General features: G+C 46.6%; 1 long non-coding RNA gene across 1 annotated transcript; it reads left to right on the plus strand.

Moving 5' to 3' along the window:
• The first annotated feature begins 34,383 nt into the window (after positions 1-34,383).
• On the plus strand, positions 34,384-42,649 carry LOC111531209. The gene is made up of 3 exons (XR_002728178.1): positions 34,384-34,511; positions 34,801-34,964; positions 41,850-42,649. It is a non-coding gene; the product is annotated as an uncharacterized LOC111531209 (long non-coding RNA).
• Positions 42,650-72,089: the final 29,440 nt, after the last annotated feature.

Below are 72,089 nucleotides of genomic sequence, written 5' to 3' on the forward strand. Positions count from 1 at the left end.
GTGGTTCACACCTGTAATCCCAGTACTTTGGGAGGCTGAGGTGGGCAGATCACTTGTGGTCAGGAGCTCAGGACCAGCCTGGCCAACATGGTGAAACTCCATCTCTACTAAGAAATACAAAAACTAGCCAGGCATGGCGGTACATACCTGTAATCCCAGCTGCTCGGGAGGCTGAAGCAAGAGAATTGCTTCAACACAGGAGGCAGAGGTTGCAGTGAGCTGAGATTGTGTCACTGCACTCCAGCCTGGGTGACAGAGTGAGACTCCATCTAAAAAAAAAAAAAAATGTAGCCGAAACACCAGCTTGGAGCTGATCCACTGCAAGGATGGCACACGGCAAAATCAATGATCATCAAATAGTACTGTGTCCCCAGCAGGTAGAACACATGGATTCCAAAACAATGGGCTGGATGCAGGCATGACCACACCATTACTCCCACTCCAGGAATCTGTGCTTCGTCGTGCTCTACCACTATGGACACACTAAACCAGACATCAGGCTCCCAAAGCAGGCCCGTGTCTGCACTCTGGGCCGCTTGCAGCAAGTGTCCAGTAGGCAAGGAAAAGAACTGCCGACCTGGGGAATTGCAGGGGGATTCTCAGGAGGATGAAGCTACTGCACGATGGGAGCAGGGAAGACTCCATTCGGCACTGTGGAGATCCATCAAGGTGTCGCCTTGGACTCTTTCATCCATACTTGATGGTGAATGGACAAGAGCAGCAGCCACGGCCAAAGGAGGACATGATGACCAAGGGCACAGGCTCTCAGGTGTGGAGGTCTGGACCACCCCTCCAGGTAAGCCACCTAGAAATCGAGGTTAGAGATGGAGAACTGCCAGCACAGAGGCACTGGTTGACATAGGGAGAGATTATAGGAGCCTCAGAACACTGTGAGGAGACACCGGCATGGAGGATCAGGTAGGAAGAGGCAATCACATTGATCAAGCTAATAGACTCTGAAACAAGTAATGCTGTTGTGGGAAAGGCCCAGCCCATCCCACCATCAACATCAATAACAACAAAAACATTAACGACCCACAGGACTTGCAGTCGTGAATGAAGAAGTGCGACGCTGCTTTGCCTCTGTCAACGCTTACGCGACTGGACAGATTCGCTCATTCCTTGATTATCATTCATCTCTTCGTACTGTGCTTTGCTGCCTTCTCCCCTCAGTGACAAAAGAGGATAAAATTCAGTTAATACGTGCATTTTCATTACGAGACAACTAAAGAAATTACCCTTATTTTACTTGATATGTTTTTACACTCTGAGGAATTGGGATAGTTTGGGGAAGGTGGCAATTGTGGGAGGTTCCACACCTGCCTGCTCTCTGCTCTAGCACCTGTCCCCAGGAAACTGCCCATGTGCATGGAGCCTGCAGGCAGCCCTCCAGCCAGCGGAAGACGGTTCTGCTTTACAGACCCACACATTTGCAAAGGAAACCACATCAACTCCCTTTGCTCACCAACATAGTTCTTCATTCATAGATTCAACCCAAAACCATCAGGCATTTGAAGAAAATAAGTAAATAAATTGTTAGAAGTCTAGATAAAGAAACAAGGCAACCGACACTGGTGAAGAGAGGAATAATTATTGGACAGAAAAGAACTTTAAAAAGATGTAATGGGCATGGTCAGAGAGATTGGCTATGCTATTATAGCCATCCCCAAAGAACTCACTGCTTGAGGAAAGGAGGAAGCAGAGAACAAGAAAGTATCTTGGCAATTTAGAATCTATTTGTGAATATTAAACATTCAGTATACAGGTTAATTAAAATTTGAACACAGCTTAAGACCAAGTTACTAAAGACCAATAGCACAAGCTACAAAAGACACAGAGAGAGAAAATATGAAAGGAAAATGAAAATGTAAAGAAGCTAAACCCAGAAGATTCAATGTCACCTAATCTATCTCCAGAAGCAGATAACAAAGCACCAGGAAAGATGAGTTAAAGAGCATTTTTAAAAGACCTAGACATGTCCTGTTAGTATTTCAGAACCCCAAGGCTCAAATAACAACTGTAAATATTTCTAGAAGGAAAAAAAAAAAACCCATAAAGAATAAGAAGTAACTTGACCTCACATTTATCAGTAGAATGTAACATTAGAAGACAAAGGAATAAAGCTTTCAAAATTTTTAAGGGAAAATTATTTTGAAACTAAAATTACATTCCAAACTATCAATCAAGTGGGGCAGTGGAAAATAAAGATATTTTAAGAGTTGTAAGACTCAAAGTTTTACTTCCCTTTCTGAAAGGAAAAAAAAAAATCACAGAGCAGTAAATACTCACCGGGTACTTTTCTTAGCACTTTTCATGTGTTAAAACTCCTTGAAACTTCACATCAACACTATGGCATTATTAATATCCTAATTTTACAGATGAGGAAATTGTGGCACAGAGAGGGTTACACTCTGGCAAAATGAAGAAGAAACTCAAGGAAAACGATGCCATGCAATTAAACTCACGGTGAACCACGGAGGAGATCAATGAAAAGAAATTTGAGATTGACAGCTGTCCCCTGTGCCTAGAAAGCAAGTGACCAACTAGAAGAGAAAGTAGGAGGGCTTGGAGAAAAGGGCCTTCAAGACAGAAGCAAAGTTAATTACATATATTATTTGATTAAGAATCTCAAAAGTCTGAAAGATGCATATGTCTCTTCCCTCAGTGGTTGGAAAAAACAAACAAACAAAAAGGGAAACAAGAAATACCAAGGTAGGGGGTGGGGGAGATAGCTCCATAAAATATGCATGGACCAAATATGAAGCAGATTTAAAGGTGGTCTAATTTTGAGCAATGGTTGTAATTTTAAGAAAAGTAAAAATACGGCCGGGTGCGGTGGGTCACGCCTGTAATCCCAGCACTTTGGGAGGTCGAGGCGGGCGGATCACGAGGTCAGGAGATCCAGACCATCCTAGCTAACATGGTGAAGCCCATTCTCTACTAAAAATACAAAAAAATCAGCCAGTAGTGGTGGCAGGCGCCTGTAGTCCCAGCTACTCGGGAGGCTGAGGCAGGAGAATGGCGTGAACCTGGGAGGTGGAGCTTGCAGTGAGCTGAGATCGCATCACTGTACTCCAGCCTGGGCGACAGAGTGAGACTCCGTCTCCAAAAAAAAAAAAAAAAAGAAAAGAAAAGTAAAAATACATTTAATCTTGATCCTCGGAAGATTATCCTTCAAATGGCACTGTTCAGTGACATAAAACTACTTTTATTTGTTTTGCAGTGAAAATTTTTAAATAATCATAATAAAAGAAATGCTATATTTTACCTTTTTATTTTTATCCTAGATTTTAGAAGCATAGAAAATTTAATTATAGTTACAGTAAAACATACACATATTTTAAATCTTAATGATGTAAAAATAACAGCATAGCCAACCAAAAAGGAAAGAGAGGTAGGATGTATAAGGGTGCTAATTTTCTCACCAACGGATAACATCTACAGTTGATGGAACTACAACCCCAAAGGTACAATCCATTAAAGAAATAATTAATAAGCTAGACTTCATTAAAATTTTTAAAACTCTTGTTCTGCAAAAGATACTGTCAAGACAATGAGAAGACAAGCCACACCCTTGGAAAAACATGCATCTGCAAAAGACATGTCTGATAAAGGACTGTGATCCAAAATATACAAAGAACTCTTAAAACTCAACAAGAAAGCAAGCAGTGCAATAGAAAAACAGATAAAAGATGTGGACACTTCACCAAATAAGATATACGGCTGGTAAGTAAGCATATAACATCACGCATCACTAGGGAATTGCAGATTAAAACAATGAGATACCCATCATAATAGGTAATAACAATAATGTCCACTGTTAGAATGGTACAGATCTAAAGCTGTAGGGTCAAGAAAAGAGAAACATATTACTTAAAGTTTACAGATAGATTTTACAATAAACATAATCAGCAAGAATCAACATATGAAAGAGAGACGATAGAGTACGGAAGGGCCCTAAACTCTTTATCTTTCCTAGTGAGGAGTTAATATACACTTTCCAAAGTTGATTGATCAAGAATAAGGTAAAAATAATTTGAGATGAAGTTATGATGATAATGCCTAAAACAATTGAAAGCAAAAGTACTTATCTCTGGGGCATCGGTGTCCAAGAATAGAGAGATGTCTAGAAAGAGACTTATTTTATTTTGTATCCTTCTGTGCTGCTTGGATTTTTTTTTACTAGTGTGCATGTAGTGTTTTTATAATTTAAAAAGCAATTTTTTAATCATCAGTAATTTTTCTGTTAGGGAAGAAAACAGCTGAAGGATGAAGTTTATGGAAATTTTTTCTAGAAGCTAATAATAGATGTCAATAACAAAGCATTGCTGAAAATAATGAATTTTTGAATTATGAAATGCCTTTAAGTTTTTCTCAAATTGCAAATCTTCCTGAGGGTGTTCCTCCAAGTCCTACTTATCAGACATACTACTAACTTTAAATTATAAAATTCTTACCTGTAATTGAAGCCAGCTGCAACCTTTTTGACAAGGACTAATTGCCGATAATGATTTAAGTGCTGCAAATTCACATGCCACAATTGTTTTAAATAGGGGAACCTCTCACAGCTTTCTCTGAGAAGAACTGTTAATCTTTGCTGCTGACTTATCAAATCCTTCAGTCACCTGTTTGCCATCATTTTCATGAGCTGATAACGTGTTTATTAGAGTCATAATGTGCAGGTGGAGGAATAAAGGTCTCATTTGATGGCACTGGAATTTCATCTAACATTTCTACATGGAAAGAGCTGGCACAAGCCTCAGGCTTGGCTTAGCCGAGAAAGACAATAAAGGCATGTATTATTTTTTTAATTTGAAGCAAATGAAAAGTGAGCATTTATTTAACGTCAGTAACTTTAGATGACATAGCTGGGTAAAATCCATGACCTGTAATGTCCCTTTAGCCTGAGGCAACAGGCTGAACAACAGCCAGGGGGTTGCTGCTGGGGATGGCTCCTCCTCGCCCCACCTCCCCGTCTCCTTTCACTGCATCTGATCTTTTCTTCTCTTCCTCAGCATTGCATCAGTTCCCCTTGGCTGCTCATTGCTGGGTTTGGAGGTACTAAATTGTTACAACCTCTGCTTGTTGGGAAAGGAGCAGTTTGGCAGCATATATTCAAAAGTTAACACAAGCCTTCTCTTTGCGATTCTACCACTAAGAATTTATCTAAAGAAAATAAGAATGGATTGGCCGGGCTCAGTGGCTCACGCCTGTAATCCCAGCACTTTGGGAGGCGAAGGTGGGCGGATCACAAGGTCAGGAGACCGAGACCATCCTGGCTAACACGGTGAAACCCCGTCTCTACTAAAAATACAAAAAAAAATTAGCCTGGCGTGGTGGCCGGCGCCTATAGTCCCAGCTACTCGGAGGCTCAGGCAGGAGAATGGTGTGAACCTGGGAGGCGGAGCTTGCAGTGAGCCAAGATCACGCCAATGCGCTCCAGCCTGGGCGATAGAGCGAGACTCTGTCTCAAAAAAAAAAAAAAGGGTCAGCCACAGGGGGCTGGTCTGATGCCTGAGAGCTCAGACACGGGAATGATGTGCATCCAGTAAGGACACCTGGGCTCCATGGCCTGGAAAACTGTTAACAGAAAGTGGTCCCAATCCAGACCCCAAGAGAGGGTGCTTGGATCTCATGCAAGAAAAAATTCGAGGCAAGTCCATAGAGTAAAGCAAACACAAGTTTATTTAAAAAGTAAAGGAATAAAAGAAAGGTGGGATATGTAAAGAACTCCATAGGCAGAGCAGCCCAAGGGCTGCTGGTTGCCCATTTTTATGGTTATTTCTTGATGATATGCTAAACAAGGGGTGGATTATTCATGCCTCCCCTTTTTAGACCATACAGGGTAACTTCCTGATGTTGCCATGGCATCTGTAAACTGTCATGGCGCTGGTGGAAGCATAGCAGTAGGATGACCAGAGGGTCACTCTCATTACCATCTTGGTCTTGGCCGGCTTCTTTACTGCAACTTGTTTTATCAGCAAGGTCTTTGTGAGCTGTATCTTGTGCCAACTTCCTATCTCATCCTGTGACTTAGAATACCTTAACCTTCTGGGCATGCAGCCCAGTAGGTCTCAGCCACATTTTACCCAGCTCCTATTCAAGATGGAGTTGCTCTGGTTCAAATGCCTCTGACACTTACAAGGGTATGACCTTTAGCCAATTGCTTAGGCACTATCAGGCTCAAATTCCTCCTCTGTCAAATGGGAAGAACAGCACCTAGCTCATCTGATCACTGGGGGATTAAAAGGTCTCAGGAACACAAAACGCTCCACACAGTGCCTGGCCTGTTGTCAATATCTGATAAATGCCACTTAATGATAATAGTGATCATGATAAGGCTAGCAGTAATATTAAACCATAACAATCATGTGGAAGGGGAAGACGGACTGAGGCAAAGAAACATCCCTGTGGGAATTCAAGTCAGGAAACAAAAAAGTAGCTGTTCTTGACCTCGTTGAAGTAATAGATGCAAAATAAAAGACAAATTATCAAAGTAAAAGGCTAACGGCGATCATTCCCAAGTGGTAGAATTATGCTGATTTTATTTTCTTTTGGATTCTCTGTATGTAAAACTTTCTACAAAGAAAGTATTTTACTTTACTAATTAAGAGATAAATGATATTTTCTTTAAAAATTCCTCCTTTAGAGGACTGCAGTTCACAGAATTTCAGAACCGGAAGACACTTTAAGTACCATCTACTCCAACCTCTTCACTCTACTGATGAAGAACCAGAGCATCCAGAACGGAGCACCGCCCCCACTGGACCCTGCAGAGAAGGACTCCCAGAGCCCAGGGGTCCCCGCAGCCTCACAATGTAATTGGAATTAAACTCCAGGCATAGTCATCTGGGCATCTTCAAGGACTAGATCTTGGCTCTCTCCTTTTATCCCAGATATATGGCATAGTGCCTGGAACATGGTAGGATGGCAGTAAATATTTGTTGAATGAGTACACATATGAATACGAGTCACCTGTGCTCCCATAAGCATTAGAAGACAAGCGAACAGCTCTGAAAGCAGCAGTTAGTCTCCTGGGAATATCTGAGAAAGCTTCCTAGCAAGAAAATAGCAAAATCAGGTTCCAGCAGGTGAGTTCAAGTGAGTTCTGTCAGAAGCGTTTGAACCAGAGTGACCATCTTGAATAGAGGCTGGGTAAAATGAGGCTGAGACCTGCTGGGCTGCATTCCCAGGAGGTTAGGCATTCGAAGTCACAGGATGAGACAGGAGGGTGGCACAAGACACAAGTCACAAAGACCCCACTGATAAAACAGGATGCAGTAAAGAAGCTGGCCGAAACCCACCAAAACCAAGACAGTCATCCTCAATGCTCATTATACACTATTATAAACCTCTACATGCTAAAAGACACTCCCACCACTGCCATGACCATTTACAAATGCCATGGCAATGTCTGGAAGTTACCCTATATGGTCCAAAAGGAAGAGAAACCCTCAGTTCCAGGAAATCCCCACCTCTTTCCAGGAAAACTCACCAATAATCCATTGTTTCCCATATGATCAAGAAATAACCATTAAAATCGCCCACCAGCAGCCCTCAGGGCTACTCTGTCTAGGGTACTCCATTCTTTTATTTCTTTGCTTCTCTGATAAACTGCTTTCACTTTACTCTGTGGACTCGCCCCAAATTATTTCTTGCATAGGACCCAAGAACCCTCTCCTGCGGTCTAGATCAGGACCCCTTTCCAGTAACAGTTCCAGACCAAGCAAACAGCCTTGAAACTGAAAACACACTTTTGAGTTGGGGAAGAGGCTACCATCCTTATCTGGTAAAACCTAAGGTCTGTGCAGGAAAAGGTGCACGCGAAGAAAGCAGGAAAGGAGAAGTAGCCAGAATGGACTCCCATTCTTTCACTTATTACTAGGCCAACTTCCAGGCCAGCTGGTTATTTGGGAGAATGATTTAAGATTCATTGCTAATAGCTGAAAACGGTTTAATGGTGTTTTTTGGGGGTATTTTTTGTTGTTTTTTTTTTTTTTCTGTCCAGGTAACCTTTTCATTGTCACCCCCAGGGCCTCTCTGACTTCATCCCTCCTCAGGAGAGAATTGCAGGTAATTAGGGCAGTTAGCAGGAGGGATCTCAGGGCGGGAGCGCCTCTCAGGCCTCTGTAAATCACCTCCCCTGACAGCTCACTTCCCCACCTGCCCACAGCTTGCCAGGGAGACCATAAAAGATAACCCTATACGCCCTGCCAGCAAGCACCCAACCCAGCCCAGTCCCACCCTCTCCAACAAACATGCTCTGGGGGACATTTTTATGATGGATTTTTTTTCATTTAAAGTTAATCACATTATCCATTTCATCTGCTCTTCTGTACCTCTTACAATTAAAGAGAGGTTGAAAGGGATCTAAAAAAAAAAAAAAAAAAAAAAATACAGTCACTGACTTCCCAAGACTTGATTTTTCACTTCTCGTTCCCATTCGTAAGCGCTTAAGATCTTACACTTTGTTCTGTTGGAACCCGTTATTTCCCTGGGAGACTCGATGTCTGCTTTGATAGGAGCAATTTATCACCCTGGTGAAATCATGCTACTGTTCGGAAGGCAGGGCCAGGATTTATGAATCCTTTTTCACTGAGAATGAATTTAATTCCCAGGGGTGGAAGTGGTATTAAAAGATTTGGCCTGCTGCACCTGTGGCATCTGAGAAGCTGGCTTCCAATATGAGTGGCACGTTCACCCCTGTCCTGTGCTATGAAAGCCTTTACCTTCCTAATGGAGGAACCTCGATGAGGGCATGAAATTCAATTCAGTTGGGTATGAAACAACGGTTTTACTTAATAATGAATTCAAAGCAATAAAATTGACTTACACAGCATTTTTACTCTATTTTTAGAGTGTATGAGTTCTTAAACTATTATTTATTGAAGATACTTTTTCAAAATATCCATTTTTGAAGCACCAAGCCAAATTATTGATCTATTGGGACCAATTCCTTCTTGCAATTTATAATGTTCAGTTTCCTTACATGTGTTATAGCCCAGGTAAGATGCCACAGGGAGCACACTGGAATCACCTGGGGAGCTTGACAAGCTATTGATGCCTGGGTCCCAACCCAAAAGGGTTTAAGACAATGTCTAGGTACAGTCTCAGCATCAGGAAAGTTGTTTAAGCTTCCCAGGTGATTCTAATGTATAATCAAGTTAGAGAACCACTGCTATAAGATAATACGTTTGGTATTTTTGAAACAAGCATAACAGTTTGAAATTAGACATCCTTCCTACAAGTGATCATCTATTTTAAATGAACCAAGCACGACTTCCTACACTATTTCATTGATCTAGTTGGTAACTGGAGAAACATGTCTTACTTCATCATGGACATACATATGGTTTCCATAATGAATTGTCTTTACTGTCCTTGAGCTTGTGTGCAAGTCAACAGTCCTTGCTAACGGCAGTATTTTCGCTCTACGGATTATTTCCCACCCATCAAACAACTTCCTTGCATCACTTCAACCTCATGCATTTCTACTGGATATTAATTCATTGTGCCCAACAATGGTCACTCTTTTCTGCCCGTACCTCTACTCATATTCTCTGCTCCTCACTCATCGCCCACCCACCCATCCATCTAACCTTCCTCCACTCCACCCTTTGTTTGGCACTGGTACTGCAATGACGAGCAAGACAGTCCCTGCCTCAAAGGAGTTCACAATCTGGTGTGGAAAGCAGACAAGTCAACATAGGAAAGCATGCCTATGCCACGCAAGAAGTAAGCTGAGGGTCACAGGGAGTACCAAGAGGGGCCTCTCATGCTGCAGAGGGCAGGGAAGACAGCTGTCCCCATCACAAGAAGTACTGCCATTTGCACAGAGTCTCTTTTTGTGTCACTGAACTCTTATTTATTATCAGTGTATAACCCAGGTATAGAGACATGCCCACAATAGGTAGGTATTACCTAATTCTCTTTGTGTCTTTACTCAGTCATTCCTTGGAACTAAATAAATATATATATTCAACAATTAGGTTAATGGTCCCCATCCTCTTTGGCACTAGATACCAGTTTTGTGGAAGATAATATTTCACAGACCAAGGTGAGGGGGATGGTTTTGGGATGATTCAAGCACATTACAATTATTTTTACACTTCATTTCTACTATGATTACATACTCGTAATGTAGAATCAGTGGGAGCCCTGAGCTTGTTTTCCTGCAAGTAGACAGTCCCATATGGGGGTGATGGAAGACAGTGACAGATCATCAGGCATTAGATTCTCATAAGGAGCAGGCAACCTAGATCCCTCGCATGTGCAGTTCACAATAGGGTTTGTGCTCGTATGAGAATCTAATGCCATGCTGATGTGAGAAGAGGTGGAGCTCAGGGAATGTTCGCTTATCCACCACTCACTCCTGCTGCATGGCCCGGTTCCTAACAGCCCACAGACTCATACCAGTCGCTAGCCCGGGGTTGGGGACCCCTAAATTAGGACATTAGTGAAAATAGGGAATATCAGGATTTGTGCATCTTCTGATTTAAATATGTTTCTTTGTTTGGGGGTGACATGTGTACCAAAGACTCTTGGTTTTGGTCTGGCTGGTTCCATGGTTCTTTTAAAAGTACAAAGCTCATATCCAGCCACACACAGCCACACCAGGAAGGCCACGTGCTTACTGGCTGTCATCAGGGTCAAGAATGCTGTGATCTTCCTGGGGCTTCCTTTGTAAACATCATTGACACTGGGGACTTCTTCACATCAGAAGGTCAGCACATCATAAAGCATGTGCCTATTTTAAGACCAAATGCAGGACACTGGAGAACAGAAGATCAACATGAATATCAAGAGCTCCTAGACAGTCACCTAGGAGAAATGCCACCATGGAGATTCGGGACAGGATGGGACAAAGTCACCATGTCCACATACTTGAAGGAACTGAATAAAAAGTCAACACAAAATGGGATATAAATTAAATGAAAGGACCGTGGGAGGGTCAGTCACATGAACAAGGGGCCTGGGGCTCGTGGTGTGTTTGTCTTTCTCTATTTCAAAGGAATTTGGGATCTGATTTTAATTTTATGATCCCACAAAATTGGAACCGTAAGGGATATTAGAGATAATTGACCCAATATTAATTTATAAATGGGGAAACTGAGGCCCAGAGAGGCAGACCCATGGCTAAGGTTGTGCTTTTAGAGTAAAGGTCAGAGACAGAACTAAAACCCTCGGGTGCTTAACTGCCAACCCACGGCCTTGCACCATCGTCACAAAAGGTTGACCTAAAATCCCTCCCGTGACCAAGACCTCTAATTCCCAATGCCACAATGACAGCAAACCCATTGGTGGTTAACTCAGACATTGGTTGCAAATCTTGGCCTCCAGATTTGTAGGAGAAAAATGGTTTATCTATTTTCACGATGACCAATTTCATCTCAGAGTCTCGTTTAGTCCTTTAGAGGGCTGCATGGAAACTCCCAGAGCACCTGGTGCCAAGACAAGGCGGGAACGCAGTGGGAAGGCATAGAGGGAACATCTGTGGTCCTGGCCCTTGGTCACTGTCATCTATCAGTGGATATATTTTTGGTATCCACAAAAATGTTCTCATTCCATCAGGTCTCAGGGGTCCAGCTCATGCCATTAACTGCTACATGCTCCTGTCCCCGTTATGGCCCCTCTTCAGGTGGCGCAGCCCCCAGGCCTCCCTGGGGACAAGTCACCAATCTGCCCTGTGGCTTGTCCACAGGTGGGTGAGAGAAGGCACAAGGAAGAACCTGTGATATGAAAGATTGCTCCAAGCCTGTCCACCTGAACCGCCAGTGAAACAATTCCACCTGCTGCCACCTGGGAGACTGAATTAAGGCTCCTTTCCCAGGCCCTATCCAGGGAACTTCAGCAGTGACACGGTGTTTCTGTCCCCTTGGAATCCTCAAGCAAGTCTAGGGTTTCAGTGGGAACCTTCCATCACCCCCTCCAACAGAGGGTTCAGCACTCGCTGGGGTCTGTGCCTGAAGACAGAGCCTTAGACACCTTCTCAGAACTTTTCTCCCCTTCTCCTATCTCTAGAATCTTTATTTAATCTCAGAGCAACAAGGAACAAAAACTGACTCTGTGCTAGCATTCTTCCAAATGTATTGCTCATACCCTGAGTTCTTCTGAAATTCAAAAGCCAGGTCGTGCTTTTGAATTTCCTGTGCTGTTTCCTTACGTCTTCCCTGTGGCAATGAATGCTTCGCTCTCCAAAGTTGGGAGAGGGCTATGGGACAGCAGGGAATCCAGGAGAAAGAGATCATGAGGAATGATTGAAATAGACTCGACCTCACCAAGATCAAAGTGGCAGCACCTTGGTGGGTGGATGGCATTGCTTGTTCCTTGGCCGCACCTTCAACCCCATACCCAGTCAGTTTCCAAATGTCAGTCCCGCAGGGGAGATTGCCACAAGCAAGAGACACTGGCGAATTAGGACCGGCCACTGCTCGAGAAGGGACAGAATGCAGCCAGCTAATGGTACGGCAGCAGCGTTTTACCCTGAGGTCCACCACAAGCTGACTTCTCTCTCAGCCATGTGGTCCTTATCTGGACAAGGCCGAAAGCAAAATCTACTTTGCAGTGTTCTCATAAAGATTGCATTTAGGGGAGGAACGTCATGAGCAAGGTGCACGTGTGTGATTGTTGCAGGATAAATAGCAGCCATTGTTGAGATCTTTCTCCTCTGTCACTGCTCACATCCTTTAAAAGAATTGTGAAATTTCGATCTGGCGTCCTTCTGGGCTTACCAGCTGGCATGGTATTAATGAAGAGACACTGGGTCATAATTTTGGTCACAAAACAGGCCATGTGGGGAAAGATGTGTTTGAGAGAAGCCTATATTTATAAGATTATCTGGAAAATGTGAACAATTGCTAATGAAAGCGATTTGGCAAAGGCATAAATGACTCAGGCCTGTTCCCGTTTCTAGAAAAACAACTCAGACCACTTTGTCTCCCCAAGACTATGAATGCGGCAGTTGCTGTGAGCTGCAGCCCATGTTACACGCTGTGCAGACCAGGGGTCTCCATCGTCCATCGCCCTTCCCTATGGCCGCACTGAGTCAGCACGTGCTCCAGTGACTCACAAGTTCCCACGCCCATCCCCCAGAGCTCTCAGTTAAGTATTGCCATAAAGGGATTCGTGGAGGAGAAAGAATTTCAGAAAACATCTCCAGGACTTGCACCTGAGAATGCAAGGGCATTCCAAGTGAGAACGGGTGCAGCCTGGCGGGCCGCATACGCGCTTCCTGCTGGAGACATCCCAGCCTGACCCGCTGCCCAGCACTCACTCGTCAGAAGCACACAGCATGCCTCCGCCCAGTCCGTGGCTTCCTTTGCATATTCCAGAGATTTTCCTTTGACGGGTCACGCTACACTCAGATACGCATGGAGACTGATACAACTGCCATACTTTCTCTTGTTTTATGTTCAAAGAGCTGGGGGTGTGTTGACTAATAATCTCCTAAAGCTGCATTTTATATGAACTTGGAGCTAGCACTGACTAGACCCAGACCAACACCTTCAGGAATAGGTTGCTCTTCAGTGCCATCCTTGCCAGGGTAAACAGTTTATGATACCGATGTTCAGATCCAGTTTCTTCTAAAACACAACCAAAATTTCACCATCCCAAGCTGTCAAAAGACCTGGAAGCTCCCATGAAGTTAATCAGTTATCCCAATGTGAATCCACTAAGAAATGGGAACCCCAGAGCATCCCTTAGCAAAGGTGTCCAGTCAGTCTCGTAGTGAAACAGGTCAATTATATTTTCTCCCTCACTGTCTCTTTTTTAAAAAATAAGTAAGTTCCAAGTCACATACCATTAGCTGGATTAAGATACATGGCTCAGCCTAAACAACACAGCAGTGAAACAACTGCTACAGTCCCTCACCACGTGGGCTGTGCCTCCCAGGCCCCATCCTAAGTGCTTCACTTACATTCACTCATTCAACCCTCACACCCACCCTGTGAAGTTGAAACTGTTATTATCCTCAATTGGCAAAAGAGGAAACCAAGACTTAAGTCCTACAACTAACGATTGGCAAAGCTTGGTTCCAGCTTGGACGGTCCAGCTCCCGAGTCCACGTTGAACACAAATATTCAGGAGGTGCAGCAAGACAGCCCTGGGTGGCAGGCCAAGGATGACAGAGTTCCAAAGTGAAGAGAGAGGATTTGCAGAAGCATAACAGCTGTTACATAAATGCTATAAAAATCTGCCCAAAGCCACAACTCTTTCCAAAACAGCAGCATCTCACCGCCGCACACCCAGTGGATCATGAGATTCGCGCTTCTCTTTCCTCCATTCACCTGTTGCCCAGCCTTGAGACACCCAGGCACCACACAGCGTCCTCACCCGGGTGGGCGGGGCCACTGCAGCAGGAAGAGGGGCCCCTCCTTTACGGAGACCAGGAAAGTCAGTGGCTCTAGTGGCTCGCTTAGGGCCATTCCCCAGGGAAGGCCCGCAGTAGCCCAGCAGTCCTTAAAGGAGTTCCCCTGGACATTCCCTGCAAAGTGTAACCTAAGGAGGCCCTAGCTGGGTCCTGGCCTGGCTGCCGGCTGCCTTGCCTGGCCTCCACCACACTCAAAGCCTGTGAGCTGTGACCAGAGGAGACGAGATATTGCCGGCTCCCCGCAATGACACCCCACTCACACAGACACAGGAAAAGCACCAGGCTGGGGAGATGGCCCTGCGCCTGCCTCCGCCTCCCATTTGGAAAACACACAAAGAAAGGGAAATGATGCTGTCCAAGATCAGAGCAGACATGACCAACCAAAGCAGCTGACAAGGAGATTTCATGAGCTCAGTGGGAATCTTCCCCATGTCGATCGTCAGCGAAGAGTTCAACATCTTCATTAAACACCAGAAAGTATGTCTTGGAGAATTACTGGTGAGAAACCTTCTAACAGAAAAACTTTTTTGGTGATTTTTTTTTTTTTTTCCATCTTGACCCAGATACTAAATACCACATAACCGACATGGCCCCTTTGGAAGGCCCTCTTCATGTTGACCACAGTGCTGAGACACTCAGTTGTGCTCAGATCTAGAAGTCAGGGGCAACTGACTAACAGAGGTGCTTAGGCAACAGCACCTGTCTTCTGAGGATGCTTCGAATATTTTTTTCCCAAGTTCTTTGAAACTAGGACAGGCTCTTTCCGACAGTGCGATGGCACATGGAGAAGACGCTGCCATCTCAGAGGCCATTCGACACTGACACTGTCCTGCCCCTAGCACCGGTTCCCCTGGTTCTGCGGATCTCGCTGGTAGGGGACAGCAGGCAGGGAGGCACCCCAGCCTCACCTATTCACCCTTTAGCACAGGGCCAGGCAACAGAAAGGATTCTCACAACGGGCCTTACTAGAGCACAGTGCACACTCAGCAAAAAAGGACTTTCTTCAAAGGGTTCTGGGCAGGAAACGTCAAAGAATTAAGTATCTTGATGAAGAAGGCAACCAAGAAAATGAAAGCAGTCTGCTCTCCGAAACTAAACCACCCTCCCCCTTCCAACTCGGCAAGCCCTTCAAAGGCTCCCGCACGCAGGCCTGTCTACAGCATTAACCCAAAGCCAGGCTTCTCCCTGCCCGCACAGACAGCATCAGCAACGCTCCCACCGCCACGCCACCCCACCCCACCCAGGCCTGCAGCCACACCAAGCGGGAGAGGGGCTGGGGGTGCTGCAGAGGAGGCTGGATAAGGCTGGTTTTCTCTGTAAGGTAGCAGATCCCTGAGATTCCCTGTGGGCTCTTCCAAAGCGCTGACTCTGGCCGGAGCTTAAGGCACCTCTGCAGAAGCCTCAACCACGTCGTTCACAAACCCAGCTGAGCGCTCTTACCCAAGGCTGCAACCTCCATCACCCGCTATTTCACGGCTCATTTTGGCGACCTAATTTGGAGATGGGCAATGGGCAAGTTGCCTGCTAAGCCAAGGGAGAATAGGGGCGCTTAAAAAATTGTATGACAAGAGGTGCTTTGTGACCCTCCACAGACCTGGGCAAGAATCACGCAGACCGCAGGCGGTGGTGCCCGCCGAGAGCACCTAGTCGGGCCCCCACTGCAGCCTCGTCCACTGCGAGGGGTTGGAGGGACGCCTAGTCTCTGGCTTCCCTGGTCTGGGGCCGCGCTGTCTGAAACCTCTCCAGAGGGGAAACTGAGTTCTGAGTTCTCTCAGCTGACGAGGTTTCCAAGAACTCCAGTCCCCAGGGCCCTAGAATGCTGGGTCTGGACCGATGGGATTCTTAGACCCGGGTCACCTGCGTCAACAGCCCTGGGCCGGGTGGAGCGCAGCCCCGCACCTGCACCTGCCCGGCTGCCTAGGGGGTTGGAGGTGGCTGCACCCGGCTCCTGTCAGGGCGCAGCCCGGACTCGCCTGACGGGCGTGGAGGCCGCTCCCGGGCGGGGTAAAGGGGTTGGGGCTCAGGGTTAAGGAGCGGGGTGGGGCGGAGGCTGTCTCCCGCCCGCGCCTGCCTCGGATGAAGGCAGCACCTGCCTGGCCGCTGAATGCCCTCCCCTCTCTACTACCCACCCCACCACCGCCCGAAACACCGCCGCGCCGCGGGCTTCTACGCGCCCCGGGCCGGATGCAGGGGACAAGGCGTGGGTGCGGGAGTAGTGGAGGGTGCAGAGGAGGTCGGCGCGGGGGCGGGGAGGGCAGGGAGGGCGGGGAGGGCTGAGCCCACTGTGTAGGTCTGCACAGCAGCCAGGCGACCCAGTCTTTGTTTCTTACCAGTTTTACTGAATACGTATTTAGGAACATACATACATACATACTTTTTTCAGCCTTTCAGGAAACAGAAAGAAGTGTTGAGAAATAAGTAAGTTCTCCTTTACGTGCTGAAATTGATTAAATAAATAAACGAAGAAGCGCCAGGGCGCATCCTGAGCCCGCGTTTGCTAGCCTTCCTCCCCACGGTGGGTGAACCTATAAAGTGAGATTAGACATTCAGGCCCAGGCCGGAGCCAGCGAAGTCAGGCGACCTGGAGAGATGTGACTGCAAACACAATCTGCCCCCAGGAACACCTCCCCCCTCAGCTGGAGGTGTGGACAAACAGGAACCAGCGATAGCATTCTTAAAAGGTTAGATAAGGAAGGCAGGTGCAGCCTACCTGGTATTTACTTCTTGGCTTTTACTTGCTAGAAACATTTATCCTTTATTGCCTACTTACTATATTTAGGACCTCATTGGGTTTCCGGCCGTTTTCTGTTTAGACTGGTTTTTTTCTTGTTACCTTGTTAATATAAGCACCCAGGTTTAATTCCATTTAAGACTTGTGAAGGATTCTCACCCCCACCCCGATCCCACAGTCTGCCATCTTACCAACTCAAGTCAATTTCACAGGTGTTAAATAACATTGAATAATAAATATATAATCAGCATAAAAATTAAGTGCTGCATTACAACACAGGAAAATACCTCATTTTCTGCCTAGTTTCTATAACATTTCTGTGAACAGCCAGGGATCCTAGCCCCACTATTGCAGTATTTATTTTCTTACTGATTTTTCATGTGTTACCTGAAAATCCTAATTTCCAGCTGAGAGAAGGAATGCATTATAAATGTGATGTGCCAGCAAGTTGAAGGGCTGGAGAGAAGATTTAAGTCATTTTTTTTTTTTTTTCCTTTCTCCAGGCTTCCTACTGCAGGTGGGAGTAGGGTGGCTGTTCTAATGGGGTCATGTTTGAGACTAACGTGCATTTGGCCTGCCCACACCTCGTTTTGTAGATTGTTTTTGTGTTTAGAGCATATTTCATACTGAAATGAGAATAACCACCTTCCTTACACTGCCACTCACATGCACAGAAGACGGGGAGTGTGAATGTCTGATGCTCATGTTCTCACAACTGCCAGCCAGAAACAAGCAGGACACCAGCCCAGACCCCGCACCCCACTTGGGCCAGAGCCAGTCTGTGACCAGACCTGCTTCTGTAAGCTGTCGTAATGGAGTCCCAGCTCTGAAATGGTGTCAGGACTCAAACTCAGGCCCCTGGGTCTTAAACATTTGGGCATTAAATCCCATGCCCCTCACCACCTGAGCCGTACTGACTTGACCAGGCAGAATTTTGCAATGAGTTGCACAATAATTGGCATCCCTGGCATAACCACATCAGTCATGCAAGTGGAATTTTCAAAAGCCAGAATGGGTCCCCAGACGTCGACTTGGCTCTCATAATCCTAGTGGCCCCTTCCATGTTAGGAACACCACATCCTTCCCAGGCTGGTCATACAGGTTTCCCGCCACCACTCTGCATACATGCACACAAGTGTATCTGACACTCCAAATTCACCCAGGCATCCTTCTTAATAACTGATGCCCCAAAGCAATTGAAAATAGAAAGTAGTGACTTTGGACCACTTCTTGATTTCATTTGGCCCTTTAAACACTAGTTGTTGTGATGAAATAAGCGTGGTTATTCAGTAACCTAGGCTGTATCTAGTGCTGCATCCTGATCAGGCTAAGTGTTCAGTCAATATTCACTGTTGGACCCAAATTCACTCAAAGAGCCTCTGGTGTGATTCTCCCTTACACCTCTTCAATCTGGACGTTCCCTAGGGGCTGAAAGGATTGTTCTGGTTCCTGGTTCTCCTCCTCCCTCTTCCCCCTGCTTATCCTGGGGGCCACGACCCGTGAAGGCAGACCCCTCTGATCAACACAAACCAGGCTCCAGGATGGTCTCACGGGGCATTGACTCTGCCTTCTCCTCTAAAACAGCACAAATACAGCCTAAGATTCACCTTCCCGAAGACCAGCACTGCTTGCCCCAGTCTCCACCGAAGTCTGCAGTAGCTCAAATTAAACAAGACTTTCAGGCCAGTGGGTGTTTGCTGAGTGGATGAATGAATGAGTGAATACATAAATAAATAATAAACAAGGTTACCGCCAATTGGCCCCTTCCTGTCCGTCCTTTTCTCTCTGTGTTCTTGGGCCATCAGTTGGTTCCCTGGCTTTTAGATTGTATAGATTATTTATTTATTTATTTATTTATTTATTTATTTATTTATTTATTTATTTATTTTAATCTGAGGGCTGCATGGAGTTTCTAACTTTTAATTTTGTCAAGGAAGGCTATTTTTGAGGGACTACTATCCCCATCATTTCATAAAAGAAACAGCAATTTTCAAAAATAAAAGGCTGTAAGCTGACTGCATGTAGGAAGAAACCATACCATACTCTTCCTTATTTCACCCAGACCATTGAGAACTCCATGGAGAAGTTGACCCAGTCAGTGCCAGCAGGGAAACCTCCCTCTAGGTCATGCCCTCTGCTGATGGCCTCACGTCTCAATCCTATACCGTTCCCCAACACCATTCCGTGTACCCCAACTTTGGTATCAGCAATGACCTCCTTCTTTCTCTCAAAGTTTCCAACTTTCTTCCTTTAAACTCCGCAAAAGTTCCCGGTTACTGTGAAATAGCCTAGACCTTCCTCACACGCCAACATTTGGGGGAATGGAGGATATCTCTCCCTGCTGTTGACAGGTCCCCCAAATCCATGCATCTCTGTATCTTAACACTCCCTTTTAGTTCCCTCCACCCCGGCTGCCGCATATTCCCCAGCATCCAGCCAAGGCCTGTGCATATTATTGATGGACGGATCCTCTTCCACTAAAAGTAGAGGAAATGAATGCTGAGATTTCTTTAACCGCAAAATAACCAGATCCTTCAAATCTAGTCACTGTCCAAATATGATTCCTTACAACTGATGTAATAGGCCAATTTATTTTAGAGTCTGAATAAATATCAAGTCATTTTGGCAGCTTTGGAGGTTACCTGTCATGTCGTCAGTGTGCCCAACACAAACAGTGCCACAGAGGTGTTCTGTCTTTTAGACATGAAGAAGGCAGTGTCTGAGTTGTTTCCTTGGCCTAAAATGACCTCTGCCCCCTCCAAATCCTGTCCCCCTCTCAAAACTCAATTCAGGTCCCACCTCTGTGGAATCTTTCTTGCCTATTCCAGCTCTCTTGAATCTCTTCTGCCTCTGAATCCAACATCACTTCTAGTCCTTCAAATTAGCATTTAATTATCAGGCTGTCTCATCTTGTTCACCACGGTTTCATGTGGGTTATTCTGCTCTCCCTAAGTGGATTGTGGTGGGCAGGGCCAATCTCTTCATGCTTTTTTCCTTGTCTGGGTCCTGCTCAAGAGTACCAGGCATAGGGCTGAGCACTAGGAGGAGATCAAATGTCCTTACCAGTGCGTGATTAGATCTCTCCATCCATGGTTGGTCCCTAAGACAGTTCCTTTGTGACCAGAGAGAGGAATCTGCAGAATAGTTGGCTGGCAAGACGGTTACCAGAAGCAGCGGAAGGGATTTTACCCTGACCTCATTAAAGCAACATTCTGGAAAACAGTCCCACCTTCTCATAGGATTCTAGCTGAGAAGTTCAAGGGGAAAAAAGTGAGCAACAGTAATACTTGCAGTGCATTGTACGGCCTACCCAAATAACTACGCTGAGACATGGAACACTGGCACTGTAAAAGACATACGGGACGCCAATGGGGCTCTGAGGAAAAGGAGCACTTCCCTCAGGGAGACCTGGGCAGTGTTCACAGAGATGCAGGCAGTGGTAGGAGGCACCCAGACTGTAGAATCAATCAGACTGGGTTCAAGTCCCAGCTCTGTCGTCTGCTAATTGTATGGCCTTGGGCACTGGAGTGCTTTGCTCCTGGAAGTGTAGTCAGGGTCACCGGCATCACCTGGGAGCTTGTGACAAACCTGGATCTCCAGTGGGTGGGAGGCCCTACTCCAGGCCTGCTGGGTGAGACCCTGTACTGAAGCAAGCTCCCCCGAGGAAGTGCAAGGGCACATTAGAGGTGCTGCAGTGATTGGTGCTTACATCACTCCTCCATACACCCCTCACCCTGCCCCCCGCCTGGCACCACTTCTTCTTACAGCAAACAGGGCTTCCAGTTGCCTCTGAAGAAATGGCCCTTCCCTTGTGAATTACTCACCAAGTAACCTGGGGTTGGAGCTAAATAACTGGTACATTGAACCTCCCAGTGACAGCAGTAGGTCTGTGGATGGGCAGAGGGCCCATTATTGGGTCAGTTAGACAAAGCCAGTCCTGTTTGATAGCGAGGAAAGACCACCTGCTCTTTCTCTGAGGATAAGGATGAGAGAACAAGGTATTCTCACTACTGTGCATCCTCCGTTAGAGGATGTGGGAGTCACCAGTACTGTGTGCCACCCCCACAGAGGCCATTGGGGTCATCACTGCTGTGTGCCCTTCTAGAGAGCATGCTGGGCTTGTCACCACTGTGTATGGTTTACAGAGGATGAGGGGCTTGTCACGGTTGTGTGCAATCCTAGAACTACATGGGACCCGAAAATGGGTCCATGGACCAAGTATGGAGAGCAGTGGAGAGATAGATACCACTTATGGTAACCTTCTTTGAGCCTGGATAGAGGGAGCTGGGTCTAAAAAACTGTTTAATTACATGACCCAATAAATTCCCTACTGCTGAAGTCAGGCAGGCTGGGTTTTCTATACTTGAGAATTAAACAAAAGTGCACTTCTAAGGCATCTAGCGCCCTGCTTTGGCCCACAGTGGGAGCTTGGGAGCTTGGGATTGAGAATTGCTACTGCAGTGATTGTTATGGTGGTTGAACTTGAACTTGAAGTCTCTGTAAACTTTCAATGACTCCAATTTAAACATAAACAAAGGAGGAAAAGCACAAGACAAATGGTATTGACCTTTGGCTAATCTAGACAAAAATGGAGCTTGGGAGACTATTCTCTTTGGGAGAATAAAACTGGGGGCACAAAAATGGAGGGCTTGAATGTATCTGAGCAGGAGATCAGGGTCAGCATGCAGACTTTACAAGGTTGGTTGGTTCTCCTAGGAGGAGAAATGCTTCTTCCCTCTCTGGATGCCTCCTTTCAGTAGCCTTTCCTACCGCCCACCTAGGAACAGAGAGTGCCCGTCCAGTTGGTATTTTAGAATGCATGACTGGACAAGCTTAGTTCAGCTCTGGTCTTCTTTTTCCTCTCTGGAGTGAGCCTGCTGGTGAAAAATAGGAGTTCTCTGCTGCTGCTCTGGCCTGTTATCACTCTGCTCCTTGGACCAGCCCTCCCGTGGCAGACACCTGCTCTGGGTTACTGCTGCAAAGACTGGATGGCTAAGTCACTTAAACTGAGGTCAGCACAGCCAAGCACTTAGCCACTGCATGCAAAGTCATATCTGCCACTGTGATGTCTGTCAGGAATAAAGGCACCTCCATCTTTACTCAATGTTTCATCTCTTAACCTACTCAAAAGCCATGCAGGGAGGTGGGGGGCTCTTTGGGAGACACTACGAAAGCTGCTACAGTCAGGATAAATCGGAGGGGGTGGAGATGGAAATCGGGAAGCAGCTTTGAAGCCCCTGCGAAGCGTGAAGGCTGTGCTGGTGAGACAGCAGGTAGAGGGAAGGATAGAATGGGGCAGACATCAGAGAAGGAGAAAGGAAAGCCTCACGGGACTCGCGGGATGTGGGGTGTGACGGTGGCAAGGGGTGAGGGGCTCTGGGGCTGACAGGGCATCTCAATGGAAAAATCCAATGGGAAACAGAATTGTGGGCTGCCAGTCAGGAAGGAGGGAGAAGAGTATTGCATAGAAATAAAACTGACACATAGTGTGGATGGGATCCAGAGGAGAAATGCAGAGCATGCAAAGGAGTCAGCTGAGGACAGAGCCATGGGACCTCCACACTCGGGAGGCTGGAGGAGGAGGAGGACAGCGCCCAGAAGAGCGAGTTCCCCGGGAGAGAGATCAGGGAGCGAGGAGAGGCAGGAAACCACAGGGAGGCAAGGCCGGCTGCAGGAAAGGAGCCCGGAAACCTCACACGCCCATAAGCAAACTGGAGAGTCCAGGAGGCCGGAGAGAAGACCCAGGCGAGCCCCGAGGGCAATCAGGTCCCAGACCCAAAGGAGCAGACATCTCTTAGGAAGCCCCTGTCCCAGCAGACAAGGAGAGAGAGAGCCTGTGCCAGGGGCCAGGGAGAAACCCACACAGGCAGTTTGGATGCCAAGCAAAGACAGCCAAGGGCATGCAGGCCAAGTCATATGACAGCCACCCTGTGGGACCAGGAGCAGGAACTCTGAGGCAAACAGAGACCCCTCCACCGCCCGCTCCCCAATTCCTGCTCCATTGTGGGTGCAGCTTCTGATGACTTCAGCAGAGATGAATCCCAGAAAGATGACTATTTTCTCAAAGTCGTGCCTTTTTTAAGCACTAAGTGGGGAAAAAAGTTAAAAAAAAAAAAAAAAAAAAAAGAAGAAGAAGAAGAAAGAAAGCTGCACAAAAAGAACCACAGAGACTCCAAAAAAAATCTGATAAGCTGCATTCAAATCACCTACTTAGAAGAGAAATTAATGTTAACTGCTGCGATCAAAGAATGAACTAAAGACACGGCTCTGAATTTTTAACCCCAATTTTTCATTCCAGTCACACGTTATGACTTCTCTGTGGACTTCCGACATTGACTGCGCCACTGGAAGCAGCCAGGACCAGTGCCCGGACCCTGCAGCCTGCAGGGGGTTCCACCACCTGCCCGCCTCAGGCTGGCTGCATCTGGCCCGGTATAAATGGACCCTCCTACTCAGACACGGGCCGGGCACCCTCCCTTAGCCCCGCGGTCCCCACTTACCATTTAACAGGTATCTGACATGTGACACTTGAAGAGAAAAATTCCCCACGGGATCATCGAAGGCCAGAATCTTACTAAACAGGCCTAGTGCCGTGGCTCAAGCCTTTAATCCCAACACTTTGGGAGGCCAAGGCAGGAGGATGGCCTAAGCTCAGGAGTTTGAGATCAACATGGGCAACATAGGGAGACCCCTGTCTGTATGTGGGGAAAAAAAAAAAAGAGGAAGAATCCTACTAAACCATCTCTTCTGGGGACAGGTTGTTTTTTAAAGGGGAGGTCGATTATCAGAGTGGTGCAAAAGTGATTGTCGTTTTTGCCATAGAAAATAATGGCAAATGACTAATCTAATATCACAAAAGAAACATTATACTGAAAGTATTTTACAATTAAAAATAAATTATACTTTCCATTTTGTAATATCTCACTGTCGCCACTGGTAAGAATGGAGGGTGGGAGAAAATTTGCGGCATTCTTAAATAAAGCTTTTGCAGCACTGAGGATATTTTCAAAGACCCTGCAAGGCCAATTGAAAGCAACTATTTTCCCAACAGCATTTCAGGAGAAAGTAAGTGTTCTACCAAAGTAATTTTTCTAGTACACTTGGGCTGAACACTTAGACATTCTAATTTCAGTTTAGAACCAATCATATTGTTCAGCACTATAGACCTTATGGCAAGAAGACTCGACTTCCAGTGAACTGAAAAGTAAAAGCCCCGGTGCATCCAGGCCAGCTGCCCGACTATTCAGCTCATGCACTGTTACTACGTGCTCAATACTCTTTAAACCTTTCACTAGCCCTAATTACTCAGATAAAAGCAAATATGTGCATAAAGTCCGTATTAAAATATTATCACATCCTTCCACACTATCACTGGGCACTGTTTTCAGATTTTCTCCATTACATTGAAGACATTCTCAGCCAGTGGCTCACACAGGTAATCCCAGCACTTTGGGAGGCCGAGGCAGGTGGATCACCTGAGGTCAGGAGTTCAAGACCAGCCTGATCAACATGGTGAAACCCCATCTCTACTAAAAATAAAAAAATTAGTTGGGTGTGGTGGCATGTGCCTGTAGTCCTAGCTACTTGGGAGGCTGAGGCAGGAGAATCGCTTGAACCTGTGGGGACGGAGGTCACAGTGAGCCGAGATCATGCCATTGCACTCCAGCATGGGTGACAAGAGCAAGACTGTCTCCAAAAAAAAAATTGAAGACATTCCCAGTCATCCCTCAAAGCCTAAGCAAACCCATGGGAGGAGCCATCAGCACTGGTCATCTTCTGTCTGGATCTCAGCTAAGGTTATGATCATTACTGACTTTCCTCACCAGAGTAACAGAAAGCAAAGACTTCGACTGCAGGCTTTCCATGGTACTTGGCACTCAGTTGAGAACACGCCTGATATATTCTGGTGGACCAGAAATGACACAGTCGTGGGTTCATTGACAGGACATTAAGCATGTCCCTATACACATGTGGGCAAAATCAAATAATTCTGTATGAAGGGGGAAACAGTCTCTCTTCACATATGCACATGGGCACACACACCCAGGTGCTCTCTCTGTACTACTATGTCGTCCTTTGTTTCTGTTAACTAGCAACTACCCCTTACTCACTCCAACAAAAGAACCACTTCAGCAAAATAGAAGTATTCTTTCTTTCTGCCACTTCCACCTAAAGCCCAGCATCTCATCCCTCCCTAGCAGGGAAACTCACACCGGTCTCCTTCAATACAGTTATTGCCATTTGTAAGAAAGGGGTGCAGACGGAGTTTCACATTGCTGTTCTGATGAGTGCTGCTTCCTTGTAACTGCCGATGGTCACCCTTCCGATTGGTTATCACCTCACACACAGTTAAGAAGTATCTTCCAAGAAAGAGTGAGTGGCCCTATCAAGGTGAGTCCTGTAACACATAGGTTTACACTTCAGTCTGAAACAGTGGGCCAAGGCCAAACATCTTATAAAGATAATTTTGGGATCTACCAGGCAGAGCCCATGAAGGTTTTAAGACACCTTCCTCCCTCTAAGTTTCATACAGGTCCTCAGGTTGCACATTTCCTATCTGTGTGTTTTGGGGGAAGGTTCACCCACCTAAGCATTTACGCCACATGCCATGCTAGGACCAAAAGCACAAAGCTGGGCAGGACCCAGGATGTGCCCCCAAGTGGCTCGCACCAGGAATGCTTGGGAAGGCTTTGCTGGCTGACCAACTGCAGAGGCTAATTCCAGACCCCAGAGGCAGTGACCCATCTGACCTGGGCAGACTTCCCAATTGGGTCACCATTCATGAGGTGTGGGGAAGCATATAAGCTTTCCAAAATAATGCACGTGATCTCAAATACACAGCACTGTACAGCTTTTTTGTTTTTTTTTTTTTTTTTTAATTTTAAGTTTCAGGATACATGTGTAGAACGTGCAGGTTTCTTACATAGGTAAATGTGTGCCATGGTGGTTTGCTGCACCTATCAACCCATCACCTAGGTATTAAGCCCCACATGTATTAGGTACTTATCCTAATGCTCTGCCTTGCCTCACTCCCCTGACAGGCCCCAGTGTGTGCTCTTCCCCTCATGTAGGTCTTTAAAATGTTCTTTGAATTATGAATTGTTTCAAGCATATAGAAAAGTACAAAATAATATAACAAACACCTTATCAACATCTGTAAGATTTAATCATTCTCAACCTTTTGACACACTGGCTTCAGACCTTTCATTTTCGGGAAGAAAAAGATCTACAGAAGAATACAGGTAGAGCTGAAGAAGTCCTGTTTATAAATTATGTAAATGTGGTTTTGCCTGTTTTATAAACATGGTATAAGTGGGGTGTTCTACTTGCCTTTCAATGTTTTGTTTGAAAGATCCATCCATATGAATACAGTACACAGGCAGTCCATTTTAACTGCTGTATAGTATTCTACTGCTTCATAAACAATTCATTTATCCATGTCCTGAGGTGGACATTTAGGATGATTCCAATGTTTTTGATATTACAGTGCCACATCGACCTTTTTACACAGAACTTCTACACACGCATGAGAAAGTCCCCGGGGTGCATCCCTAGAAGTAGAATTGCTGAGTGGAAAGTGTGCGACTCTCCCCATTTGCCAAATATTGCCAAATTGCTCTCCAAAGAGTCTGTACCAATTTACGTCTCCACACAGCGACTCACGATGGTTTGTGTTGCTTCACGTCTTCCCTGTTACTGGGGATGAAAGGATTTGAATTCCTGCCAGCCTGATGGGTGAGACGGAATCTCACTGTTGCTCTGATTTGCATTTCCCTGGGCTGAACTTGTTCTCATATATTTACTGGCCTATCAAGTTTTCCCCTCTATTCTTTGCCTGGTTTTCTCTTTGTTGTTTGCCTTTCCTAATTTTGAAAGGGTTATTTATATATTCTTTTTTTAACTTTTTTTGTAACAGCTTTATTGAGATATAATTCACGTGCCATACAACTCACCCACTTAAAGTGTACATTCCAGTGACTTTGACAACATTCACAGAGCTGTGCGTCCATCACCACAACCAATTTTAGGATTTTTTCATTAGCCCACAAAGAAACACTTTAGCCCTCAGCCCCAGGGCCCCTCGCTCCTCCATGACCCTGGCCACCAGGCATCTGTTTTCTGTCCCTCTAAATTTGCCTGTTCTGGACGTTGCAGAGAAATGGAGTCATACGATGTATGATCTCCTGTGTCTGGTTTCTTTCACCTAGCATGCATGTTTTTGAGGTTCCTCCGTGGTGTAGCATGCGTCAGTACTTCATTTATTTTTTCATTATGGTAAAATATACACAATATATAATATGTATCATTTCAACCATTTTTAAGGATACAGCTCAGTGGCATTAAGTACATTGGTGTGGTTGACCAACCATCCCCACTCTCTACCTCCAGAACTTTTTCATCTTCTCAAACTGAAACTCTGCCCCCACTCAACAGTCACTCGCCGTTTCTCTCTCCCTCATCCCCTGGAACCCACCACTCTACTTTCCATGTCTATGAATTGGACTACTCTAAGTATCTCACTTAAGTGAAATCATACAATATTTCCTTCATGTACACTGTCTTAGCGTAATTGTGCATAATTGTGCTTTAGCATGATGTCTTCAGGGTTCATCTGTGCTGTAGCATGTGTAGGCATGTGCTGTCTCTTATTTATTTAGTTAGTTAGTTATTTATTTTGAGACAGAGTCTTGCACTGTCACCCAGGCTGGAGTGCAGTGGTACGATCTCAGCTCACTGCAACCTCCGTCTCCTGGGTTCATGCCATTCTCCTGCCTCAGCTTCCCAAGTAGCTGGGACTATAGGTGCCCACCACCACGCCTGGTTAATTTTCTTTTTCTTATTTATTTATTTATTTATTTATTTGTATTTTTAATAGAGACAGGGTTTCACCATGTTAGCCAGGATGGTCTCGATCTCCTGACCTTGTGATCCACCCATCTTGGCCTCCCAAAGTGCTGGGATTACAGGCGTGAGCCATGGCACCCGGCCAGAATGTGCTGTCTTCTTAAGGCTGGAGAGTGTTCCGTGGTACGGATGCTATGCGTTTTCTTTGCCCGTTCATCCACTGGGGCACGGTAGGGTTGTTTCCGCCTTTTGGCTCTCAGGAATAGCTCTGCTGCCAGCACTGGTGGGCACATATTGATTTGAGTCCCTCCCTTCAATGCTGTGGGGTATATACACAGAAACAGAGTTGCTGGTTCATATGGTAACTCTATATTTAACTTTTTGAGGAGCTGCTATACTGTTTTCCTACATACATATTCTTAGCACTTGTTTTTTATTGGTTATATCTGTTGTAAATACTTTCCCCCAATATATGGTCATCTTTATCTTTCTCGACATAGGAATTGTAGTTTTCATATCAAATGTATGAATGTTGCCTTTACGGCCTTTGCTTGTTGTGTTTTGTTTAAGATGCTTTTCTACCCAACGTTGGAAGGTATTCTATCTTTCCACTTTTGTGAATAAATCTTTAATCTGTCCGAATTGACATATTTATTTGCTGTGAGGGAAGGAGCTAATTTAACTTTTTTTCCCATTTGGATAACCAAATGTCCCAAACAGCAAATGTTTCCCACTGATGCGTAACCCTGCCTCTGTCCTAGACCAGCAGACCTTTCGGCCAGTCTGGCCAATTGATCTGCTTTCTGTTCCTGCCTCGATGCTGCACTGTCTTAATGACAATGGCTTTTTAATAAGTCAGTGCTTGGAGAGCAAATCTCACAGCATATTTTTTCCATTAAAATGTTCTCCATTTGGTCCTTTACTCTTGCATATAAGTTTTAGGATTATCTATGCAAACTCCGTGGACTGCATTGACTTTAGAGTTGAATGTTAAAGTGTGCACGGAAATCTTCATGATATTGTACCTTCCCTTCCATGATTCCAAGATCCCAACTCCACCTGCTTCATTTTGTAAACAAGGACACGTTGGCATTCCTACAACCATGCAGGGACAGTGAAAGAGACCAGGCAGCGGCCTTGGCATATTACTCCTTCCACCAACTTCAAAGAGGAACTTCCCCACCCTAATGCCAGAGCTTTACCCTCTATTCTCTTTCCACCTGTGCCCAGGCATTAAGTCATTCATTCATTCAGTTAGCATTGTTGAGTGTCAACAGGCCTCTGGGCTATGGTTGTGGTCACACTTCCTACTTTCAGGAACCTGCAATAGGACACAGCTCTGAGGACTCAGCTGAGCCCCACAGTCTTCTCCTGAGAGTTAAAACTGGCTCTGAGCCCCTGTGTATGGTCAGTGAAGATGGGAGACACAGCGGCTGGGAAGAAAGAGACAGTGGTGCAGGGTGTGGAAGGGGCATTGGGGGTCAGCGGCTGTGTGTGACTCACACCACGCAACTCACAGGAAACCAAGCAGAGAAACCAGAACGCCAATGTATAATTTTTAACTGAAACAAAAGATGACCACCAAGTTGACCAGCACTTACTTCCTGTGACCAAACATTTGCTCCGTGTAGACAAATTACACTGGGAAGCCAACTGATAATCAGAAGTCTGTTTGACAACCTTGGAGGTAAAATAGTGAGAATCATTTCCAATTTGAAGGCATCCTGACATCAGGTGAACTCATTTCTACGGAAAAGCATTGCTGGCAGCTACAGTGGACCTGCCTCTAGGTTGGGAGCCCTCCCCGCAACGGGAGGACGCTATGTCTGTGTCTCCCTCCCTGCTTCTTCCGAAATGTTCAGTCCATTCTCCAGAACCACAAACCCTGTCTTTGCACGTGATCATGCTCTGAACGTGGCTGTAGTCAAAGCATATTCAGAAGACAGCCAGAGTTTTTGTGCCTCTGATATGACTTATAATTTAACTCTTTAAACAAGTCATTTCTAATTTCTTGGGGACAGGAAGAAGGTGCATTTGGCTGGCAAGGGAACGGAGGCTCAAGAGGTCACAGGACTCAGTTATCTCAAGCTACCCAGATGATGGCTGCCAAACTGGATTACAACCCAGGTTTTCATCCAACTAAAAAGGAGGAAATGCCTGAAAATGCCAATGAAAGTACGAAAGGTTAAGTGGCTAAATTTGACACCTAACCACATCAACCTCTGTGGCTAAGAAGCTGGAAAGTGGAGACCCTGACTTCTACTCCTTTATAACTTCCCACAGTACCTGGTCCAAAATGTGCTCAGGCAGGCTTTTCACATGTGTTGACAGCCAAGTTCCCCGCCTCCCCAGATGGTCCCAAACATCCACAGAGGCCTAAGACTAAACCACATTTTTTTTTTTCCCTTTTCCCATCAAGTCACGTTTCGACCCACACCAGTACTCCTTCAGGGAATAGCTGGGGGTCCCTGAGTCTCTTCCTGGAAGGTCTGCACCATCCTCTCCCTGTCCCCCAAGTCTCTGAGTCTCTGGACCTTTCTGTCCCCCTGTCCTCCCCACTCAGGCTCCACTCCATCTTAGAGATGCTCCCCATCGGGTTTGGGTTGGTGATGCTTATCCTTAGAGGCACAGGTGGGTCCTACCTCCATCCTGGACCAGAGCACCCTTCCTTCACGGTGACCATCCCCTCACTGCTAGCAAAGCCTCTGTGGCTCCCTGGCCCACTGAAGATACCCACCCTGCCAGGACTTTGGAACAGAACGAAAATTCCATCTGGCCTCACATTTCATAGGTACTTCTTGAGTGCCTGGGGTTTAAACTCTCAGCTCCTCAGTTTCTCCATCTATAAAGTAAAGGAGGTCAGGTTGGATGATCTCTGAACTCCCTTCCATCTCTGTTCATTGGTGATTCTCAGTGCATGAGCATTTTTAAGGATCATTGGAAGGGAGTATAAAATAATCAATTTAGTGAAAACACATACAAAGGACTATATTCCAATGAGATGCAAATTTCTTTAAGAGGACTATAGCCGTAGTGTAAAGTGAATCTGGGTAATAGCATGGAAGTCATCCCTACACCACCTGCAAAGGGAAAAATACCTGAGTAGTAAAGGAAAAGGAAGTGATGCTATTTTATCATGTCGACTTCTCAGTATACTGTTTTAAGCTATGTGATGTCTTGGCTTTTATGGTAGGAAAACAACATCTACCTGCAGAATGTTCAAATGAGTTGTCCATTTTCACGTGCACATTACAAACAAGAACATTTATCATATAAGGTAATGGAAGCCTGTTTATGTAAGCTTGTTATGTTCAAGGCAACAAATTCAGAGTGTGTAGGCTGTACTGACAATGCAGTTTTTAAATCTGTTTCCATTAAAAGTTCTTTCTTTTCTGACATCTTCTGGTTCCCTTTTCCCTTATCACAAGGGTTCCTGAGCTGGGCTCCACAGACATTAAGAGACTTCTGGATGCACCTCAAAGGGCCCTCAGTTCCCTAAAGTTGTGGGGCATATGCACTCTTCCGTAGTGGCTTTCATCTGATTTTCAAAGGGACCCTTGCCCCACAAAGTGGTCACTGATTATGCTTCTCATTCATAGGTAGGGGAGAAAAATTTCCCAGCAAGACCTGTATATGGACAAGCCACCTAGCAGAAAGAATCTCAATTCTGGATCAGAGAGACCTGGGTTCACATCAATTTGCCAGCTGAACTCTACTTTTGGACAAGTTAATTAAATACTGTGATTCTGAGCTGCCTCCTTTCCGTAAAATGTGGGTGATGGCATTTGCCTAATTTACGAGTTACTGTGAGGATGAAATTATTTGCTCTCTGTAAACCCCAGTACAGCATTTGTGCTCAACGGCTGGTAGACCCCTCAACACTAAGGAAAGCCAGAGCTGCCTCCCCAGAGTAGCTCCCGGCTCACCAGCACATCCTGCAGAGCTGTAAGACTAAAACGCAAGCAAGTCAGTCAACCAAACCTCACTGAAATCAATGTTTCTTTGCCTTCAGAAGTTCAATTTTTCCTCAAGGTGGTTTGTACGTGGTCCCCATGAGAGTTCACTGAGAATCTCCATACACCAGATGTCTAATCTCCAGGTTCCAACACCTCCCTCATGCAGCCACTACAAGAGGAAAAATGGCTTCCACACCCACCCAAAATCTTTGCTGCAATACTGTTTTGTCCTTCCACCTTGGCCAATAAAGCCACTTCCTTGTGCTTGAGGCACCTCAATATTCCACTTCTACTTCTTTCTTGACTTTCATTTCTTATACCTTGTCTTGAGCCACATCCTCTGTGCTAGAAACAGCTCCCACTTCCTGCTGGCCCAGCACCTCTGAGCACTTCCTCTCCATGGCTATACTTTATCAGGAGTTTCTACACCCATATCGCTGGGGGCTATTTCTAAACCCTTCTCTGGTTGAGAAAGTGGAAAGTTGGTAAGTTCCCTGTAAATTATGCTGTGTGCTAGAGACCAGCAGGCCTGTCCAGTTCCCTATGTCCAACATGGGACAGCTCAGACCCTCTCATTCCCACCTCTAAGCGAAAACAAAAGAAGAGTCTTTATGTGAGTTTCTGAAACTTGGCACTTAATGCTATTGTTCCCATTGTGCTGAGATAAGGAATATGGGTCAGTGTTTGAACTCCAGCTTCCCCACTAACCAGCCTGCGATCTTGAGCCCTTAACCTCCGTGAGCCTCAATCTATTAAGCAGATAAGATGCAGTCTATATTCAGATGACAATCACAAGGTTGGTATTAGATTCTATGGTCAGGCAAGACAAGACCTGCAGGAGGGAGGAAAAGGGGGATTCTTCCTGGCTGAGGTAAGGAGGAAGGGAACATCAGAGCTAAGCCCTTCCAATTCCCAGAAGCTCTATAAAGTTAGATTTATGTAATAAGTTTATTATTATATAAGCATAATAGTAACCACTTATGGAATACCTACTTGTAGACAAGTACTAAACATGCCTTGTTCCTTACCCTGGCAGCATGGACCTTCCTATTCCCATTTTGCAGATGTGGGGTATGAGGCGGAGAGGTACATGACTTCCCTCCAAAGCCTGGTGGAACCAAGTCTGTCTGGAGTCCCTACCACTGCCGCACCCCTTTCTGGTGTTCTTTGTAGCTCTAGAAGAAGAGAGGGACTCTAAGGTCAAAGGTGTTACAGGTATTGTAATGAGATGTTGAACCAGGAGGCCTCTGGCATTCCCTCTCTCTCTCATAAGATGGTCCTTCTTTAGGGACATGGGCAGAACTAAAGCCTTGGAAAGAGCCTAAGCAGACAAGCAGCCAGGGAAAAGGGCACCCAAGTCCTGGCTGGCACCAGCCTGGCTATGGAGTCCTCCCCACAGGAAAAAGATACCCATGTCAAGAAACTCAAGCTTAAGTCAGCAACAGCATCATGATGGCCTTGGTCACTTCCTCGGGGCGTCTGGACACACCCCAGGGCCTTACAGAATTCTCAAATTTAGTTCAATGGCAGTGTCTCATTTTCTAGGCTTACAAATCTGTAGATTATCCAGAAAAGCAACCAAAGTGCAATTATTTTTATTTCAGACTCCTATGCTTCAGATTGGAAGCTCTTCCCAAACTCCAGGGTCAATGGATTAAAGGAATGGATCTGGCTCTTGGCAGTGCCTGGGGTGGCCAACATGCAAGCTCCCTAACTCCTCACCTCCTCCCTAACCCCTCACCTGTGTTACAGGTGAGACAGCCCTGGTCGGTTCTCCTAGGGAAGGGGAGATGCATCAAACTGATGACAGCTACAGAGTGCTGAGACACAGAGTGGACACGGACACCCAAGATGGCCGTAGGAGGTGCTGATGAGGCAATGCCCTGAGTGACTGCTATTAGGAATAGCACAGAATGAGTTCCTGCATCAGCTCCTTCGAGAGGGTGCCATGATGGAACAGACGTAATTTTCACCCTCAGCTGGGGTGGATACCCTGCTGTACAGTTATTAGCTCTGTGATCTTGAAGAGGTCATTTCAATTCTTGGCCCTTTGTTTCCTCATCTGTAAAAGAGGGTTGACAACATCCACCTTACGAAGGTTTCATAAGAATTAAAGGAGAAGGCTGGGCACAGTGGCTCACACCCGTAATCCCAGCACTTTAGGAGGGCAAGGAGGGCAGATTACTTGAGGTGTGGAGTTCTAGAGCAGCCTGGCCAACATGGCAAAACTCAGTCTTTACTGAAAATATAGAAAATAGCTGGTCGTGGTGGTGCATGCCTGTAATCCCAGCTACTCGGGAGCCTGAGGTAAGAGAATCGCTTGAACCTGGGAGGCAGAGGTTGTAGTGAGCCAAGATTGTGCCACTGCACTCCAGCCTGGGTGACAGAGCAAGACTCTGTCACAAAAAAAAAAAAAAAAAAAAACAAAAAAAAACAAGAATCAAAGAAGAGGATGTGGGAAAAACCTTTGACCCATGGTAGGTCTTCAACAGAAGGGACCACACTTTGGTGAGAGCCTGAAAGGTTAGCAACCTATAGCTAGGCTTGTAAACAGAAACCCCAAGAATGGGATTCCCCACGGCAGCCAGGAACCCCTACAGCCTGCAAGGTGTGTATATGGCCCAATGGGCCCACCATGGAGAAGAGCACCACCCCTTGCCCTAATTAGCCTCAGGCTCTGAGGGCCTTGAAAGAATTGTGAGAGATCTCTGATGCACAAATTAGATGTATTTGCCAAAGGAAGTTACAATGTTTAGCTTTCCTTCTATTTCCAGAATCAAGTGCTCCAAATAACCACTTCCAAAAGTGCAAGCCTGATGGCTGCATTAGGTGCTAACAAATCGTTAAAAGGTGGATGATTTTTTCTCATGGTTTCTCACCCCACTCCCTCCCAGCAGGCTTCCTCAAATGATTGATGGTCTCCATGGCAACCATGGAAGTCCTGATCACCTGAATTCTCTACTCCCGCCGCTCAGCCAGCTTGCAGGACAGTCAGGACTGCACGGAGCCCTCTGGGATCCCTGAACAAAGGTTATTTTGAAACAGCTTACGCGGCCAGGAGGTGAGTACTTTGTTCCTGAAACCAGGTGCTGAGATGACAAATACTTCCCCTTAACGGCTGGGGCTTCATCAGACAGGGGACCGTAGGTCTGATGTACATCAGAATAATCAGATGAATTGAAACAAGGAAGAGCGTCAACCAGGCTACAGGCCTGTGAGCAATTTCTGTAGAAATGTGAGCCAAAGAAGTGATGTTAGGCTGCACAAGTAGCCATTGTTTGTAACATTTCTGCAATAGCACCATCTGAGAAAGCAGCCACTTCTTGTCAGGGCTCTTAAAAAAAAAAAAAAAAAAAATACTTCCCTAAAATCAGCGCAGCACAAGTCAGTATCACGGCTGTCACCTGCTAGCTGTTGGGACCGTGCTAAAACCTTTTTCCATATTCAAAAAGGTTGCTTCAAGTACATTTAAGCAGGAAAAATCAATGAGGGAAAATCGCAAACTGGATCTAGCTACAAGGAGCTCCGAGAGGAGACTATCAGGCTTTCCCAGCCTGCAGAGCTCCCTGCCAGATAAATGACAATGTCAGGGACTGAAATTAAAAGAGAAGGGACACCACGCCCTTTCCACTTAACTCCAAGGGCAAGCTCTTTTGGTTTGCAGCTACATTTGCCAAGCCCTCACCTGGGATTCTCCCCAGAGATGTAGGAGACATTTCCGGACTCTCAAAAGAGCCCACAAAATGGCTTTAGAAATGGGACTAACCTTTTGCAAGGTGAGAAGTCTGCCTTCATTATATATCTTAGGAAAAAGGAGAACGATGAGAAGCAAGGCTCGAAATCTACCACAAGAAAACACCAACAACAAATGGAATTAATAACTTTGAACACCAAAGAATGTACCTGCTCTTTCATTCAACCAGCACTCGTTAAACTATTACCTACCAGACACTGTGGGAGTTACTGGATGTTGGTGTGTATAATTCTGGATCTGTGCCCTAGAGGAGCTTGTATGGGAAAGATAGACACTAAACAAACAGTTGCGACACCTTGGACTAACCTTGTGCCAACAGCAGGAAAGAGGTGATATGGGAGCTAATTCATCCATTTGGAGGCTCAAGAACAGGGAGGTTTTGCCAGATGCAGCAGGGCGGTGATAGGATTAGACAGGATGATAATGGAAGTCCAGAAATGTGAGTTACAGCCACACCTTAAGGCGCACCTCTCACTTCCTTAGTGCCCTATGAGAATGCCTAGCCCCTACAGCTGCAGAACAGGACAAAGGTTAACGAGATGTGGGAAACCACTCTGAGAATGTTTATGCTAAAGTCATTACATTTGAGAGCGATTTCATATTGGCTGGACTTTGGTCTCGGTCAATAGTCAATATGATTTCATCTGGCACCATTTATGTTACCAACTTAAATTGGCTGCTATTTCCCCAAAAAAAAGTAACTATTTCCCTAAAAATCTTCACATATATGTCTGCCTTTTCATCAATTACGGAGTATTTACTGAACACCTCCATGTGCCATATCCTATTTGACATCTATAAATGAATCTTAAAAAGTGTAACTTAGCCAGAGTGTATCAGTGGTATCCATCTTCTGGTTTTCCTTTTCATTTCGATTGGTTTGCTATTCAATATGTACATGCAATTTTTTTCTTCAAGAAAGGGTTCAGCCTATCATGCTTGTCTTTGTTTTTGGTTTTTGTGTAAAGAGCCGAACATGCAGTGGACACCAGGACAATGGCATTTGGCAGCAGAGGTCAATGCTACCATGGGGACTGGGGTTTCACCATCCCCAGGAAATGGACCTACAGGTTAACATGGAAAGTTTGCCATTTACAGGGCTTCTGATGGTTACAGATTTGAGAGAACTGGCTGGCGAGTGGCACCAACAAGAAGTCAGCAATCCACCCGGGGCGGTCCGGGCTCAGCCACACAACAGAACCTGCACTGTCCTCTGCACTCACGTCTGACATTAGTCCTCCCGTGAAGCTTCATGGGGGTGAGGACCAGTGCTGCAGGGAGCTCCTCCAACACACAGGCTTGGGCCCTGCCCCTCCTCGTCTGGGTTATATCTGGGCTCTCTTTTTCTTTAAGGGGACAAAAGAGAAAGAATGCCAAGATTACTGGTGCATTAAATGATTGAGAAATGTTTGTCATTTAAAGCCGTTTCACTTCCTGCCTGATACCACAAAGAAGCTTTTTAATGAAGTTAGCCTTTGCCTTTCTCGATGCCACTATGCGCCTGGCTTGTTTTGCCCACTTTCTGTTTTCAAAGCTAGGTATGATCAGGAAACACGAGGTTTCTATTGCTTCAAGTAAGTAAATTTCAAGTCAGTCAATTTAGGGGAAAAAGTCAGGGGGCGTCCAGAGGACAGGGTAGAGGGGTGGAACACACGAGGATGGCCGAGGGGGCACAGACAGCAGGCAGTGGGGTCCAGGTCTTCACCCTGCTCCGAAGGGGCCTGGCTGCCCTAAGTCATCCCAGGCTCCCATGGGAAGTTGAGCCCTCAGGCTTGGGGGGTACCGTGGGCTCCCAGAGTGGGCCCGCCCTCGTTCCACATGTGCCCTTGCTGACTAAACCCTAAGCCCCAGGGTTGGCACAGGACTTTCCACAGCTACAGCTAAAAAGACAAACACCACGAATTGCTTTGTGACCCCTTGTCCAGAGTGCTCCCAAAACAGAGAAAATCTATACCACAAGAGTCCTACCACTGGTAGGCCAATTTCAGGACCAGCACAGACGACCCTGGCCAAACCATCCTGCTGCTACTAAAGTACAAGTTGTTGATATGACTGACAGAATCTCTGGTTTAAAGTCACTGTGGCTACTGCTTCCTCAGGGCTTATGGGCATGTCGGGTACTTAGCACTTTGTGTATACCTATTCAATTAATCTTCCCAGCAACTTGCAAGATAGGTGTTGCTGTCTCCTTTTACAGATGAGGAGGCAGAGACAGAAAGAAGCTGAGGAATTTCAAGATATCTGGGTCAGCTGCTGATGCAGCCATGCCCAAGGTGTGAGAATGTAAGTCCATGCTCTGTATTAACAGGTGCGGTGTTCCAGGGCTTTCTGTTCTGCCCCCACCTCCATCCCCAGCCAATACCTATGTTTGAAAAAGGCCCATTTCTAGCAGCATGTTCATATTTATTCATTGAGTACTTATGAAGGGTCCACTGTTCAGCAGGTCCTGGAGATAAAGAGATGAATATCATGGTATCTGTTTTCTACACGTGTACTCTCCACAGCGGTGCCACTAGCCACATGTGTCTATTGATTGCTTGAAATGTGACTAATCTGAACTGAAATATGTAAAGTGTAAAACACACCAGGCTTCAAAGTCTTCTTATGAAAAAAGTGTAAAATTATCTTAATAACTTTTCTGATTCTATGTTAAAATTATATTTTAATATATGGATTAACTAAAATAGTTTTTAATTAATTTCCATGCATTTCTTTTGCTTTTTAAAACGTGGCTGCTAGATAGTTTAAAGAGACCTATGTGGCTCATGTTCCATTTTTATCGGATTGCACTGCACTAGTGGCACACGTCTGGCGAGGAGAAGACGTGAACAGAGCTGTCCCCATGGCACAGGCAGGCGAGGAAAGCAAAGGAAGCATGAAGGGAGGCCAAAGGAAAGCAAGGGAAATGCCACACGTGCCTTAGGAGCTCCGAGAGGGAAGTCGAGCCCTCTTATCAGTGGTCTAATTGACTGGAGAGAGAATCTACCATGCTCGCCAGCTCCTTCCGGAGAAACCGAATAACAACGCTGTCACATTAGAGTGCTGGCTCGGCAGTAGAACACAGGCTGGCAGCAAAGACGGTGGGATTCAGCTCTGGACACCAGCACCAGCTCAGATGGGAGTTCTGCTGCGGTTTTCACTTTGCTCTGGGCTTTGTTTTTATCAAAAAGTATTGCAGGCCCCAAACTTCCCTCCTTAAACTTCTAGGAGAGGTTCAAAAATCCCACCTGCCTTATTTCTATAAACCATTCCTCTCCCCTCAGCCCCTTGGCGGCTCATGACACACACCCTTTGTTGCTTACTCAGTGTCCACTCCTCTGTTGTCTCTTACTGGAAGAAACCCATTTGGGTTCAGAAAAACCGTGGGATCAACAGCCCCAGCAGATGGGTCCTGATCCTCTGTCTAAGTCAGTCTTGATCATTTCACTCGTCACTGCCCAGTCTACCCTGTAATTAGGGGTGGGCTATCACTCAGTTCCGCCATGACACCAAGGCCAGAGCCTGCTTTGGGGCCAGTGTCTAGAAAACTTGTAATTCTTGGTAAAATGACACAGACGAGGCTCAAAATGTCTCTCCTGCCCCAAACAGCTTCATTCTGCCCCAGACGTTACCCCTTCAGCTCCAACAGCCATATGGCAAACAAGAGAAGAATTCTAAGAAAACTGCAGAAGATTAGTGCTGATACCACTGAGTTTATGAACCAGCAACAGCAACCACTGACCTCCAGTCTTCCTGTTACATGAGGAAAAATAAACCCCTCATTACTTAAAAGCCATAGAGTGAAGGAGTCAGATATGCTGTTACTTGCAGCCTTTGACATTCCCTACTGATATGCAAACCAAACATAAAGCAGGAAAATAGTTTGTCCGAAAATGTAGACTGTTCCAGAGAAACTCAGTGTCAACATCCGCCACTTCCCACATCGCTCTCTGCCTGATGTTTAAGCACATTTTAATCACAATCCCCAGGGAACTCTGCGTGTTCTTCCCCTTTAACTGTATTGCATCCATTTGAGAGGTGGGAAAATTAAGAGTTCAAACTAGTAGTTATGGCTGAAGATCTACAGGTGGCATTCTTAATTCTACAGAAACCTCACAGTTCTGGGACAGTTTCTCTCCACCCATGCAACGTGTGTAATTTTTTCACTCCCCAATGTACAAGAAATTTCAGGGAATATTTTATTGTTCCTCAAAAAATTAACACGGTCATTGTCTGTCCTCAGAAGTTTAAAAACACATTTTATTTTTTTAAAGTGTTTCTTTCTGCCCAGACACTATTTGGCTGCCTACCCAATGACAAGCACCTGCCAAACCCCATGATTCAAAGCCCAGTTTTGCTCAGGTGTGGACAGCCCTGGGCTTGGGGTGACCAGAGCACTCTCTGACCCTATGGAGTTAGTCTTCATTCATCCAAGCTGATCGTAGCAATTCCCTTCTCCTTGATGAGACAAGTTTGGAAAAACATGAGACATAATTCTGGCTAACAAGCTGACAGAGGAAGTCTGCTGGGAAACTTCTGAGAAAGTTCCCTCCTCTGAAAATGAGGCATTCACGCAGCCCAGGCTGCATGAACCCAAGCTGAGATCACTCAACACAGAGATGCCTGTTTTGCTCGTGTGAGAGTCCAGGGCAGTTCCACGTGGCTGGGACAAGGGAGCAGAGGGCACAGGGAGCTCTGCTCCCTGTAGTTATTCAGAGACTCAAGCACAGGCTATACCATCTTCAAAATCTGGCTTCCACGGTTGCCCTGAGGGTCATACCCCAATTAACCAAAAGGGGAAAGAGCCTGGTCTGCTATCCTTGGCAGCATCTCCTAGAAGGACAACTTAGTGACCCCAGGAACAGTTGCATTGTTGTTGGATGACAGCAGTAAAAGCGCACAACATACCGCTCTGCTGAAATCGAGAATTCTTTGCACCACCTGAACCAAGCTCATGTGTGTGTTTTAAAGACTCCTGCACAGAGACGCTTCTGGGCTGGGCATGCGGATGGCTTTCACCCTGCATCCATTAGACTCAGCCACATGGCTATGCCTGACCACAGGGGGGGCTGGAAGATATGGTCTGGCTGTGTGTCCAGAAAGAAAAGGAAACAGCTTTTGTACAAAAATGAAAATACAGAATGCCATGTTCATGATTACTAAGAATTTCAAAACAGAGGCAGCGGAGCATTACATCAATGCAGGACCCTTCTCAGCGTGGGTTCTGTGTGGCTGCACAGGTTAAACACTCAGTTCAGGCCTGGACAGAGGAGGTGCTTTTCATATGGCAGCCAGCACCATCTCCTCCCTTCCTGACCCCCCATGTACCTCCAGTCCATGCCACCCGTTTTCCCATTCACATTATATCCTACGTCATCTTTCCCCCTAGCTCCTTGTGGTCAGGAACCACATCACATGCCTGAGTGCACGTAGGCACTTTGAGTGACTAAGGGTATCACCAAATCAAATTGATTCTAAGTGTTCAAGGTAACAATTTCACGATGCAAAAGAAAGAACATAGATTTGAAGGTTTGATGTGGCTTTGACAGGACTAACTAAAATCAGTTTAGCGAATCAGATTAAATTTGTGGCCTGCTTTCCTTGACAGCATCTCCTAAAAGTACAGCTTAATGACTCCATGAACAGTTGCATTTTTATTGGATGATAGTAGTAAAAGTGCACAAAATAACTCTCTGCTGAAATAGAGAATTCTTTGGCACCACCTGAACCAAGCTCATTTGCGTGTTTTAAAACAATTTGCATTTGGCCTCATTCTATGTTGTGCTTGCCTTCATGGCCCTGATGGTGCCAGTGTGGGATGATTCTGCAATGGTACGTACTCCCATAGCCAGGATGGCCCACAAGCCCTGTCACCCAGATACCCTCCTTTCCAGCCAGGTCACCTAACAGTGACAGCAGTGGTTTCCTGAAAGGGGTACAGTCAAGTGCAAACCTGGCAGTTTCCAGGCACTTAAAAGTCCAGAAGGAGGGAGGACCCAGGCCACACCAGGCTCTGAGCTTCCAGGTGAACACCAGTTGAATTTTCATCTGCTCATTATGTTGTGATGATGATGGTGATGGTAACGATGATGGTGACGGTGAGGGTGATGATGGTGATGGTGAGGATGATGCTAATGTTAGCCTCCTCTCAAGTTTATCATTCCCTCATTGAGTGATTTGTATTTGTAACTGTTTATTGACTTTTCCACTCAGCAGGTACACCTGGACATGGGGGTCCCTGAAGGCAGCTGTGGTCCAGCCTCATGACTGTGAGGAGAGTGGACAGGGAGAGTCCTCAGGGCTGGCCAGCAGTCATCCTCCACCTCTACTGTGAAGAGAGGACAGCAAGAGCAATTGTGTCCACATGGAGCTGTTGAATCCCTCCTCTTTCTCAGAACCAAGAAACTCCCATGTACTCTGTCTGGCATAGGTCCAGTAGGAATACTACCATAAGTTAATCGAAAGCTTTAAGAAGTGAGTGCTGAAAATGACTTTGGATGACATTTATCAGATGGGAAAACGCACACAGAGAGACACACACAACACACACATACACATGTGCATGCACACACACCAATGACAGGGCATTTACTATATATCAGGTACAATACCAAGCTCTTTTCATACATCATCTCGCTTATAATCCTGTGGGTGGTATTATCATCCTCATTTTACAGATGAGGAGACCTGCCTCCCAGGTCATTTACGTAGTGGAGCTGGGGTGCCAGTGCAGACTGTCTTCCTTTCTGCTCTCCACTACCCTCCAAGACACCAGACTAGTCCAGAAAATGAGGCACAGTCCTGAGATAAAGTCAAAGCCTTGGAAGCAGTCAGGGCATTTCACTTCAGGGCCCCAGAGTATGGGGGATGGTGGCTGTCTGAGGCACGAGGCTTCAGACATGGTGTATTAGTCCGTTTTTACACTGCTATAAAAAAATAGGCAAGACTGGGTAATTTGTAAAGGAAAGAGGTGTAATTGACTCACAGTTTCACATGGCTGGGGAGTCCTCAGGAAAGTTACAATCATGGTGGAAGGTGAAGGAAAATTAATGCACGTCTTACATGGCAACAAGAGTCAGGAGTGGTAGCTGCCAAACACTTTTAAACCATCAGATCTCATGAGAACCCATTCACTATCATGAGAACAGCATAGAGGAAACCACCCCCATGATCCAATCACCTCCCACCAGGTCCTCCCCTGAAGCATGGGGATTACAATTCGAGATGAGATTTGGCTGGGGACACAGAGTCAAACCATATCACATGGATCCATCCCATCTCTGCTCTTGGTCTCCAGCTTTTTGCCCCCTTGACAAATCTGTGGCACCAAAGAGGGAGAGCAGGCTTGGGAGGTCCCCACACAGGAGACCTGGAATAGCATACCCTGCTTTCTCAGTTGCAGAATTGTGTCCTTGAGATTCTGGTAACTTCTGTTGCTTGAATCATTGTAAAGTATTGTTTTAGGTCATACACGGTCATTATAGAAACTTAAGGGAAAATAGAAAGAATATTCTGGGCCGGGCGCGGTGGCTCAAGCCTGTAATCCCAGCACTTTGGGAGGCCGAGACGGGCGGATCACGAGGTCAGGAGATCGAGACCATCCTGGCTAACACTGTGAAACCCCGTCTCTACTAAAAAATACAAAAAACTAGCCGGGCGAGGTGGTGGGCGCCTGTAGTCCCAGCTACTCGGGAGGCTGAGGCAGGAGAATGGCGTAAACCTGGGAGGCGGAGCTTGCAGTGAGCTGAGATCCGGCCACTGCACTCCAGCCTGGGGAACAGAGCGAGACTCCGTCTCAAAAAAAAAAAAAAAAAAAAGAAAGAATATTCTGGAAAAAAAAAATTAACTATAATTGTTCCATTCCCCAGATAGAGCCACTCTTCATATCTCAGGGCATTCTTTCTGGTATATGTACACACACACATGCACACATACGTATACACACACACGCATATATAAATATATGCTATGTATGATACATGTTGTATATGTATTTATAATATGCTATGTATAATACATGTTGTATATGTATCATAAATACATATGTATTTATACATTGTATATGTATTATACATTGTATACAAATATATTGTATATGTATCATAAATACATATACAACCTGTATTACACATATCATATATGATGGCACTACACTGTATCTACAATTTTATATCTAATAGTTTAAACCTAACATTACAATATTATCATCTTCCTAGATCATTAACGACTCTTCAGTGTGACTTTAATGGCTTTAAAATATTTTATTACATATATGTAAACATCCGATTTATTTATTCCTCTATCATGGACATTAAAGTCGTGAATTTCTAATTTTACATGTGTATTAGCGAGATAAATTTTAAAATAAAATCCTTGAACATAGATCTTGATGAACCTACCTGAATATTTCCTGAGAATAAATTCCTAAGAGTTAAAATGCTGAGTAAAAGGCTGTGAATATTTTTAAGGCTCTTGATCAACATTGCCAAATTGCTCTCGAGGAAGGCATTACCAAGTTAGGCTATCTTTTTGGTTGCTTAATGAGCTTGGTTTGAATTATGTGTATGTAACAGGGAGCTTTAGCTGGCAGAGCTAAGGTCTAGACTGCCACACCCTCCCCCGAACACAAACATCAGTATCTGTCTGCACCCAGAGGTGCACAAGGGAGTTATTATTTTGTACTGAGGAGAGTAGAAGGGGTCATCAGTAAAGGAGGGGCCAGGGGACAACAGAGGGGGGGTTTCTGGTGTCTCTTCCCCAGCTGGTCCCGGCTTCTCTCCCCAAGGGGAAGAAGAGACAGAGGAGGCCTCTGAAGAGCAGATCTGCTTCAGATCTAGGATCGTTGGGAAAAGCTCACTCATTCTGTGTCTGCAGCAAGCCTAGCACCCCTCTGGCTCCCTGAGGTTTGGAAATTTGGGGAACCCTTGAAGGTAACATCATGCCTGGGACGGTGGCCTTCTTGAGGCAGACTGAAACAGCAGCAAGATGCCTGCTTGTTTATTCATGAGCACCAGCCTTGGATAGAGAGGAAGATGCCAATGACCCCAAGTGACCTGGTTTAGGGTGTCTGGGCTGATACCAGAAATAACTGGGAGTACTTGGGGAGGAAGTTCAGATTATCCCTCTGATGGCAGCTCTGAGCCAACCCATCCTGAGCCAACAGACAAATGAATTAGATATTCATAATTTTCGCCATAATTTTTCAGCATTTGATTGTTTTATCACGGCTGGAATCCATTCATTTATCCGACCTCGTACTGGAAGACTGAACGGCCCACATGGGAATCATGGCTTCCTCAACTACATCAACCTCGGTTGGGGAGAAAGTGCGTGGGCTGCAGCGGCTCAACTACCAGACCTCAAACTCTGACTCCCAGTCCACAGCCCTAGAGCCCAAACCAAAGCTCTATCACATTCATATGCGTCTAACAGCTCAAACTGACGGCTGGCTAAGAGCTTCACAATTTAGCAGTTACAAGAACAGGGAGAGCGTCAGAGTAAATTACACAGTTAGAAGGAGGACAAGTTTAGCAAAATTAAGAATAGTGCTTTAATTTACACTTCCCTAAAAATATAATTGTTTATTTAAGAAAGCTTTTTGCCTTGTTAACAGAAATTACCAAACGAAAATGCATTTTGACTCCATAAATGTATTGGAAGTTCACCAATCTAACATTACATAATAAAGACAAAGTCTAATCAATATTTTGATTTATGAAGGTCAAAAATCAAGGTGTGAGGTGTTTCCTTGAAGTTCAAGGCTTCAAGAGATATGCTTTAGAAGGGAAGTCCAAATAACCACAAGTCATATATCATCATCTAATTGTTTTTGCCCCTATAGACATCAGTCGACATTTACTCTATGTTCTTCACCCACTTGGCCAGCAATCTAATAATAATAATAACAATAACCATAAATAACCACCAATTATCAAATATTTATTACTTGAATGTCTTGGCTCATTGAATGCTTACATGGCTATGATGTGGGTCATATTCTTTTTCCCATGCAATTAATTTTCTTATTGTGGTAAGAACATTAAACATGAGATTTACCCTCCTGATACATATTTAAGTGCACAATGCTTTATTGTTGACTATAGGTACAATGCTGTATGGTAGATCTCCAGACCTTATTTATCTCACTTGACTGAAACTTTATGCCCACTGATGAATAACTCCCCACTTTCTGCCTCTCCAACCCCTGGTAACCAATTACCATTCACGCTCTGATTCTATGAATTTCACTATTTTAGAGACCTCATATAAGTGTAATCATGCAGTATTTGTCTATTACTGGTTTATTTCACTTGCAGTAGTTGTCCTCAAGGTTCATTCATGTCATTGCATATTGCAGGATTTCCTCCTTTTTAAAGACTGAATAATATTCCATTGTATGGATGGACCACATTCTCTGTATGCATTCATCTATCCATGGACATTGTTTTAGGTTGTTTCCACATCTTGGATATGTGGGCAATATTATTAAGCCCTTTTCACAAATGAGATACCTGAGACTCAGAAAAGGCAACTCACCCACACTGAAATATTTGGTAACTTGCTCAAACCAGGTCTTGCCTACCACCGACTCCACACGCCTGATGTCCACCAAGCATTTGCAATCACAGGAATAAAAGCCACTGGGTGCACATTCTATTCTAGGTGCTTTATACACTGTATCTAGAACCGAGCAACCTCACGTGGCAGACAGCCCCCTGACATGAACCTTTATGAGGAAAGCCAAGTTAGTCAAGAGGGAAGCCCCGGCCCCAGCCCAAGCTGTCAAATTCCAATGGCTTGTTTCTGCTGTTCCAAGTTGTTCTTCTCCCTGCCTGCAAATAAAAACACCTGAGGGATTTTTTTTTTTTTTTTTTTTTTTTTTTTTTTTGTGATACAGAGTCTCACTGTATGGCCCAGGCTGGAGTGCAGTGGCACAATCTCGGCTCATTGCAAGCTCCGTCTCCTGGGTTTAGGTCATTCTCCTGCCTCAGCCTCCCGAGTAGCTGGGACTACAGGCACCCGCCACCATGCCCGGCTACTTTTTTTTTATTTTTTAGTAGAGACGGGGTTTCACCGTGTTAGCCAGGATGGTCTCGATCTCCTGACCTCGTGATCCGCCTGCCTTGGCCTCCCAAAGTGCTGGGATTACAGGCCTGAGCCACCTCGCCCGGCCGGATATTTTTTTAATGCTGGTACCCGGGCCTTCTCCTAAGAGTTTCTGATTCCATTGGTCCAGGGTGGGGCCCGAGCTTCTGCGTTTTATTTCAAAACCCTTCAGAACAATCTAGCAGTTCACTGGGCAGCCGGCGCCGACAAGGGCTGCATGGCTCCCCTCATTCCTTACAGATCCCAGGCACTCCACGGGGCACATTCTGCCTCCAGGGGCTGCCAGGTTGCTGAGCAGTGACCAGGAAACCTCACCCAATAAGAGAATTGTTCGGAAGGGGCGTTGGAGCGAGCCAAGCGAGGCCGTGGGAGGGACCCTGGGCCAGTGCGGTTTAGGAAGAGATGGGAATTGGCAAGAAAGGATTCCTTAGGGGAAGGACGTTTGTGCTGAGTAAGAGTTCACCAAGAGAAAAGGGGGGAGAAAAGTAAACCTGCCATGCTAGCGTCTCCACTTTCCCTTTCCTGCTAAAGGAAATGTGTAGACGTGATCCCCCAGAGGCACGGCGGGCTCCGGCCTGCCCGCTCAGCCCTTCTCTGACTGGAGAGGAAAGCACGTGTGCCCATCAGCCCAGGAGCTGCAGCCACCAGCCCCACAGCTTGGTGGATGAATTCAATTAAGCCAACTCAGGGAGTTCAATTTTTGCTTCAGTTCTAAAAAGACAAATGAGGATCTGGGTGAAGCATTGTTAGAGATTTTTCATTTTAATTGAGAAACTCACCCATAGAGGCTGCCAGAGCCCAGGTAATCAATCTCTTGGGCCGTGTGTGACAGGGCAGCCTTTGCGCCCCTATTCCATGGGGAGAAATCAGAACTTCCGGTGGACCCGCAGGGTTCACAGGAAGTCCCCTTTGCACAGACGGGTCTCCATTGTTGGGAAGAACAGGGTGACATCCAATCAGCTTCTCCAGGTCCAAATCAATCACCTACATTTCAATTCCCTTTTCTAATCAAATGCCAGCTGCGAAAGAGCCTGGCCTCATCAAAATTCTGCTGTGATGGGTGTTGAAACTACAGGAATTAAGAACTAGGTCACCGTAGGGGAAGGCTGCTCTGTGGTTTCATTATCTAGGTTGCTGGAAAGCCCCCATCTCACAGGGATCCCCCTAGTCACCGGAGGACCGTGAGGCATGGATATTCAGCATCCAAAATGCATTTTTTGTGGGGCTAGCAGCATATGTGGGGAAGAAACACAGAACCAGCTGTGGCCAGCAGGTCCATTCATGCGGTGAAGATCCTCCCATACCCCTCCGGATGCCTACTGGGCATCAGGCCCCAGGAAACAAAGCTAAGTCATGCTCAGCCCCTGCTTTGGAGAAACTGCTTCCTGGCGGCTGGGATGGAAACAAGCACCAGGGCCCGAGGACGCAGAATCAGAGGATGCCCAGGAGCCTCGGGTGAGGCTGGAGGGCCCAGCTGGGATGTGCAGGGAGGGATGCCTCAGGCTGTGAGGCTGAGCTAAGCTGAGTGCAAAAGATGATGAGGAAGAGAAAAAAAAAGAGAGCAAGATGGAGCCGGGGCGAGAGCAGAAAGATGCATCAGGGGGAGAAAGCAATGTGTCCAAAGACAGGAGACAGAGAGGCCCACTCCCTCTGTGGGAGGTGGAAGAGGGGCAGTGGGCCTTCTTTGAGCCCATGTGCTGTCCTAGGGAGGCAGAACTGTGCCCTAAGACACCAGAGACTTTCTGGCAAAGGCAGAACCTGATCAGATGCATGTTTCTGAAAGGATGGTGCGAGCAGCCTGCAGCCCAGGATCAGCGTGAGAGGCTGCAGGATCACAGTGGGCAGCTGGGCTGCCCTGGGGAAGGCAGTGACTTGACTGGAGGGATGCAGGCTCACCAAGTTGGAGGCTGCATGTGAGAAGGAGGGAGGAGAGCTCCAGGACAATCACGGATGATCATGATGGGCACGTGCTGCCTACGCTGTACCCACTAAGCACTTAGCTTGCATTATTTTATCATCTTCAAAATCCCTTGCCACAGGAGCTGTTATTGTCCCCATTTTGCAGATAAGACAAAGACAAAAAGCAGCTGAGACCACAGAGCTATGACATCCAGTACAAGGCCTTCTGCTTCCAGGGTCCCCTGTTAACCATAGCCTAGCGTGCCCATCCAAGGCTGGCCGGTGGTGGCCAGCTTGCACAGCAGGGTGAATAGCAGGGCCAGTCATGGGGAAGGCAGGCACTAAAGGAGAAGGTCTGCGCTGAGACACCAGTGGAAGATCCAGGGTGACAGGCAATACTGCCCAGTGGAATTCTGTGCTGTGTTCTAGAATGTTCTGTAACTCTGCCCTGATACAATAGCCATGAGTTACATATGTGAAATATGGCTAGTGCAAGTGAGGAGCTGAGTTTTAAACTTCATTTCATTGTAATTAAAGTTCATTACCACATGTACAACTGGCTACCGTGCCCGTTGAGGCAGATCCAGGGTTTGCAGATAGCAAGCAATGTACTTTATGCATCTAAAGCTCAGGAAGGCACCTGGGCTAGTGATGTAATGAACAATGGTTTCTGCTTAGAAGCTCCAGGTACTTCTGGCTGGTATCATGCATTCCTATTTGGTAAGAAAACTAAGGCTTATGGATGTTAAGCAAGGCCCCACATTCGTACATGGATGACCCAGGCACAGCACAGGGGAATCCAATTCTGAAGCTCATTTGTTTACCACCGCCCCCAATTCCACCCCCAAGTTTTCCATAGTACAGGATAAGAATACAGGCCTCTGGGTTTGGGGATCGCCACTTACAGGTGAAATCACGGGGGTGCATGCAACCACCCAAGGTGTGTGCAGAATCTAAGAAAAGGTGCTAAGAGTCCAAGGGGACATGGAGAAGAGAAAAGGCCCCTGAGGGACCTCAGAAGAAATACCCAGAAAAATAGGAAGAAGATATGCTCTCATTCATTTTACCAAGCACCAAGCATCCACTCTCTCATTTCCAGCAAATGAAAAAGCAATCGCCTGGTCCTCAGTGAGTCCTGTTCACTGAGGGCCACACCACAAGGCAGAAGTCAAACCACCACCTGGGACAGAGGCCCATGCAGGACCAGCGCCAGGGCAGGAAAGTGAGAGCTCGCTCTGGCTGATCTGACCCTGGAAGGCTTCCTGGAGGAGGCAAGTAGGATTCTTAGAAGCTACTATCCCATGCACTGGAGAACACCCTTGGAATGGAGTGGAATTGTTCCACTGAATAACTTAAGTGAATTCCTAGTACAGCATAAAGTCAACGTAAATGTAAGCTTCTGGAGGTTGCCTCAGTAAGATCAATGCACTACTGAGGAATGATATGAAAAGTGCCAGTAAGTGGTTTCCATGAGGTCGTTATTTTTTTTGAATCATAAAATATTGAGCAGTTCTGTTTTATTTTTAAAAAGAGAAACTCAAGAGATGAACTAGAAACAAGCCAAGTGAAGTTTGTTTGTTAGTTCCATTAAAATATTACCTGCCAGAGGAAAGAATGTACTATAATTATCATCTATGCTCAATGCATGCTACATATCATCCACATGTGACCAGGGGTTTATATTCTTTTCAACTTCTCTGCTGCTATTTTAACCATTTCAGGGAAATAAGCCGTAGAAAGTCAAATTAGGGTTTAAAGAAATGAGACTTGGGCTCAAAGATAACTAGTATCATTGCCCCGATTTCATTGTTTCAAATATATGATTTTATTTTAAGACGAAAGTTTAATTAGGCAGAGGTGGATCACTAAATTCTTTGACTTCAGAATCGTACTTTCTGCAAGATTTCACCTGTGAAATTCACAGCCTTTAATTACTGCCTCACATGTTAAAAGAGAGAACCTTTCTTCTGAATGGCTAATAATGTTATTATAAGAGGTAATTACAGAGCAGGTATCTGTGGTCAGTAACACCAAAGTATGTAGACGGCAATATTCTGCTTTTTGAACTTTGAAGGCAATTTGTTAGGGAAACACTTTCTCCCCCAAACAATGTTGATGTTTTGGATTTGTTGGTCTTTTCTGATCTTTTTTTTTTTTTTTTTTTTTAAGAAAGAAAAAAAGAAACATTTAGAAATCAGTCCTTTACTGGATGAATTTCTTCACTTCCCAGAAAGCAAGAAAACAATTGTTTCCTGTAATTGGACAGTTTGATTGGAGGCAGGTGGTGCTGAGCTGAGGAAACTGGAGCCACAAAGCCAATTTTGGCTTCAAGCACATTCCCTTTAGTTCTAAGTTCCAGCAGTACAACATGTAAATTGGCTTCACAAAAGCCGACTATAAATTTAGTTCCCGTTTCTCTAACAAGCACCTTATCAGCGATGAAGAGTTTTGGCAAATGGGGACAGCGTACAGATGAGACGCGGTTAGAAAGCTGCCCTGAGATACCCCGGCACTAATTTCTTGAACACGTTCTTGCTACAACAAAGCAGGAATTTATGAGAGATCCCGGGAGCCATCGTGTGCCATCTTTTTAAACTATGGTGATTTTTTCTTTTTTCAGGTTAACTGGCCTTTGTGTTGCTCATGTTGCATTATCTTGAGTTAATATTTGCTCTCCATATTTTCAAATAACAGGCCAAGTCAACATGGCGTTGCAGATTGCAAACATCAGCCCTGAGTAAGGCCCAAATTTCAAGGTCTGAGAAATAAATGGGAGTCGTTTATTATTCCCTGCTGCCTTCACCCAGTCTCTGAGCCCTCTCCTCCTTTCTCTTCCCATGTGCTGGTTCATTTGTTTTTACCCCTTGCAGGGCAGCTGAGAAGCAATATTCCTCTTTTACAGACGGAGAAGCTGAGCCCCACAGAGGTTAACTGCTTTGGCCAATGTCACACAGTCAGTCAGGAGCAGAGAAGTAATGGGCCCAAGTGCCAGCTTCCCAGCTCACTGCTCCAGCTACGTGTTAATTATTTTCCTCCCTACTGTAAATCCATACATTAAAATAGCCATTTCTAAGAGACATGGGGGATTCTAATAAATGGAGGTGCATTCTTGGAGGAAAGGCAAGAGGAAATTTATCTGGCAATTCTATCCAGTTATTTATCTTTATGTACTCTCTATATTAAATCACTTACTGTAAAGGTCCAGCATGTTTTATTATTAACTTCTGACCATGCTTAAATTTTTAGAAATGTTAATCTAATTTCTAGATGAGATTTGAGCTTCTCATTATGTTTAGAACATGGAAATAACCTTTTCTGATCCCAATAGATTAATGGCTGAAATGATAACTTCATTCTCAGATAAATTTCACCAGTCAGTCTGCCTTTCTGTGCAGAATTATTTTACAAAAACAGATTGCAGAGTTTGCTGAGTGCCTCGGAATTGCAACACTCTTGTTTTTCAAGGCGATTACATCCAAGGAAATGCCACTACCTTTTCCTCTCCAAGCCAGGGGTACCTGCAGTTCAAAATGTTGACTTCGCTGAGAGTCGCAGGATCTAAACACTGGAGGCTCAGGTGAATGGAGTTCTTCTAGAGTGATGAGGACATTTTTGCTTTTAATCGTTGGCTAAAGATCCTCTCTACAGACATGCTAGTCTGAAAAGGAGATGATTTCTCTTTTTTTTTTTTTTTTTTTTTTTTTTTCCTTTTTTTGAAACAGAGTCTCACTCTATCGCTCAGGCTGGAGTGCAGTGGCATGATCTCGGCTCACTGCAAGCTCCGCCTCCTGGGTTCACACCATTCTCCTGCCTCAACCTCCCCAGTAGCTGGGACCACAGGCGCCCACCACTGTGCCCGGCTAATTTTTTTGTATTTTTTAGTAGAGACAGGGTTTCACCATGTTAGCCAGGATGGTCTTGATCTCTGACCTCATGATCTGCCTGCCTCGGCCTCCCAAAGTGCTGGGATTACAGGCGTGAGCCACCACGTCTGGCCCAAAAAGGAGATGATTTCTCTCCCAGCCTGTTGGAGAGGGAATTCTCCTGCCCATTTTTATGTTGTGATTACCCTGTCCTGCCCCAGATGAACAGCTTCACGTGGCTGCCACCCAGGGCTGCTGGGGCAGCAGAGAGGAAGAGAAGACAAGCTCGCAAATACTGTGAACATTTTCTGAAAAGGAATGCGCGCTGATTAAACCTGTCAGAAGGCAGACTGAGTTTGCACAAGGAGTGCTGGTTGATAGATAACTCAGAAATCTTGGCAACAATACAGAATCAATATTTTTACAGAGGTGGCACCATCTTAAACAATGTCCTTAGTGTGCAAGACACAGGCAGCCCTTCTATTAATATCCAGCGAGGGTGACTTTTTCCTCCACCTCCTCTGAACAAACAGGCTGATGAAGGAGCCGGAATGGAGGTGGGAGGGAGACGGGTTGGGCAGGACACAGTGGGAAACAGGAAAGTGATTTTAATGATCTCTTTCAATAACGCAGCCATCTCCCTCAACTAGATGTGAATCTGGCCAAGCCAGGTTAAAACAGGTTGCCGTGCTAAGCTGGAACCAGCCCCTCAGTTCTGTTTGTTTATCCTAACGTGTGTAGAAGTAGCTACACAAACCTCAGTTTAACCACACGCAGTCAGCAGCACTTCGCGTTTCTCCTCAATCAGACACAAGACCATCAGAGTTACCGCACTGCCATTGACAAGTGCAACGTTAGCAGCATCAGTGTCCCTGCCTCCTTCCTCCTCTCTGACCTGAGCACCTCCTTTGCAATATTCTCCCTGTTCACCCACAAGGACTTTCACACACGCTGTCCCTTAAAGAAAAAAAAAAAAAAAAAAAAAAAAAAAAACCTCTTTGTATAATAGCATGTCTTCCCAAACCTGTATCTCTTCCCAGAAAAAAAAAAGAATTGAAGCTTTTGTCAACCCAATCCACAGGTTATCAGAGCTGGGGGCGGTCCATCTGGAGTAAGGTGAAAACAGCAGCCCCTCGATGGTGCAAACATTGGCAGGGGGCAGTGAGCTGAGATGTGGCCCATGCCTGCCACTGGGGGCTCGAGGCCAAGGTGAAGCACCAGGGGGGAGGGTCATCAGATGGTGGCATCTGTGTACCCCACCCCCAGGGGATTCGCTTCCTGGAGCTGCCACGACAAGGCCACCAGCTGGGCAGCTTAAAACAAGAGAAACACATCTTCTCACAGTTCTGGAGGCCAGAAGTGCAACATCAAGGTATTGGCAGGGCCCTGCCCCCTTTGATCCCTGTGGAAAAGAATCGTACCGCCCTCTCTGGCCACTGGTGTGGCCGATAGTCCCGGGCTTCCCTGGCCTGCAGCTGCAGTGCCTCTGTCCCGGCCTCTGTCCTCACACGGCATCTCCCTGTTTCTCTATGCCTTCCCCTCCTCTTACAAGGACACTTTACTCCAATACCTCATCTTAACTAATTACCCCCCAGCCCTATTTCTAAATGAGGCCACGTTCTGAGGCACCAGGGGTCGGGACTGCCACATAGCTTTTGCAGTGGGGTTGGGGAGCATGATTCAGTCCATGACATCCACCCCCACCTTGCAGTGGCTCCTCTCCTCAGAGAATAAACTCCACATCCATGGTCTTGCCTTCCATGAGCTGGCGACTTTCCAGGCTCACCTCCTGACATCCTCCTTGTGTTCCAACCCAGGCCCTCCCTCCCTTTCAAGGCTGCCTCTGCACTTCCTAATGCTGTTCCTTCCTCCAGGAATGTCCTTCCCCATCCAGCTTCAGTGCCCTCCTCTCCCTGGAGTTTCCTTACATGTCCTCAGCAACAAAGAAACAGAGCTCCATGTCCCTTGCCTTGATTTTCTCTTAAGGGATTTACCATGTTCTACTTCATGTCCTAATAGTAAATGATGTGATTTTTCTTTGACCCCTGTGAGCACCTTAGAGCTGAAACGTGCCCTCATAGTGCCTGTCAAGCGGCAGATACTCAATGAGTGTTTCACGCAGCTGGTAGATCCAACACACTCAACCTGGCATGGGTGCTGACATTAGGACTTCTGGACCCTTGGAAAGAGGAAGACAGGAGGAGGGTGCTCTGGAGTGGGGAGAGGTGCAAGGCAAAAGAGGATAATGACCCTGGAACAATCTTACTTTCCTCACATCTGCGCTTACTACTTAGAACCTTGGGGTCCAACAGCACTGGCCGGCGGTGGTGACTGACGGGTGGTGAACTGAGCCACAGAGAGTTGGCCCTGAGTGCTGGTGAACAGCGCTGGCCCTTCGGAATCCTGAGGCTGTGGAGAATTTCTGCAAGGATGAGTCACCACCTTCCAGAAGGATCCTATGGCCACTGCAGAGCTGCTTCTGAACCAGCCCCAGGTACCATCTTGTGGTGAACTGGTCTCTGAGCTCCCCGAGAGGAGCGCGGATGCTGAGCTGCAGAGGGAATGGCTGGAGGACACCAGCTGCAGTTGTTCCTGAACCCACCACACGTGAGGAAGAGCATGCTGCTGTGTTAGATGGAGGATAGGCTGGGACATCGGGGTGCTCGGGGTCCACCCCAGAACTGCTCACTGCCCAGGGACACCAAGCTGTCCACTCAGTTGTTTCCTGTCAGCTTCCTTGGGGGTGGTGGGTGATCATCTGCCTGCCGAGGGCTGGGGGTGGTGGGTGATCATCTGCCTGCCGAGGGCTGGGGGTGGTGGGTGATCATCCGCCTGCCGAGGGCTGGGGGTGGTGGGTGATCATCCGCCTGCCAAGGGCTGGCATTACAACAGATGGTATGTGTGAAGTCCCCACACACTTCTTGCCTCACGATGGGTGCTCAGGGGACGGTCAGTATTGTGGCTTATCTCATTGCTTCCAACAGCCAAGTTGTTGGCTTCCCCAACCAGCCGAATGTGCCTTCCTGGGCTTCTGAAAAGTGTCAGGAGAGTAGGGAACTCTCAGTAGGGGCTGGCAGGTCCATCCTGCAGCCACTACTCTTTGTTCCAGAATCCACCCACTGCCCAGACTGAGAAAAGTCAGTCTCCTCTCCAATTCTCCTTTCCTCATCTTCATAGATACAGAGTCTCCCCTTGCAATATCTTTGCATCCTTCCATCCCTTTCTTTCCCCCCAACACAGTAACCTTCCCCGAATGCCTGACCAGCAAACCTTCCAGCAGCATGCCAGTCAATTCATGTTCGCAACTTGTATGGAGCCCCTCCCAGTCTAGTTAGCTTCAGGAGTAAGGAAGCCACACCAGCCCTGCTGTTCAGAGATCACTGTCCAGCTGGGGAGGAGAACCCGGCAGCCAAGGCCCTGCACAGCCCTGGCCTGACATCACTCTTCTGCCTCGTGTCAATCTCTCTCCTCACCACAGCAAAGAGAGCTGCTGCTAGGCCTGAAATAGACCTGGCAGAGCTTTCCAGCCCCTGTGTTTTCTTCCCATCAGGCTTTCTGCCTGGATTTCTGGCCTCACACCTTTCTAGGTGTCCAAATCCCACCCATAATCAAAGCCCTTTGAGCTCATTCATTTTCCAACATTTCCTGGCAACTCTAATGCCAAGTAATCCTGCCTCCTTCAACCTCATCCCTCAGTGCAGCTCAGGTTGTAAGTTGGCACCTATAGTTATTAAGCTTTTGATGTAAATGTCTCTTCCTCTCCAACTAAAATGCAAGGGCACTGGCCATGGGGCTGGAGCTGAGTCTCGTCCTCTGGTGTCAGCAGTGACTGAAGGTCATAGCAGGGCTCCCCAGGGCACAACCCTTCCCCTGACCAGGGATTGTAACCAAGGACACACCTCCACAGGAAACAGTCCTACTCCAACCACTGTGCTCTTCAGCCCTCTGTTTAGTTTGGATGGATTTCTACCTATGTCCTTCCTTATCAGGCAGGAGGCAGCTGGCCGGGAGGGCTGCTCCTTCCTGCTCCCAGTGAAAGGCCTGGGGAATCCACCAGATCCCTGGGCCCCATCAGATTCGGAAATTCCCAGTGTCAGAATCTCCTCCTTACACTTTATCCCATCAAGAGGTCATCTGACTTTTTCTTAAATTTCTCCAGTGTTGGGCTGTTCCCCAACCGTGAAGGCAGGTCATTCCCTTCAAAGACAGCCCTAATACAGCCCTAATTGTTGGAGAGGAAATCCTGTTTGTGGAGCTCTTGGTGCACGACGGCTAGTCCAGGTGTCTCTTTAGTCCATACAACTACCTTGTGAATTATACACTATGTTTCCATCTCCATTAAATAAGAGGAAGCCAGGGCTCAGGAAAATTCAGGCAACCTGAGTCTCACACACATACATGATACAGTCCGAAGTATAGCTGATCTCAAGGCCATCAGTCTTTTCTTAACTTCAAGTTTATTGCTGAGCTTCTTATTAATAATAAAGTGCCTCGTTTTCATTGGGCCAAATTTTACCATGGTATATTTACCACCCTCTGACTTGTGTTCTACATCTTGGCCTACGAATGACTATTTTATCCCTTTTTCGTGATCATCCTTCAGATATTGAGAAGTCATCAGCCTGTCCCTCTGACCCATCTGTGTGTTTCCAGAGCAGAAGCAAGCAGTCACCTGCAGGAACGGTGCATGTATAACAGAGACCCTTCTAAGCCTGGCCTCAACAACCCAGCTCCTGAGAGCATAACTGCCTTTTTAATTTTTTTTTTTTAATTTCAACTTTTGTTTTAGATTCGGGGGCACACGTGCAGATTTGTTACATTGGTACACTGCATGATACTGAGGTTCCAGGTATGATTGATGCTGTCACCCCACTGATAAGTGTAATACCCAGCAGTTTTCCGATCCTGGCCTCCCTCCCTGTCCCCTCTAGTAGTCCCCCGGGTCTACTGTTGCCATCTTTATGTACATGAGTGCCCATTGCCCCGCTCCCCCTTATAAGTGAGAACAAGCAAGATTTGGTTTTCTGTTCCTGCATCAATTCACACAGGATAAAGGCCTCCAGCTGCATCCATGTTGCAGTGAAGGACATGACTTCATTCTCTTTTATGGCTGTGTAGTATTCCGTGGTGTATATGTACCACATTTTCTTTATCCAGTCTACTGTTGATGGGCACCTGGGTTGATTCTATGTCTTTGATATTGTGAACAGTACAGCATAATTTCTTGAAAGCCATGGCTAATGTCAGTCTTTCCAGAGGACAGAATAAACAAGTGCCTATCAGTGCCCTTAAGATTGGTTTCAGGAAAGAGGAGCTGTTGATTTGATGTCATTTCAGGGCCTCCCTCCCTGGAAGCGACCACAACCCCTGCTTCCACGTGACTCTCTTCTCTCATCCCTAAAAAGGAAGAATGAAGTCTTCTACTGGGGAGAAGGTCAGAGCACAAAGTCCAGGGAGGGAAATCACAGAGGCCGAGAGCCTCCCAAAGAAATGAATGTTGATCTATGTTTCCTTGAGCAGAGCGTGTTGGGAGAAGAACCCCATCTGGGCTTGGAGGTGGCAGCCCAGCAGCAGGAAGGGAGAACTGAGGTGGGAGGACATCTGCACATGTCCCTGAGAGTCTCACTACTGACACCTGTCAGCGACCTGGGATTCTCTGGGCCTGTCCACTGGGATCTTGTTGTCAACCTGAAGCTTCCTTTCTGCGTGACTCTGGAACAGCTCACGGCACATAGACATTGCTGCAAATTCTGGCTCCTCCAAACCAGGCCAAGATCATCCAATACACCCAGTCATTCATCAAGACATACATGTCTGTCAAGCTATTGCTTTTTGCCTGTCACTGTGTGAGAGCAGTGAGGTGGGTCCGCTACAGGTTAACATAACAGAATGAGCTCGTCCTGGCTTTGCAGCCAGGCCCGGTTCCTGTCCAGATTTACTGACTTGCTGCATGACTTTAGGCACCCCCTATAGCCTCATCTGCAAAATGAGGATGAGGATGGAGACCACATCCCAGAGTGAGATAAAGGTTAAATGAAGAGGATGTTAAGCCTTGCCGCATAGGAAATATTCCAGTGCTAATTCTTTTCCCTCTGATCTCACGCACCTCAGAGACCAGCCAATTACTGGCTGTTCATGACAATCTTTTATTCTCAGTTAATAGTCCTAATACATCATTCAACAGATATTAGGAACCTAGAGGCACATGTATGGTGTCCTTGTGAGAGATCACGTAATATTTTAAAGTATTTCCTTTCTTCTGTATGATTGTCACCCCACTTCTATTTAGTTTACTTCCACTTTTAACTTCCTGGTTTTCTTAAATTCCACAATATTTACCATAATTTTATCTACTGACATGTACAGTGTCAGACCCACCCAGAAACATACTGGGGCCTCATTCACCTCACCATAGGATGTCTGTGTTTTCAACAAGGTTGCTTGGGCCATTTGACAAATGATATATCACCATGCCTTCTCCTTCCACTGAGAGGAGTACAGAGAAGTGGTTGATAGTGTGTGTCCTAGAACTGGATCACCTGAAGCAGATTCCAGCTCTGCTTTTTACAAGCTGTGTGCAAGTCACCTAATATCTTTAGGCTTGGGATCGTCATCTGTAAAAATGGCAAGTAATGATCACTGATTCGTGGGCTGCTCCCAGGAATTAATGCCATCCTGCAAGCCCAGTGCATGGCACAGAGTTCAATATACTGTAGATATTGATGCTCTTTACTCTTGATACTTGTGCAGTCTCTACTGCCTACACATTTGTGTGGAGTGTCAAGTGGAAAGCCAAAAGAACAGGAGAGAGGAAAAGCCAACTGGCGTCCTGCACTTGACAGCACAGACCCCAGCAAGGCAGCCCTTCTTATGCCTGCTGGAAGGGACCCCAGTCAGATCACACACTGCCTTGGGAAAGCATTGTTCCTATCACATGAGCCAGGTGAGAGGGGAAGAGAGCGTACAGGAGCGGCCACGCAGCTTCCTTCGGAAATTAACAAGTGCTGCACAGTCTCTGCATAGCCATAAAAGAACCTCTGCAATCCCCTTCAGACCTGTGAGCTGCCAGAGGGATCTTCTTGAGCCTCAGGGCTCATGGCTGGCCTCAGCCTGCAGAAGTAGAACTTGGTGCCCTTGGACCAGCTGGCATCTGGTTTCCCCAAGGCACCCAGCCCTCTGTGCTCCCCAGATCTCGCTGCTGCCATGTGACAGCTTCAAGAGCCAGGCCTCGCCTCCCTCCCAATTAGTTCGTTGTGGGAAGGCTCCTGGCGCAAACAGGGATCCCATGCTATTGTCCTTTGCTCAGCACATCCCTTAAATGTGGCCCCCATGTGCCCCGAGCGTTTAAGAGAAGTTGGGGCTGGCTGTCTCTGTGCTCTCTAGTGCCCAGCACCCACTGTCTCAGCCCTCACACAACCACATCATCACCGCTCCCTCACTCTGATGTCCCCTCCTAGACATAGAGGGTCCTAAGAGCAGGAGTTGCATTTTCTAATCCACATATTCTAACCAACGTAGATGCTGGATAAATGAGCGAAAGAACACAGGGAGGGAAGGCAAGGAGGGAAGGAGGGAGAGTGAAATGAAATAGAGGTTCCTAGAAGGTGGATCACCTTTCTGCCTGTGACCTCTGCTGGTCTTGTTCCTGTCTGTTGCTGAGTCCTTGCCAACCAAGCGCTGCAATTCACAACCTGCGTGCCCTTCTTTTCCTCTGCAACTGAAGGAAGACACTTGTCAGAATAGTTCTGACCTAGTATATTTAACCAGAGAAAGAAATTACTGCTCACTTCTAAGTGCTTCTTGACATAATCCTTTGGCAAACAATGCATTAGAAGCCACAAGTAACAGAACAGTGAGCCTGTGTACTCAGGCTGTTGAGCAAACCTTGACCTGAGTCACTAGAAATGAAACACAGTTCCAGTTTTTTGAATTGGAGCAGCTGTAGCTCAAATTTCAGCGGGGCAGAGGAGGTGGACAGGAACATCAAAACATGGGATTCTTAGAACTAAACTCCTAAGTCCCAGGTACTGCGCATCTGAACCACAGGTAGTACACACCTGAGTGCCAGGTAATGCAGGTGATGCACACCTGAGCCCCAGGTAGTACAGATGATAATGCACACCTCAGCCACAGGTAGCAAAGGCAGTTCACAACTGAACCCCAGGGTACTGTACACCTGAGTCCCGAGGTGGTGTAACCCTGAGTCTCTGGGTGCTGTGCCCCTGGCTGCCAGGGGTCTATACCTCTCGAGTCCTGGGGTGCTGCAGGCTTGATGCCTACCTGGTAGTAAGTCACTTCACCACAGAACCCACACTTCAGAGGCTGACAGCCTGAGACGCACTGTCACAACCCTTGCTCATGTGATTCTCACCACAGTCCTGTGAGCTAGTGCCATCACTTGCACTTTACAGAAGGGGAAACGGAGGCCCAGGGAACTTAAGCACCTTACCCAAGATCACCTGTAAGGGGGTGATAGCGCCAGGACGCCAGTCCAGGCCTTTGGAGTCCAGACCTCACATTCTGCCTGCCTGAGCCACTCATCCTGCTGATGAGAATATAAGTCGGCGCGCACTTTGAAAAGGCGCTTATAGCCATGTATAGCCAAAGGACTTGAAATAAATATGTTCAGTACTTTGACCTGTTAAGTACCTTCTGGGAAGCCATCCAAATGAAATACCCCAGAATATGGGAAAAAAGCTTTCTTCACAAAGATGTTCATTGCTTTATTATTTATTGAGAATATACTATATTCTAAAAACTTGCAAATTGTCTAAAATATTCAACAGTAGGAAAGTGGCAAGTACATTAAAATATGTACATTCAACTATGCATTTATTTAAAAGATGCTATTTAGAAAAATACAGTAAAAATGTGGGAAAATAGATTAAAACTTTAAATGAGAACAGGAAGCTGCGAACCTGGATATATACTATTATTTGAATATATATTATTATTCTACACATTTATTTAAAACCATTTATTGAGCACCATCTGCATACCAATGCACTCTACAGGTATCAAGGATAAAATGGAAAAATGAAAAAAAAAAAGTAGATTCTATCTACTGAAGCCTACAATCAATGGGTAATTACAACTATGTGAGAAAACTAATCGGTAGGAAAAAACAGACCAAAACAAAATCTACCAAAAAGTAATGTAGTTAATTTCTGATTATGAAAATACAGGTAGTTTTTTTTTTCTTCTCTTTTCGTTCTTTTGCATTTTTGAACTTTCAGCAATGAACAAGTGTTGCTTTTTGAAAATAAGACTTTATCTTCATTCTTTCTTTCTTTCCTTCTTTTTTTTTTTTTTTTTTTTTTTTGAGATGGAGTTTCACTCTTGTTGTCTAGGCTAGAATGCAATGGCTTGATCTCAGCTCACCACAACCTCCACCTCCCGAGTTCAAGTGATTCTCCTGCCTCAGCCTCCAGAGTAGCTGGGATTACAGGCATGCACCACCACACCTGGCTAATTTTGTATTTTTAGTAGAAACAGGGTTTCTCCATGTTGATCAGGCTGGTCTGGAACTCCTGACCTCAGGTGATCCACCCACCTTGGCCTTCCAAAGTGCTGGGATTACAGGCATGAGCCACCATGCCCGGCCTGACTTTATTTTCTTAAAGACATTTTTCCTCTTGTATCTCCTGCCTGGTCGACACCTAAGGCTCTTGGATGGACTCCTGTTGCCAGGCTGAGAATGTCTTTGTATGTCCCTGTTAGCTGGCCTGATGCCCGCCAGGTCATGGGAATTCAGCAAGTGACCCCAGTGGGGGCAGTGTGGCCATCTGAAGAGGCCTCAGCTTTGCAGGACACAGACTGAATGATCCCAGCTCAGCTCCTTTCTGGCTGAGCAACGGTGGGCCCGCCGTCCTCAAGCCCCTCTGCATTCATCTTGTGGGATGAACACCCCCACAGAGGGTATGGACAGACTTTGTGTGCACAGTGGGTACCCTATTAGTGAAGGTTATTATTTGTTGAACTTGGTTGAACCCAGGCCACCTACAGCAGCTGCCCTAGTCCAATCCTTCTGTTCTTACTTCCACTTGACAAGTGTCACTAAGCCCATGTATCAGACCATCTCTGAAGAGTAATGCTGGGGTGTTCGATGGTGATGACAATGATGTCCAAGGATCTGTTAAGCCACATCCACATGGCCTGGCAGTGGCTGCATCTCCCTCCCAAGAAAGACCCCAGAGCAAGTCCCTTAGGAACACTCCCTCTCTAGGAACGCGCTGCCATGGGAAAACCATGGCAGGGGCTACCAGGTCTACGAAGTGATCAGCACACATGGGCTGGGGAGGCACTTGACCTTCCACGCCCGGCACCTTCTGTGGAAGGCGTGATGCGCTGCCAGCTCTGCTTCCCCTCCTCTGCGCTCCTCACCTGGGCAACCTAAAGAAAGTGCGTGTGAAATTGGCTCCGCATCCATGGCGGAGCATCAACAATGCTGGTGATGAGGATAATTTTCAGATGAGTTGAGATGAGCCTGCTGCATTTCTCTCTGACCTTCGCTGTCATTTTCACACAATAGGTGGATGATAACGTTGAACTGTGTCTAAGAGCTCCTCCAGACAGACAGGAATGAACAAAGGCAGCATGAACCCAAACAAATAGAAGCAATTTTGGCTGCTGAAGTCCTTCAGGGCTTAAAAGCATTGTTTGCTACGCATTAGGCATTTCTGGGTCTGAAGAGAATCTTTTTTCTCTCCCTTTCCTATTTCTCGGATGAGGATGGAAATGAGGATGATCTAGGGAAAAATATCAGGGGAGTGGAGGTCAGGAGAGGAGTGTGTGGATTCGGCTCTGCCTGGGGCAAGGCGCTTTTTCTCTCTGGCCCCCATCCCCCCGTTTCCATCTGTAATAAGGCACAGGCTGGACCAGACATGCCTCCAGTGCTCGCTAGCTCCGCCAATGAGGACCGTGAATAACAGTCATTCCCATTCCCATTTTACTGGCTTCTGAACATGAGAAAATCATTGCCAATTTTTCTCTTTGCTCTTTCAACACTACTGTGATGGTTATAGTGAGTGTCAACTTGACCGGATTGAAGGATGCAAAGCATTGGTCCTGGGTGTGTCTGTGAGGGTGTTGCCAAAGGAGATGAAGATTTGAGTCAGTGGACTAGGAGAGGCACACCCTCCCTCTATCTCGGTGGGCGCCATCTAATCAGCTGCCAGTGTGGCTAGGATAAAGCAGGCAGAGGAACCTGGAAGGACTAGACTTGCTGAGTCTTCCAGCCTTCATCTTTCTCCTGTGCTGGATGCTTCCTGCCCTCGAACATCAGACTCCAAGGTCTTCAGTTTTTGGACTCTTGGACTTCCACCAGTGGCTTGCCAGGGGCTCTCAGGCCTTCGGACACAGACCGAAGGCTGCACTGCCGGCTTCCCTACTTTTGAGATCTGGGAACTCAGACTGGCTTCCCTGCTCCTCAGCTTGCGGATGGCCTATTGTGAGACTTCACCTTGCGACTGTGTGAGTCAATTCTCCTTAATAAACTCTCTTTTATATATACATCTGTCCTATTAGTCCTGTCTCTCTAGAGAACCCTGACTAGTGCAACTACTTAATAAGCCATCCTGCTTTCCTTCTGCCACACTTACCTGCTCAGAGGGCAAAACCTGCCAGGGATGTGGAACTCTGTGGGGCAGGCGAACCCACCAGCCTCCCATGCAAGGCACCCGGGAGGGGTTAGTGTTAGAAAGGAAAGGGGCTAACGGAGGTGTCTCCTGGATAGATGAACACCAGTTCCAAGTCCTCAGGCCCCAGAAACCTCTCAGGACCCAATCTCATTTGTTCAGCTCCAAGTCAACCATGACCCACGGAAAGCTCATGAGTTCATGGCGGCCAGCAGGCAAGAAACAATGTTGCTATACACTCGTGTTTGCCATCGGTGGAAATCCATACTATGGAATGACCTCATCTGTGTTCATCAGCTCCAGCTGCCCTAACAAAGTACCACACGGGAGCCTGAAAACAACAGAGATGCATTTCTCACAGTTCCGGAGGCGGGAAGTCCGAGATCAAGGTGCTGGGCTGGCAGGGCTGATTCCTCCCAAGGCCTCTCTCTCTGGACTGCAGAGGCTGATTCCTCCCTCTGTCCTCACATGGTCGTCTCTTTGTGCGTATCTGTGTCCTAATCTCTATTCTTACAAGGAGACCAGTCAGAGCAGATTAGGACCCACCCTAATGACCTCATTTTAATTTAATTAACCTCTTTAAAGACCTAGGCCTTCTATCTCCAAATACAGTCCCATTGTGAGGTACTGAAGGTTAAGACTTCTCATGTGGTTTGAAGGGACACAGCTCAACTTGTAACATCCAAACTGCCATTTTACAGATTTCAGAGCAAATTGGTGACAGAAGCCAGAATGGACTGCCCATCCCCAATCCCGATGCCTCTGCCTCTCCTGCATCCCTCCAGTCACGCTCTGCCCCCCGGCAGCCCGGCAGTCCTAGTCCATCCTGAATGAAGTTTCTATTGCTCTGTTGCTGAAGAGTATTGGATTTAAAAATGAAAAGCTCACTTACCAGCTGGGAGGCCTCTGACAGCTCCCTTAAAGCTCCTAAAGCCTGAACTTCTTTGTCCACAGAAGGGTAAGGTTAATCCTACATTCATAAAACTTGCAGTCTGCATAGAGTTTGCATAGACTCTGCATGAGCCTGCACCTCGGGGTGAGGACAGGGAGGGAGGGTGCGTCCAGTCAAACAAAAGTGTCAACAGCACTCCTAGGCAGTGTGGAAACTTGCTGAGAATACACTTTCTACATCTCTGGAAGTTTAATTTTAACAATAATTAAAGTTAAATCATAGATAATCCAGACCAGACTCAGTTGGCCTCTTTGAATTTCTATGTGTCTGTGAGAGAAAATGCTGTGACTCTTCTAGAGGGTTCCAGACTACAGAGCCCCCATGAGACAGATACACCCCTGAATAGGCCCAGCAGCCAGCTTTCCAGGTCCTGTCTGTGTGGGTCGCTTCCTAACATGGTTTGGATGTGTGTCCCTGCCCAAATCTCATGTTGAAATGGAATCCCCAGTGTTGGAGGTGGGGCCTGGAGGGAGGGGACAGGATCATGGCAGTGGATTTCTCATGAACATTTCAGCAGCATCCCCCTTAGTACGATCCTCGCCATAGTGAGTGAGTTCTTACAAGATCCGGTCATTTAAAAGTGTGTCGCTCCTCCCTCCTCGCTCTCTTGCTCCTGCTCTGGCCATGTGAGATGCCTGCTTCCCCTTCACCTTCCTCCACAATTGGAAGCTTCCTGAGAGCTCTCCAGAAGCCAAGTGGATGCCAGCGTCATGCTTCCTGTACAGCCTGCAGAACTGTGAGCCAGTCTCAGCTATTCATTTGTATTTCAGAAATACAAGTACAGCCTAATACACTCGCCAAGGAGGGGGCCACTTGAGGCTCCCAGAATTCTAGAAGACGGAGAAGCCCAGAGCTTCCAGATCCTGGTGCCATGTTGGTTCATAGTGTGGAAACCTCCTCTTGGTAATCCTTGTTGCTCACCTATAAAATCAGAGAGAAGAAGGCAAATGTTTGCCATTCTCTGAGGCAGTGGGGACAGGGATAAAGGATGTAGCTTCATAGGCAGGTGAATCTGAGTTCTGAGGCCCCTCTGCATCTTAACTGGGTGATCAGGGGCAAGTGCCGTAGCTGCTCCAAGCATTTGTGTCTTCACTTGATAGACGAAGATCACGCTGTGATTGTTCATCAGAGTGCAACTGTTCAGCTCCTTATGTAAATGAGCATCACGGAGAGTTGCAAGTTCCTCCAAATATTTATTCAAAACTCTGGGAACAGGGTCTGGCACATGGTGAGCATTTAAAATATACGTTAGTTTCCTCCACATGTCCTGACAAGCCGACTACATGTACGAGCCATCTCCACCGCAGCTGTGGCAGATATTCAAAAACTACCTGAAATGGGCAAAGTGCCTTGCAGTTTAGAAAGTGCTTCATGGTGCTCAATATGTAATAGGTGATCAATAAATTTTCTCTGAGTAATGCATCACCTTGCTTAATACTCAGACCTAGAGAGGTAAAGGGAACTGCCTTGGCTACCCTTCACCTCGGTTTTCAAACTCCAGACCCAGGGCTTTTTTCCAGAGCAGACAGATGCAACTTTTCTTTGCCCCCTACATAAAGCCCAATGCCATGACCTGCATAAGAATGGTGATAAAATTTTGGACCCAAGACATTGAATGTGTGGTTTGTGTGGTTTGTGTTTGCCTTCACACTACTTGGATAACTGGTCCTTCAGTTACCCTCAGAGCCTGTTTCTCTGCTGTCACCAGAACGTACCGGCTCACAACCTTTATAGCTCCTCTGCTCAGTTGATGAGGCTTCTCATCAGGCAGAGGCCACCGCCAGCAGGTGCCACCGTTCTTCATCCTTGCTCACTGGGACCTCCCGCACTATGCCAGCCCTCCCCGACCCTCCCCAGCCTACAAGAACAGCCACGCTCAGCTCCTCCAGGCCAGGGACTCAGCATTTGGGCCCTGCTGGTGACTGCTCAAAGGTTCAGCATTTGAGACTCAATGGCTAAATTCAGTAATAACACCACAATTTCATCCAAAAGCATTATAGTGATTACTGAAGTTATATTAGGAGCTTATTTAAGATAACATCTTATTTGCACAATGTAGTTCAAATAGAGGGTTAGTGCAGTCAGTGCGACTGTTCAATTCCTAATGTACATGAGCATAATCACTCTGCAAGTGCTGCACTGCTTTTACACATGTGAACAGCTACAGCCGAAAGCATAAATATATGTCTTTTAAGGTGGTGGCACAGTTAGAATAAGAGGGTTTAGGTTTACTCGTAAATAGGAATTTAGTTGTCTCTTTAGCACTGTATAGTAGGATGTAAAAATGTCTCCAAGACAGCTCTCTTAAGGAAGGAAACTCTGCTATCCCAAACCACTGCATGTTCTTAGTAATCAGAGTTTCTGTTTATCAAATACCTTCTGTGTCCCAGGCATGGTGCTATGCCCTTTACGTAAATATTTCACGCAGTTCTTTCCTCCTGCACTTCTGTGAGGTCAACGTTATTAGCCCCATTGGAGAGAAGATAAAATGGACGCTCTCATGTGTTAAATGACAGATGAAACGGCCTGGATATTTGTCCCCACCCAAATCTCATATTGAAATGTAAACCTTAGCGCTGGAGGCGGGCCTGGTGGGAGGTGTTTGTGTCACGGGGTGGATCCCTCAGGGCTTGGTGCTGTCCTCGCAACAGTGAGTGAGTTCTCTGAGATCTGGTTGTTTGAAAGTCTGTGGCACCTCTCCCCCTTCTCTCTTACTCACACTCTCCCCATGTGACACCTTGGCTCCCCCTTTGCCATCCACTATGATTGGAAGCTCCCCAAAGCCTCCCCAGAAGCTGACCAGATGCCAGCACCTCAATTCCTGTACAGTCTGCAGAACTGGGAGCCAATTAAACCCCTTTTTGTTACAAATTACCCAGTCTCGGGTATTTCTTTATAGTAGCACAAGACTGGCTGAACACAATGCGTCTGAGGCCACACAGCCCCAGCTGGGATTCCATGTGTCAAACTCCCACATCTGGCCCTCTCCCGGGTCCCATACTCCCTGCCCCTACAAATGTGAGAGCTCAGCTTTGTTCCACACACACAGGAACCCCGAGGTGGCCTCCAAGCACGCTAAGTACTTGTCCACTGCTCCTACCAACCAGACCTTCACCAGTCATCAAACGAGCCAGAAGGAAGCCAGAAGCCAGAGGCTGGGCCATTCAGAGAAGTGCCCATTCCTCACCATGTCACCCCACAACCCCCACCACCAGATGCACAGGACTGATGTGGAAAGCTCTGGGCAGCAGGAGACAGGAGCACAGGGGTCCTCGGCTAATGGAAGTCCCAGGGGTCTGGGTGCATCTTGGAACCTCTGGGGTTCCCCCAAGTCCCACCCTGCCCATGGCCCACAGTCACCCCTGCACCAAAGCACCCAAGCAGCTCTCCTCTGCCAAGCCACTGCTCCCCATGCCTCCTTATGAACCTGGCAGAGGGCTTTCTGTGCTGGGTTTTTTTTTTCCTAACAAAGAAACATGATTTTCCTCACTTTACAAGAAAACACATAACACACAAACCCCCAAGCTGCATGGAGAGGTGCAGGCAGCCATTTCTGCAAGCCCTCTCAAGCTCAGCGCCTCTGCTGGATCTCAGGCAGTAGTGTCCAGACCTTCTTGGTCATTGCAACCCAGCCAGATGCTGATTCCCCCAAGATCAAGACTCACCTAGGACTTCTCCGGACAACTGTAGCCTCCATCTCCATTTCTGAACTTAGGAAAAATGCTAACCAGAAGCTACGCCGACTAATTTGAGTTCAACCCTGCCCCTCTGGTAAGAAAGCTGTAGGGCTAGAAATTAATCAAGAATTATACCATATATAATATAGCTAATTGTGCATTATATTTCACACATAATGTGAATTCAGGTAAGGCAACACATTGAATTATATTGCAGAGCAGCAGTAAATCTGCTCAGGTGCTTTTAAAAGTATTTTCTTTTCAGTACACTGAACATGCCACCGTGAGGTCAATTCCACTTTATCCATCGCAAGCACTGCCACCATGAGCCTCATGTGGGCTTCTAGAGCAGAGGTACCCTGTCCTTCACACTAAGGGCTGAGTGCCAAGAGCACTGTGCTGAGGCATGTGCCTGGCTGGGGACACACGGGGCGAATAGGGCACTGGAGTCCATCTATACCGCAGCTTCCTTGCCCTCAGTTGGGTAACTGGGGTGTGGTCCACACTGCTTTCCAGAGGTCCCCATGGGACTGAGCCACCCAATCTGAGACAACGCACCTTTTATTAGCTTCCTTCCCTTCTATTATGGAGAGAACTGTGTCCCCCCAAAAGTGGTACATTGGAGTACATTAGTGGTACCTCAGAAGATGATCTCATTTGGAAACAGGGTCTTTACAGAGGTAACCGAGTGTATTAGTCTGTTCTCATGCTGCTGATAAAGACATGCCCGAGACTGGGCAATTTACAAAAGAAAGAGGTTTATTGGACTTATAGTTCCACGTGGCTGGGGAAGCTTCACAATCATGGTGGAAGCCAAGGAGGAGCAAGTCACATCTTACATGGATAGCAGCAGGCAAAGAGAGAACTTGTGCAGGGTAACTCCCCCCTTCTAAAACCATCAGATCTCATGAGACTTATTCACTATCACAAGAACAGCATGGGAAAGACCTGCCCCCATAATTCAATTACCTCCCACTGGGTCCTTCCCATAACACGTGGGAATTCAAGATGAGATTTGCATGGGGACACAGCCAAACCATATCACTAAGTGAAGATGAGGTCATAGGGTGGGCCCTGATCCGATATGACCCGTGTCCTTGTAAGAGGGAAATTTGAATCTGGAGACACACACACAGAGGGAAGGCAGTGTAGGGAGATGTCATGTGGACACGAAGGATGGGAGGGAAGCTTCTATAAGCCAAGAAATGCCTGAGGCCACCAGAAGCCAGGAGAGGCAACAGAACACAGCCTTCCCCAGAGCCTTCAGAGGACAAAGCCCTGTTGACAGCTCTCTTTCAGGAGGCCCTGCTGACAGCTCCCCTCCAATACCATACCAGAACATTCTCTTGTTGGAAGCCACCCAGCTGGCGGCTTTGTCACGGCAGCCTCAGAAGCACTCACTCCTTCCCTGCCTCACTTCACACCAGTGTTTCCACCTGGGGCTGCCTCCCAAACTAAAACCCCCACGGAAATCCTTGTCTCCATGTCTGCTCCCGGGGGAACCCAAACCAAACCAGCCCTGAAATCTCATTTCAGCTTGTCAGTCAAAACCATGAAAACTCAATGTGGTTCTTTGGAAGACAGACACCCCCATAGGACTAGGATTGGTCTTCCCAGCCATCCAGGAGCTCGCAGGTGAGCCAGACAGGTCCAGTGGGTGCCTACCTGTCTCAAGGCAGGGATGTAGTGAATGGGCTTCTTCCAGGGTGACAAAGAGAGGGGAGCTAAAAGGGCAAGTCTGGGCATCCCTGCCCCCCACAGCTGTAGGAAGACAGAACCCACACTGGGGCTTCAAGGAGCAAGCAGGCATTGCCCAGGCCCCTGAACTCCATGCAGAGAGTGGCTGGTCTGGGCTGTCCTGCTCTGCTCCAGGGCATGGTATGAGAACCCCTGGGCTACAGAGCATGCCAGGTATCCGAGTTTCTTTTTCCAGACTGGATTGCCAGCTCCTTCCCGCCTGATCAAGGAAACTAATTCCTATAGCCTTCACCCAATGTTAGCTTGCCTCATATCAAAGCTGAAGAAATGACATGGAATTTGCTAGAAAAAAGGAGGGACCCACAGGCACAGCCAGATCTTGTTCCCACCTCTGCCATGACCTCTGACTTTAGGCTGGCCCTCCCCTTCTGTCAGATAGGTGGGCAAGACTAGAAGACATCTAGATCCCCACCAGCTCTTTCAGGCTGCAATCATGGCCCTGAAATACATATGGTTAAAGAACTCCCTAAACCTTCACTTCCCCCTCTGTGTAATGAGCACACATCCCTCACAGGAATGAGGTTTATGTGGAACCAATGAGCTAAAGTCCAAAAAGCCTCTAGCCAGGGTGACCAGCACCTAGTTGGTGTTCTAGCTCAGTTGCTTCCCCCACCTCCTTTTCCCCTGGGCCCCTTCTCTGCCAGGCCAGTCTCGAAAGCTGCACTCACAGGCATGAGTGTGAACTTCCAAACCACCTCTCCTGCCTGGATGTCTGCACCTGATCTGCCCCCTTTGCTCAAAAGATACCCCCCAGAAGTCTCTGGTGGCTATAACAGTAATGAAGTGTCCACTCCTGGTGTCTCCTGATCTCGGTCTGAGCAGCAGATGGCCACAGTGGGGATGGGAGACATGCTGGGCTCTGAGGCTTTCCACACCAGAAGCAGCTGCTACAGAAGCAACAGGCCCCAGTGGCTTCTCACCACCCGGCAGAAATACTGAAGATGGTTACCAAAGGCAGGGAGAAAGCCCTGTTCTTCAGGCATATCCCAGGAGAGTCCCACTCACGAGAGTGTGATGACAAGCAATAGGGCAGCATTCTTGTCCCTTCATCAGCCTTCACCCACAGAGGAATTATTTTTAGTTTGTCTATCTCAGGATAGCCGATTGGGAGCAATTAGGAATGACCACAACAGAATCACCACTCTCTGCCTTGGTGAGTCACAGTCAGGAAGGACTCACGCAGAGTGGACCATGGTAACTCCAAACCACATGCTACTTAGATCCGCACCTAACACGGAGGTCACAGCTCCCCAGGAGTAAAAGGTTATAGCTGTGTCCAGGTTCCTCATCTGCATGTATTGGTCTACTGGGCTGCCATCACAAAATACCACAGACTGGGTGGCTGAAGCAAGAGGTTTATTTTCTCACAGTCCTGGAGGCTGGAGGCCCAAGATCAAGGTTCTGGCTGATTCCACTTCTAGTGAGGGCTCTCCTCCTGGCTTGCAGGCAGCTGCCTTCTTGCAGTTCTGGCAGGGCCTTTCCTTGGTGTGCACGCATGGAGGGACAGGGAGCTTTCTGGTATCTCTTCTTACAAGGATGTGAATCCTGTTGGATCAGGGCCC

Source organism: Piliocolobus tephrosceles, chromosome 15, assembly GCF_002776525.5.
Source record: "Piliocolobus tephrosceles isolate RC106 chromosome 15, ASM277652v3, whole genome shotgun sequence".
Classification (NCBI taxonomy): domain Eukaryota; kingdom Metazoa; phylum Chordata; class Mammalia; order Primates; family Cercopithecidae; genus Piliocolobus; species Piliocolobus tephrosceles.